This window comes from Tiliqua scincoides, chromosome 3 (assembly GCF_035046505.1).
Source record: "Tiliqua scincoides isolate rTilSci1 chromosome 3, rTilSci1.hap2, whole genome shotgun sequence".
In the NCBI taxonomy this organism is placed as follows: Eukaryota; Metazoa; Chordata; class Lepidosauria; order Squamata; family Scincidae; genus Tiliqua; species Tiliqua scincoides.
The window spans coordinates 5,237,933-5,309,169 of NC_089823.1; the positions used below are offsets into that span (position 1 = coordinate 5,237,933).

The 71,237-nt window shown below is 48.4% G+C and overlaps 1 protein-coding gene across 1 annotated transcript; it reads left to right on the forward strand.

Annotated features, from left to right (window-relative positions):
* The first annotated feature begins 2,060 nt into the window (after positions 1-2,060).
* WNT11 (Wnt family member 11) lies at positions 2,061-57,288 on the forward strand. Its single transcript, XM_066620259.1, has 6 exons — positions 2,061-2,289; positions 16,135-16,334; positions 41,542-41,777; positions 44,347-44,624; positions 45,240-45,532; positions 56,381-57,288. Exons 2-6 carry the CDS (start codon positions 16,258-16,260, stop codon positions 56,553-56,555), a joined length of 1,059 nt encoding a protein of 352 aa, XP_066476356.1. The 5' UTR covers positions 2,061-2,289; positions 16,135-16,257; the 3' UTR covers positions 56,556-57,288.
* Positions 57,289-71,237: the final 13,949 nt, after the last annotated feature.

Below are 71,237 nucleotides of genomic sequence, written 5' to 3' on the forward strand. Positions count from 1 at the left end.
GTGCTTTGCACCCCCTCTGGCTACGCCACTGAGCTAGGCTTCCAGCCTCTTTGCCCCCTGCAAGCTTTGCACACTGCGGTGAGGCACCCTGCAAAACTTAGTGCTTTGCACCCCCTCTGGCTACGCCACTGAGCTAGGCTTCCAGCCTCTTTGCCCCCTACAAGCTTTGCACACTGCGGTGAGGCTCCCTGCAAAACTTAGTGCTTTGCACCCCCTCTGGCTACGCCACTGAGCTAGGCTTCCAGCCTCTTTGCCCCCTACAAGCTTTGCACACTGCGGTGAGGCTCCCTGCAAAACTTAGTGCTTTGCGCCCCCTCTGGCTACGCCACTGAGCTAGGCTTCCAGCCTCTTTGCCCCCTACAAGCTTTGCACACTGCGGTGAGGCTCCCTGCAAAACTTAGTGCTTTGCGCCCCCTCTGGCTACGCCACTGAGCTAGGCTTCCAGCCTCTTTGCCCCTGCAAGCTTTGCACACTGCGGTGAGGCTCCCTGCAAAACTTAGTGCTTTGCGCCCCCTCTGGCTACGCCACTGAGCTAGGCTTCCAGCCTCTTTGCCCCTGCAAGCTTTGCACACTGCAGTGAGGCTCCCTGCAAAACTTAGTGCTTTGCACCCCCTCTAGCTACGCCACTGAGCTAGGCTTCCAGCCTCTTTGCCCCCTACAAGCTTTGCACACTGCGGTGAGGTTCCCTGCAAAACTTAGTGCTTTGCGCCCCCTCTGGCTACGCCACTGAGCTAGGCTTCCAGCCTCTTTGCCCCTGCAAGCTTTGCACACTGCAGTGAGGCTCCCTGCAAAACTTAGTGCTTTGCACCCCCTCTAGCTACGCCACTGAGCTAGGCTTCCAGCCTCTTTGCCCCTGCAAGCTTTGCACACTGCAGTGAGGCTCCCTGCAAAACTTAGTGCTTTGCGCCCCCTCTGGCTACGCCACTGAGCTAGGCTTCCAGCCTCTTTGCCCCTGCAAGCTTTGCACACTGCAGTGAGGCTCCCTGCAAAACTTAGTGCTTTGCACCCTCTCTGGCTACGCCACTGAGCTAGGCTTCCAGCCTCTTTGCCCCCTACAAGCTTTGCACACTGCGGTGAGGCTCCCTGCAAAACTTAGTGCTTTGCGCCCCCTCTGGCTACGCCACTGAGCTAGGCTTCCAGCCTCTTTGCCCCTGCAAGCTTTGCACACTGCGGTGAGGCTCCCTGCAAAACTTAGTGCTTTGCGCCCCCTCTGGCTACGCCACTGAGCTAGGCTTCTAGCCTCTCTGCTCCCTGCAAGCTTTGTACACTGCGGTGAGGCTCCCTGCAAAACTTAGTGCTTTGCGCCCCCTCTAGCTACGCCACTGAGCTAGGCTTCCAGCCTCTTTGCCCTCTACAAGCTTTGCACACTGCGGTGAGGCTCCCTGCAAAACTTAGTGCTTTGCACCCTCTCTGGCTACGCCACTGAGCTAGGCTTCCAGCCTCTTTGCCCCCTACAAGCTTTGCACACTGCGGTGAGGCTCCCTGCAAAACTTAGTGCTTTGCACCCTCTCTGGCTACGCCACTGAGCTAGGCTTCCAGCCTCTTTGCCCTCTACAAGCTTTGCACACTGCGGTGAGGCTCCCTGCAAAACTTAGTGCTTTGCACCCTCTCTGGCTACGCCACTGAGCTAGGCTTCCAGCCTCTTTGCCCCCTACAAGCTTTGCACACTGCGGTGAGGCTCCCTGCAAAACTTAGTGCTTTGCACCCTCTCTGGCTACGCCACTGAGCTAGGCTTCCAGCCTCTTTGCCCTCTACAAGCTTTGCACACTGCGGTGAGGCTCCCTGCAAAACTTAGTGCTTTGCACCCCACTGGCTACGCCACTGACCTGGCTGGCGGGCGGCCAGGCTCGGCGCTCCCCTCCCCTCGGAAGAGATCAAAGGCGTTATTTGTCCCGCTCGAGCAGGGAGTCCGGCCCGCTTGTTATGCTAATGGGGCTGACATCAGCGCCGCAGCCGGCCGGGCGCAGCGCATAAAAGCAGGTTCCGCGGGGCAGGAGAGGCGTCCGGGCGCTGCCTGCAGCTGCTGCCGGCTGGACGTGGACTGGTCCGCGCCTCTCCTCTCCTCGCTGCGCGTGGGGCCTGATCCCGCTTCTCTCCTCCTCCAGCCCCAGCGGGCGTTCTCAGCCCAGTTACCTCCGGCTGACCTTCTCCTCCTTTGGGAACCGGGTCTGGGAAGAGCCTGGTTGCCCCCCCGCCCCGCCACATTTGGATGCTTGCCGGAGAGGAGAAGAGCAGCTGGGGAAGAGATCTGCCCTTTCCTCGCGAGGAAGCCCATCCGGCTGCCAAGAGGTAAGAGAAGCGATGGCCCTTCTGTTTCCCTCGAGGAAACACTGTATCCTTTAGGGGGGAGGCGCCGAGTAGCCATTCCTGGGTGGGCTCGGTGGCGTAGCTAGAGGGGGGGCGAAGCAATGAGTTTTACAGGGAGCCTCAGTGCGGCGGTGCAGGTGGTTCCTCCGCTTCGGAGACATTCTGGGCATGGGGGCAAAAGGGGGAGCAGAGAAGACCCAAAGAAAAGGCATGGCTTGCACCCCTGTGCTGATGCTCCCTGCAAAACTTAGTGCTTCTGTGGTTACTAGTAGGCTAATGGATGTGAGTGTCTCCAGAAAGTTGGAGGGCTGAGAGACCCTTTTTGAAAAAGTTTGGGGCTACCTTCTAAGGCCCAGCTAGGAGGAGGTGCATTTGTGGTCAGTTCCAGTGAAACTGCCAAGGGGCTGAGCAATCCAGGCTGTTGTGTTGATCAACAGGTTCAAATGAGCTTTTAAAACTGAAATCAGTGAGATCTGGGGGGGTAGGTGGAAGGGGGGAAGGATGCTAAACTTGCCCCCCCCACGAGTGTGTATGCATTTTGGAAAAGAGACATGCTGTGGTGTAGCTCGAGGGGGGCAAAGCACTAAGTTTTGCAGGTGCCTGCCAGACTTACAGCGCAATCCTAAGCATGTCTGTTCAGAAGTAAGCCCCTTTATGTGCAAGGGAGTGTATTCCCAGGAAAGTATGTATAGGATTGCCGCCTTAGTGCTTTGCCCCTCTTCTGGCTACACCACTGGAGACATGGCACAAAAAGGTGTGGATTTTGAAGCTGGAACAGGGATGTGAGTGAAAGAGATTTCCACTTTGTCTTCTGGCAACGAGACGCGTGTGTGGGCCACTGTAAAACACTGCATTTAAGAGTGTCCAAGGTTTGGGGAGGGAGATCAATGTCTCCTGTAAATCTGTGTTTGTTAAAGGCTGGGGCAGAAATTGCTGTCTTGGGGGGCTGGAAAATGATTTGCCAATGTATGCTCTGTGGGGGGGGGCAGTTCTTGGACAGGTGTGAAGTGATCATATGCTCTTGGGTTAAAAGGGTTGTCTCTTATTCCTGGTCACAGACCTATTAGAACAAAACAGACATTCCCCTGTTTGGAATTCCTACAGAAGAGATATTCAAATCTCAAACATGTCCTTGTTTGTAATGTTACAAAAGCATGTTCTGTGTTGGTCCTTCATAGAGTTGAAGGGAACAAGTATATTTGTTCCGATACCATGAGGTCTAGAAACTTAGAGCACAGTCTCCTAGGACTGCCTGTCACAGAAATCCTACTGAGATGCACCAGAGACAGCACAATTCTTTGTTCCTCTCAATGGGGCCTACAGAGGAGACATCCCTGAAGCTGAATGTTTGTCCTTTCTTTCCCAAATTAGAAACATAAGTGTATTGCATTCTATGAGCCTTAGGTTGTCTCTGGGTATTCTTCAAGGTTTTTGTAGGACTATAACCTCAAAGGGGTTTTAGACAAGCTTGGTCTCTGTAGTATCCGGGTTCTAAGATGAAAGCCTGAAAGTCAGACAGAAACAATTGGTAGTAAAACGTTTCGTTCAGTTCAGTCCTGTGCATATTTACTGAGAAGCCTTAAGAACATAAGAGCAGTCCCACTGTTCTGGCCATAGGCCCATCTAGTCCAGCTTCTTGTATCTCGCATCGGCCCACCAAATGCCTCAGGGAGCACACCAGATAACAAGAGACCTCATCCTGGTGCCCTCCCTTGCATCTGGCATTCTGACAGCCCATTTCTAAAATCAGGAGGTTGCGCATACACATCATGGCTTGTAACCCATAATGGATTTTTCCTCCAGAAACTTGTCCAATTCCCTTTTAAAGGCGTCCAGGCCAGATGCCGTCACCACATCCTGCAGCAAGGAGTTCCATAGACCAACCACACGCTGAGTAAAGAAATATTTTCTTTTGTCTGTTCTAACTCTCCCAACACTCAATTTTAGTGGATGTCCCCTGGTTCTGGTGTTATGTGAGAATGTAAAGAGCATCTCTCTATCCATCCCATGCATAATTTTGTATGTCTCAATCATGTCCCCCCTCAGGTGCCTCTTTTCTAGGCTGAAGCCACTGCATTCAGTCTGGTTTTTCTAGTCAGTGTGCATAGGATTAAATGCACTTACTGGATAGTAAGTTCTGTTAAATGCAGTAGATTTAATTCTGAGTAAACACACATAGGTTTAGGCTTGAATACTGTTTACTGGGGCTGTAACCCTGCATACTTGGGCTACAATTCTATCCTTACTTACCAAGGAGTAAGCCCCACTGTCTGTCATGGGGCTTGTTTCTGAGAAGACATGCATAGGATTGGCCTTTTCCTTGGGAGTACACCCTTGTAGCCCTTCTGAGCTCCCTTGGATTTCCTTCCAAATATGCCCGGAATCTGGCAGCCAACTTGATTTGATGTCTCTGAAACCAGAATGACCTGAGTTGTGGATTCGCTTTGTTATGATGATGGCTGTGGTTAAATAGCTATTGTTCTGGTTCAGGTCAGTTTCAGAGAGCACTTCAAGGAGGCTGCATCTTTTAAGGATGAGAACTGAGAAAGGTATGGACTAGCTGTATAAAAGAGAAAGGTTAAGGGGTGCCAAAGGGTGGCTGTGAGATTCTGGCAGGCGTGCGCTTAAAACCTGTTTTATTGCATCCCAGGTTAACACAATAAATAAATACCCTAAAAAGAACTGTAAGAACCACTGTGGACATGGAGTTCCCTGTGCTGACAATGTTGGTCTCTTCTCCTCCCCCCCCCCACCCCATCCCACCTTCCCCAATATGTGACTCATATATGAGCTGAATTTTGAATGTAAATCTGTGGTGGGCATCAATTGGGTCATGGTTGGCAGGTCCTCTCTCTCTGTTTAAAGTTGTAGGAAGGAAGGAGTCACACAGATCTGCCAGGTTCCTAATGGGTAGAATTGAGCTTCTGTGAGGGGTGGGATGAGAACCCCTAGTTTACTTAAACAGATGGAAAACTGTGAACTCTCAAACTCAGGGATGGTCAATGAGTGGTGGCAGCTCATTGATAGGCAGCATTAGATGGTTTCTGGTTGCTGGTTCAAGCAAGGTATGGGTCTGAATGCAGGAGGTGGAGGTGGGGGAACAGGATGGGACTGGAAAACATTGCGGTCTTTATGCCCGGCTGATAGGCTTTCTGGAGGCATTTGACTGGCCCCTGTTGGACACCAGATGCTGGACTAGAAGGGCTTTTGCTCAGATGAACAAGAAGTAGGACCCTTCTTCTGATCTGCTGATTTGGGAAAAACGATTTCCAAAATTTGTTTCTCTCTCTCTCACTCACACACTCACACACCCTCACCAAAGCCCAGAGAGATTCCACACTGTCCTGTTACATTGTTCTTTGAGTTTTGCGTACAATCCCCTAATGACAGCCACACAAACTTTGTGATGTTTATTGCAGAAATGTTTTGCCTTTCTGCCGAGGAATTCAGAACAGCTCACAAATTATTCCCACGTGGGCTCCCACTCAGAGAGCTTCCAACATCAGACCTGAGTTCTGGCAGTGGAGTGGAATCATTTGCCTTCATCGCATCTTCCCATCAAGCTTAAGTGTTTTTGAACTGGTCAGACTCTCTGTACCAGGGGTCTCCAAACCCCGGCCCAAGGGCAGATGCGGCCTGCTTCGAGCCTCCATCCGGCCTGCAGCCAGGCTCTTGTCCCCTGAAAGCCTCTGGCCCACTCAACTGAACACGACTGAACATGACCAGAGCTGTACTCTGGTTGTGTCTGGAGGGTGTTCTGAGGGCCAGAGAGGTTGAATGAATTCACTCATCTAAGTTCCATTTCTAATTAATTTAAATTTTTTTTCTGGCCCTCAACACCATACCAGATATTTGATGCGGCCCTCTGGCCAAAAAGTTTGGAGACTGCTCTGTACCATTCTAGCCCCTGGACTAGGGGATCATGACACGAAGCTGTTTCCCCCTGAATTGGGCTATTTTGGGGTGCAGTCTTTCCCATTACCTACTACTTGACCAAGAACCAAGCCTTGGGGTTGCTACTTGGGAATGAACCAAGAACCCTGCATGCAAAGCACTTTTCCTGGACTGTTTCTTTCCAAGCTGCTTATGGGGGTGCTGCACATTTCTGACTATTCCCCCACGGGGGAAAAAATGTCCCTGCATCTAAAATTTGTCAGGGAGATAGGTTCTGTGTAGCCTTCTTTTACAGTTTTTCTGTGTATAGGAAGTGTTTGGGTTCTTATTTTTGGTACTTATGATCTACTTAATGACATCACTTCCTATTTAATGACACTTCCAGCACTCAGCAGCCATCATGAACTCTATTCTGTCCACTGTATGAAACAAGTTTGACACCCCTCTCATAGATTTATATGGTGATATTAGCTGTCTTGTTCTCAATTCTCTTCCTAAAGACTCCAGTCTTGGAAATGACCCTCGCCCTGTTGCTGCGCATTGGGTACACAGTTTCATTGAGATATCCACTCTAACCCCCAGATCTCTTCCGAACCCCACTCCTTGCCTCTAGTATGTAAAAGCAGCAAGGGTCTCAAACTTCACATCCCCTCTCCCACCCACACAAGTGGCAGCCACTCCAGTGAGGGAAGTTTGAAACAAGAAAAGGGCAATGTTAGGTCAGGTTACAGATGAGGGGCTACAGGTTTTCAGACTTTTCTACTAAACTTCCTGCATACAGGAAGACGCCTTTAAAAGGGGATTGGACGAGTTTCTGGAGGAAAAATCCATTATGGGGTACAAGCCATGATGTGTATGCGCAACCTCCTGATTTTAGGAATGGGTTAAGTCAGAATGCCAGATGTAGGGGAGAGCACCAGGATGAGGTCTCTTGTTATCTGGTGTGCTCCCTGGGGCATTTGGTGGGCCGCTGTGAGATACAGGAAGCTGGACTAGATGGGCCTATGGCCTGATCCAGTGGGGCTGTTCTTATGTTCTTATGTTCTTAAAAGCAGCACATTAGGAAGAAAAGTTCAAGTTTTCCTTTTCCTTGTAATGCTGCTTTTCTACATGTAGAGAGTCCCTTGGAACACATCACTTGATTTTGGCCTCAGATTGACTGTTATGTAGGTAAATCCATTGCTTATTGCCCGGTTGACAGTAGATGCACTGAGCAGTAGTTCACATAACCCCTTTTGTAAGGAACAGGGAGACTTCTGCTTTGATAGCTTTTAATGGCCCAGACTTACTTGGGGTTTTGTGGTCCAGATCTCAAAATCCACTGCTGTAAGCTCCTTTCCAAGCCATGCCATCACCATGCACTTCACACCTTCTGTCGCAAACAGCTAGACTAGAGGCCTCGTGTGTACCAGTGGCTTACACTGTAGCAGGTGGTGTGGTGGTTGGGTCAGTTCAGAGGAGGGTGGTGGTGGGGGATTGGGCCAACTCGGGGGGCAGTTTGGAGCAGGAGAGAGAGAATCCCTCCTGCACAAAGATCCTACCCCTATTTCCCTGAGGCTCCTGGAGGGGACACATAAGACTGAGATGTACAAAATTATGCAAGGGATAGAGTGGATGGGGGTGTGTTCTTTTTTTCCCCCGCTCACACCACACCAAAACCAGGGAACATCCACTAAAATTGAGTGTTGGAAGAGTTAAAACAGACAAAAGCTATTTTTTACCCAGCATGTAATTAGTCTGTGGAATTCCTTGCCACAGGAAGTGGTGGTGACTTCTCACCTGGATCCCTTTAAAAGCAGATTAGACAGGTTTCTAGAAGAAAAGTCCATCACAGGATACAAGCTGTGTCGTGAATATGCAAACTCCTGATTTTCGAAGTAAACTACTACAGAAATGCCAGATGTAAGAGAGTGGCACCAGGATGCAGGTCTCTTGTGGGTGCCCTGAGGCATCTGGTGGGCTTCTGTGAGATGCAGAAAGCTGGGCTAAATGGGCCTATGGCCTGATCCAGCAAGGCTCTTCTTACATTCCCAACTCAACATGCCCCCGGGGCTCTTTGGAGTTACACCAGCTAAAGAGCTGGCATTGGACTGAGGCAACCCATAGGTGGCTTATCGAGATGTAACTAAAATTTATGTTTATTTTCCTCTCCTGGGCCATCTTGTTGCACCAGTCACCATGCATGCAGCATCACTCCATCAGTGCCACAGAAAAGACAGTTTGGCAAAGCACCCTTGGCTGCTCTTGCTTGGTATTCACAGATGTGCTGCCTCTGGGCATGGACATTCTGCAGGGTTCCCTTGCCAGTAATGGTCCTCCCTCCATGAATGTGTCTTATCTCCTTTTAGAGCAATCTAAGCCTTCAAGAGGCAAAGAATGTAGGTATCTGAAAACACACTCACACCCCTGTGCAAAAGGCAGCAGAAGGCAAGCAGGCCCCAATTAGTAGTAGGAGATAACAAGCCACTTGTTCCTGGCTTGACCTCTGTCCTGACTTTTCACCTTTATAAACAACACATCTGATGACTGGAGGCTTTGACCCCCACCCCGTTCTCTCCTTTGGAAATTCCCCTTGAAATGGGATGTTGCATTCCCCTGTGGTCTCCAAGAATGCATAGCACTTGCAAAATCTGTGATACTGTTGCACAGAAACACAGTATTTCCCCACCTGCTGAAGTTTAAGCCTAAGAATGCCTATTCTGGAATGAATTAGGTTGTAACCTGTGCAGGTGGACTGGGTGAGTCTTGGGGTAAATCAGTAAATGTTCTGTGAATTTAGGGTGACACCCAAAGAGTATAAAATGGAGCATTCCATAGATCTTAGTTGGTGAGGTCATCCATGCCCTAGGGACATCAGGAATGAAGCTCAATTAAATGGAAACATTTTTATAGTAGAGCATTTTACTGTCTTCTCAATCACACTGACTGGGGGCAAGACAGCTTAAATTGTTTTGTGTTAATTAGCTTGTCATCAGACTGCTAATAATGAAGGTGATTTTTGAAGAAAAGTATGAGCTGATTTTTAAGGCAGTGATATAGCTTCCCTGTGTCGTGACTTTTAAAAATGAATTTCTGTGCTTTGCTGGGGGGGAAAAAACAACACCAGTAGCTTGTGTTAAGAAGCTAAAATGCAACAGATGAGAAAAAGGGGCTCAAAAGTTGCCCGTCTCAGACATTGCAATGATAGTTTAGGATTAAAGGGGAGATTTTTCAAGTGGCTTTCTTTAGAGCAAAGATAACATTTGTTGTAATACCCCAGCTGGAAAAGCAGAAGGTGGGATGAAAATGGCCAGCAATGGGCTGAACTTATCTCTACTTGTAGTGATGGGGTTTAAAAAAAAAAACACCCAGAAAAAAAGCCAGGCAAAGGAGACTGCCAAGACAAGTCTGTTCTTTATAATGGCTTCTTTCCAGAAATGGCGTTTCAGAGACTGGATTCTTAGACCAGTGGGACACTCTGGATGAAAACTTTAATGTACACACCAGAGCACAGCAAATATGCCACCGAGGAAAAGCCGTTTCCAAGTGTAACTTTCCCCTCCAAGGCATTCTTCCAAAGTGATCCCTTCCATGCGACCAACCTGCCAGTGTGCTTCAAACATGCTCATAAAAACACACACAAAAGGGATGTTTGTGTGTGGTGGGCAGGGGTGGGGAGGAGGACAGCAAACCAGTTGCTGGCTGAAAAGCGGAACATCGTCAGTTTCTGAGGCAGCAGGGTCTGGTCTTAATTTCGGTGGTTTACAATCTGATCCGGATCCAAGTTTACTCAACAGTGAAGTCCTGCTGATTTCAATGAGATTTACTTCAAAGGATGCGTGCTTAGGATTGCAGATTGGCAGGGCAGTCCTGCACATGTTTATTCTGCAGTAGCTACCCCTGTTTCGTTCAGCAGGAGTAAATATCTGCTTTGGGTTGCAACCTGAACCAAGGCCCTAAATGGTCTTGCCATCTGATCTTGCGTGTGATAACTCAGAAGGAAATCTGGCCTAGTTTAGTGGGTTTTACCTCCAAGTACTTGTACTCAGGATTGCAGCCTTTCTTACAATAGTGCCACTAAAAATGGATACTGGGATGTGAGTTCCAGAGACTTTCTCCCAGCAAAGGCGACTGCAGCTTGAAAATAAATTCTCATCAAGGTCAATGATATTTTCATCCCAGAAAAGGATGGTTAAGGCTGGTTGCAACCTTATGTGCACTTACTTGGGAATAAGTTCTATTTAAGTGATTTGGATGTATTCCTGAGTAAACATGACCAGGGTCAGATTGCACCCCAAAAGAGCCTAAGGCACCTTATCCCTTACACTGCACATGACTGAAGCACACCAATGCTTAAAGACTAGTGAAGGGGTGAAATGTCAGGGAACAGTGAGCAAAGCATCTCTCCTGTTGATTGATACAGAGCTGGGGGGGGACTTTCTGGAGCATTCCTTAAGGACGATCTGGGTAACTGATGTTCTGGATGACAGAAATTCTCCTTCTCAAATGGAAAGCCCTTATGATAAGAACCAGAACAAAAGGTCTGTGGCAGATTCTGTTTGTGGTGTGTGCATCCTGATCAGGAACTTTGTGGTTCACACCTCTACTGTGAACTGAAGAGGCCATAACAACATAAGAACATCCCCACTGGATCAGGCCATAGGCCCATCTAGTCTAGTTTCCTGTATCTCACAGCGGCCCACCAAATGCCCAGGGAGCACACCAGATAACAAGAGACCTCATTCTGGTGCCCTCCCTTGCATCTGGCATTATGACATAGCCCATTTCTAAAATCAGGAGGTTGCACATGCACATCATGGCTTGTAACCTGCCTCAGACTGTTGGCCAAGTGTCTCTTCAAACTGGGAAAGGCCATGCTGCACAGCCTGCCTCCAAGCGGGCCGCTCAGAGGCCAAGGTTTCCCACCTGTTGAGGTCCCCTCCTAAGGCCTTCTAAAATCAGGAGGTTGCGCATACACATCATGGCTTGTACCCCATAATGGATTTTTCCTCCAGAAACTTGTCCAATCCCCTTTTAAAGGCGTCCAGGCCAGATGCCATCACCACATCCTGTGGCAAGGAGTTCCATAGACCAACCACACACTGAGTAAAGAAATATTTTCTTTTGTCTGTTCTAACTCTCCCAACACTCAAGCCATCCTTTCTCCTTTTGCCCTTTGCATATGGGGATCATCATGCTGAATGAGTTGTGCACAAAATGTTTATTTTGGATATTGGTTTGTCGCTCAGTTTAGTTAACCGATCTGTTCCATTGGCTCCATTCTACCTTGTGCTTGACTTCATGCCCAATTCAGACGGTTGCTTAACTTCAGTTTGGATTCATTTATTAAAATCTCTTCCGATCAATTTCAGTTTTGTTGATTCTATTCACAGTAGTTTTTAATATTATTTCTGAGAAATATTCAGGGATCGAAGCTCCATAGGGGACAATTGCAGCTAAATTTAATTCAAATAGGTGCTGGGATTTTCATTCTAGGGGCAACTGAAGGTTCGTAAGTCTATAAGGTTCCTGCTGGTCTAGGCACACGTGCTTGCAGCCAGTTTGTAAGTTAATGAGAGCTGGTGTAGAGATGCCTCCACACAAGATCTCCACTAAGTTTCAAAAAGTTGGGTGCTGGATGCAGGAGTTGGCCATAAAAACAGCTTTAGAGATCTGAGTTTAAAAGCACTGTGTCCAGTGCAAGCTAGGCACAAGGAATGGAGAGCTAAGCCTAGGAAAGTGCCCTGAACAGAATCATAAGATAGATGCAGGGGTTCCTAGGGAAAAACTAACAGAGCAAACTAATAAATGAATTGCATCCAAAAGTCATAAGGTACTTTGGATGGAGATACGTGGACAACATAGGAACAGTAGAATGGGGAATCATTCTTTGATTTAAAGAACACATCAAAAGCTCTTAAAAACATCAGTTCCAAGAGGTAACTCCACACAGGCCAGAGAAAACAGCACAAATCTGTTTTCTCACTTTCATTGATTCTTGTTTTCAATCACACTGATTGGAAGAAGGAAGCACCCATGAGCAGCTGTCCTTCAGTTTCTTTGTTCCTTTTTGACAGCTCCGAGTGTCAATCACACTGGCCTGACCTCCCCTCTTCTCTCCTTTCCCATTGCTTGGAAGTCCCCTTCCCCATATGCAAGACAAAGGGAGGGGGCAGTGGGAGGGGGAGAGCCACAGGAAGCAGCTTCATATAGCTCTGCTTCTGGGGGATTTTCCGGGGCCCTTGCTCCTTTGCTGAGGGCTCTTTCCAGAGTGAGGCAATTTGGTTCTGACTGTTTGAACTCAAGTGTGCACCCCTAATAGCAGCCTACCCTATAGGGTGGTGGATGCTTGGGGTGATGCGTCTGTCTTCACGGCAGAAGACCTCGGGCAGATACCGCTGCCCAAACGGCCCCTCCTGACCGAGGAATTAAGTCAGTTAGAGGTTAAAAGAGAAGATGTTTCAGACCTCATTGATAAATTAAAGATCAATAAGTCATCGGGCCCTGACAGCATCCACCCAAGAGTTATTAAGGAATTGAAGAGTGAAGTTGCTGATCTCTTGACTAAGATATGCAACTTGTCCCTCAAAACGGCCACGGTACCAGAGGATTGGAGGATAGCAAATGTCATACCGATCTTTAAAAAGGGAAAGAGGGGGGACCCGGGAAACTATAGGCCGGTCAGCCTAACATCTACACCGGGTAAGATGGTGGAATGCCTCATCAAAGATAGAATCTCAAAACACTTAGACGAACAGGCCTTGCTGAGGGAGAATCAGCATGGCTTCTGTAAAGGTAAGTCTTGCCTCACGAACCTTTTGGAATTCTTTGAAAAGGTCAACAGGCATGTGGATGTGGGAGAACCTGTGGACATTATATATCTGGACTTTCAGAAGGCGTTCGACACGGTCCCTCACCAAAGGCTACTGAAAAAACTCCATAGTCAGGGAATTAGAGTGCCGGTCCTCTCATAGATTGAGAACTGGTTGAAGATCAGGAAACAGAGTGGTTGTCAATGGGCAATTTTCACACTGGAGAGAGGTGAAAAGTGGCGTGCCCCAAGGATCTGTCCTGGGACCGGTGCTTTTCAACCTCTTCATAAATGACCTGGAGACAGGGTTGAGCAGTGAAGTGGCTAAGTTTGCAGATGACACCAAACTTTTCCGAGTGGTGAAGACCAGACGTGGTTGTGAGGAGCTCCAGAAGGATCTCTCCAAACTGGCAGAATGGGCAGCAAAATGGCAGATGCGTTTCAGTGTAAGTAAGTGTGAAGTCATGCACATTGGGGCAAAAAACCAAAACTTCACATATAGGCTGATGGGTTCTGAGCTGTCTGTGACGGATCAGGAGTGAGATCTTGGGGTGGTGGTGGACAGGTTGATGAAAGTGTTGACCCAATGTGCGGGGGCAGTGAAGAAGGCCAGTTCTATGCTTGGGATCATTAGAAAAGGTATTGAGAACAAAACGGCTAGTATTATAATGCCTTTGTACAAATGGATGGTAAGGCCACAGCTGGAGAATTGTGTCCAGTTCTGGTCGCCACATCTCAAAAAGGACATGGTGGAAATGGAAAAGGTGCAAAAGAGAGCGACTAAGATGATTACGGGGCTGGGGCACCTTCCTTATGAGGAAAGGCTACGGCATTTGGGCCTCTTCAGCCTAGAAAAGAGACGCATGAGGGGGGACATGATTGAGACATTCAAAATTATGCATGGGAGGGATAGAGTGGATAGATAGACGCCCTTTTCCCTCTCACATAACACCAGAACCAGGGGACATCCACTAAAATTGAGTGTTGGGAGGGTTAGGACAGACAAAAGAAAATATTTCTTTACTTGTGGTTGGTCTGTGGAACTCCTTGCCGCAGGATGTGGTGACGGTATCTGGCCTGGATGCCTTTAAAAGGGGATTGGACAAGTTTCTGGAGGAAAAATCTATTACAGGGTACAAGCCATGATGTGTATGTGCAACCTCTTGATTTTAGAAATGGGTTATGTCAGAATGCCAGATGCAAGGGAGGGCACCAGGTTGAGGTCTCTTGTTATCTGGTGTGCTCCCTGGGGCATTTGGTGGGCCGATGCGAGATACAGGAAGCTGGACTAGATGGCCTATGGCCTGTTCTTATGTTCTTAGTACACAATTCTCTGCCAAATGCATTTCATGGGCGTCCCACATCATGTACACTGTGGTAGTTTAATTCAGTTTTATTGCTGGCCTTGCTGCTATTTTGGGCTGCTGCAATGTGGTTTGCTTTAATTTTGTTTTTACATGCTAAATGCAATTTTTATTGGTGCTCATTAGCCATGTTGGTAATTTTTTTTTTGGTCCAACTTTATCAGGATATCCATTTCTCAAACAAAATATTTCAGTTCCCATTCTCTGTAACGTGGCAGGCAATCACGTCAAACTCTGTAACACTGATTACAGGGCTGTTTGAAGGACTGCAGAGGTGATATGCTTGCTTTGCTTTATGCACATAGAAAAACACAACCAAAACTATGTGCAAGGTAAGCAGTATTGTCAATAACTGGTTAGCCATCAGGGCTAGGAACTTGCATTGTTTGAAAATATGAACACTGAGATTTGGAAGCATTTTGCAGGGGATGGATAGAGTGGATGGAGAGATGCTCTTTTCCCCCTCTCAACACCAGAACTAAGGGACAGCCACTAAAACTGAGTGTTGGGAGAGTTAGGACGGACAAAAGACAATATTTCTTTACTCAACGTGTAGTTGGTCTGTGGAACTCCTTGCCGCAGGAAGTAGTGATGGCATCTTGCCCAGAAGCCTTTGAGAGGTGATTGGACAAATTTCTGGAGGAAAAGTTCATCATGGGTTACAAGTCATGATGGGTGTGTGCAAGCTCCTGGTTTTAGAGGTAGGCTACTTCAGAGTGCCAGATGTAGGGGAGGGCACCAGGACGCAGGTTGTGTTGTTGTCTTGTGTGCTCCCTGAAGCATCTGGTGGGCCACTGTGAGATACAGGAAGTTGGACTAGATGGGCCTTTGGCCTGATTCAGCAGGGCTCTCCTTATGTTCTTATGTTAGGTTTGCAGACGCACTTGCCACAGCCAATCTTCATGCTCTGTGTGACAGACACATTTTCAAACATGTTTAATTTGCGCATCCTGTTTCCAGATGGATGCTCAACTCTTAGATGGAGCAACATGTGAAGTGGTCCCAAGGATGCAGGATTTTGCAAATAAGGCCAAATTCTAGACTCGTAAAGATCTGATCACTGCAGGTCTGACTCTGTCTCTCTAACAACTGGATGGAATCCTGGATTTCTTTCTGTTTTCAAACTTCCTGTAGAGGAGCCTCTGGAGACATGCTGGCCTTTGGATGTTTATTCCCAGCTTGAAGTCTTCTCTGGGGTGCAGGTGTTGGGCATGTGGGAGAAGTGTGAAGCCCAACTAATGAGGTGCGAAGGAAAGCAGGGAGGCAAAGGCGGCCCCAGCCACACTGACAGTCTAGGAGGCCATCAACGTCTGCAGGGAGGGGGCATCTCCATTCACTGACATCCGGTCCTGTAATGGGTCTCCTCGGAAAGCACACTTCTCTTCCACTTCACTTTTACTGTATTGGTAAATGGAAAGGATAAGGCTTAAAGCCTCCCAGGAGGGCAGAGATTTGATGCCATACTTCCCTTCTCAGCCAAATATATCTGTTTTTCAAGGGAAGAAAATAAAGCCAGGATCAAGAATGCACTCTCCCCATATGCAGGGTTAACCAGAAACATACAGTCGTACTTGAGCACAGGGCTGTAATTCAAGCCATACGACTTGTCTGTCTCTCTGACTATAAAGATTCTATCGAACGGGGGATGGGGGGGAATCAGAATTTTGTTCGCGATTCAGAAACCGCCCCTTTGCAGTTTGGGAGGCCAGATTTCTCTTTCACAGGAGCGTGAAATACTTTGGGGCTCACCCTGCTTGTGTTTCCCTTCTCTGATTTCAGGCTGTTGGGAAGCTCCTGGAGGAAATTTCAGAAAACTGAGGATTTTTTAAAAAAAGGATTTGTCGTCTTCTTCCTTCAAAGAGTTGGTGGTTACAGAGAGAGGAGGGAAAAAAACAACCAAAGATGAAGCGACAGTTTTTGGTAGCCTTTTTCCTGGCTTTCATCTTGCAGAACGGAACCTGCAATGGCATCAAATGGCTGTAAGTCTTTTCTCCGTAGTGTTTATCCCTGCTTGGTGTTGGTTGTTCATTAATTTAATCAATGTATACTCTGCTTTTTTGCTATGTAACATACACTCAAAGGGGCTTACAGACCATCAGTAGCAGTTAAAATGAGGGCTATCCTGAAACCCCCCGCCCCACCCAACTTGTTTTGCTGCTGCATTTGCGGGTGGTGAAATGGCAGGTCCACTTTGGCCATTTTTGTGGGGGTGCAAAATGGGGGAGAATTATGGGGGTTTTATTGGCAAGTGCCGCCAGCATTTCTCTAGGCACTTGTTGACTGCCATTTTGATTCCCCAGAAGTCTCTTGGGAAGTGACAGTACTTGGTGATCAGAGACATATGGCCTTTGGGAAGGCAGAGCCTTCCAGCCTTTCCCACTGGAGTCCTTTGAATAGTGCTGCCACAAAGTGCATGGGGTGTGAGTGCTTGTGAGCCTAACATGGTGGTGGCGCTGTTTGAAGGACTTGGATGGGGAGGCTTGGAAGGCTCTTCCCGCTGGAGTCCTCCCCCCACCCGCTGCACGTCCCTGTTGGTGACATGGTCCAGGGGCCTTCTAGGAACTAAAAATGGTGGCTACCAGCAACCCAGAGCAAAATGAAATAGGTTGAGTATCCCTTATCGGGACTGCTTGTGATGGGAAGGTACTTGGATTTTGAATTTGTCTGGATTTTGGAATAACTGCAGAAATATAATGAGAAATGCTTCCTCTTGTGCTTTTCACTGTTACCTGTGCAAGTAATAATGTAACAGTCTGACATTTTTCAATAGTGTCTGTAAACACCACAAAGCAGAGAACCAAACTTACTGACTGTACCTGCACTGTATGTGGAAATGAGCCCACGACCTTCTTGTGTTCCCACTACAGAAAGTTGTGTTTTTTTTTTTAAAGCCTTGGACAAAATTCCCCTGATTTCAGAATGGTCCAGGTTTCGGATGTCAGGATAAGGGGTAAACTACCTGGAGTAGCAAAATAAAGGTCTGCACAATTCCCCCCTCCCCATATCATTTCATGCCAGAAGTTCTTGTAGGAGAATTTTCAGATCGGCCCTAAAGACATAAGATATCAGTCACTGGTCTGCTATGTGCTTGTTGGGCATTTGCATGAACATACAGATCAAACCCTGTAGCGTAGAACATGTGAAAAGAGTTTATCTGCCAGTGGTGTTCAAAAGAGGTTCTGTGGCATTCTGAGGTCAAGCTTTCCTGGAAGGTGGCTTGCCTGCTGAAATCTTCCCACGTCTAGTTTTCATACACACTCTTACTCCTTGGGCAGCATCTCATGGGAACAAGGTATGCCTCAATGGAGCACATCCCAGAGTCCATGACTTGGACAGGGGCCTTTCCCAGCAGGGGCTGAACCTGGGACCTTCTGCCTGCAAAACATGGACTCTGACCCCCTCACTGCAGGTAGTTTTGGTCCTCGGCCACAGAGAGTAGGTAGCAGCAGGTGCATTTTGTGCAAACATTGAAGGCACCAGATTTTGAAGGGGAAAATCATGGGGCAAAAGATCGGTCTATGTTGCAAAAATCTCCCTGGGGATTCTCTTGTAACAATAAAAGTGCAGAGGTGGTGGGAGGAGTGACCCAGCTGTGATATTACTGTCCAGGTCTCATTAGATTCCTGCACAATAATCAACATAGACTGAGAAAGCCCAGGGCCCTTGTCATCTGCAGACTGCCTGTTTAAAGGCCTTGCTGGCTCTGGAGCTGTTTTCAGGTCAGGCAGATCTGTTCTGGATGATCACCTCTTGTCACCAAACAACTGCCAGGCTTTAGAAGGATGGTGGTGATGTGAGAACAGCAGCATGTGCCTGAATGCTACTCTCTATTGCTTGCAACTCATTGGAAAGGCTGAAAAACTTCAAACCGGAGAATAACAAGTGCAGCTTGACTGAGAATGGTCTCCAGGTCCCCGAAGGGATTTTACAGGCTCAGTCACTCTAGCAGATGCCTGCTACAAAAATAAAACTGTTGCCTCCAGTTCACTTACGGGGCTTGTCTCTTCCTGAGGCCTTTGGGGCTTGTACCTTTAAAGAGGCAGCTCTCAACAGTCTCCATCCACACTAGCCTGTGACATTTTATTAGATCAGATTCTGTTGATGAAGCTCGAAAACCTGCTTCACTGCTAAGGATGCTGCAAAGCAACCAGTGATGAACAGAGTACCTTCAAGCATGTGCAGAGTGCAATTTCCCTTGCTGCTAAATAGCCACTGCCACATGCCACCTGTCAGAGACTGGGATTGATGGCTAGGGTAGGAGGCAGTGGCTTTTTTTGGCAGGGTTGTGCCTCAGCACCAGGTGTTTTAGACATTGAGCACTGTTGAAATAATGCTCGTACTCCTGGGACTGGGGCTGTGATTCACAGGCATGTTAAGACAGCACAATCTTGGTTTTACGGCCCCTTACAGACTGACTTTGAATCAAAAAGAGGGAATGGTTTGGGAGCACTGGCCGGACTCAGGAGGTGTAGCCTTGATTGGTGCCTGGATGGGGCAAGCAGGAGCCCCCAGGTGAACTGAGGAAGGATGGGTGAGAGATGATACCTTGTGCCTGTAGGTGTGTCCCAGGAGCCCCTGCACTGGGTAGGTTTCTGCTGTGCTGTCTAGCCCAGATTGACTTCTAAGAACATAAAACAGTATATTCTTCTAAAACAGTATATTGCTGAGAACCACCCCAAAATGCACTATAATTTTAGTGACATGGTGGGGGAATCGAGCTTCCTCTTGCCTCATGCAGACGGTGAGACGGTTTGAGATCCTCCCATCCAGATGGAGGCAGCAGAAAGATTTGCAGAGAGACGGGGGTGAGGGTGGGGGAGAGATCTGGCTGGTGAGAAAGGTGCTGCTGAAGTGGCTCAGTATGTATGGCTCATACACTAGCCTGAAGAAGAGCCCCCCCCCCCAACTCTTGTCTAGCTTGGATTATAATCTGAGCTGGAGAAGAATTCGGGGCCATGTGACTCCAGCCATGCAGGGAATGGGGAAGAAGAGAGGGAGTTCATGTCTTCCTTCCCTTGCTTTTGCCTGCTGTGCTGTCTCCCAGAGGCTGCTTCAGCCAGGTCTGGCCAGCTGCTCTGACTCTTCCAGATAGTGGGAAGAGGCACCCGCCCTTCCAGTGGCTAGTCACCACTGTAGCGTGGTGTGTGGGGCGGGCAGGAAGGGGAAGACGCACTGGTGGGGGGGGTTGGGGCTCAAGGGAAGCTTTCAGATTGGCCCAGAAATAAACGAAGCAACTTCCAAACCAAATCGCCGTGGCGGGGCCGGAATGACTAATGGCAGCCTTTCCCTTGCATGGCTCTTGGGTGTGCACTGTGCAACCACCCACACCCTGGCGGTTAATTGCTAGAAGAGGTTCCGAAGTGGAGGTCTGCTTCATAGCCACACTGGCTGAGAATCCTGTCCCCTTGACGCCCAGATACTCGGGTCTGGCTAGACTAGCTGTTTTCTACCAGTATGTCATTGCATTCGTTTTCTGCAGCACAAAGTTTGGAGCGCAAAACTTTTCCAGGTTCTGGGGCTCTGTTTCTAGGGCAACTCTGTGGTAACAAATTTTGTCCCTCTTCCCAGTGGCGTAGCTACTGAGGGGCAGGGGGGGCGGTCTGCCCCAGGTACCAGCCTGGGGGTGACATTATAAATGACCCAACATCGCGGAGGTTACAAGTAACCCCATCATGCCATATACTGTTGGATGCAGAATCTCCACTGGAATGCAGTGAAAAAAGCCGGAGTAAAATATCTCCTTTCCATCAAAAGTTATGGCCCCAAAACCAGAAACAAAAAAAAAATGCATGGAGCCCTATGGAAAGTGAAACTGAGCTCTATTTTGTGTTTACTCGTGACTAGGCAAACTTGCCTTAGTCTGTCGGAAAGGGCGGGCTGAGAGGAATCCAGTGACGCCAGAATGGTTCCTATCCAATGAAAGTAGCCCCCCAAAAACACCCGAGGAGGAGGTCCCTCCCTCCAAGCAGATGAATATATTGAGCCCTATGGAAAGCGAAAGTAAGCCACATGGTTGTTTTTACTCAGGAGTAAGCAACCATGCCTTGGCTCCTGGTCAAGTCAGGCAAAGAAAAATGCAAGGCCAGCTGCATGGTCCCAATCTGATGAAAGTGGAGCTCAACAAATGCTCCAGAATGCAGCAGCCCCCCTCCCCCCAAGAATAAAGCAGAGGCTTGAGCTGGTAAGGCAAAGCAGATGGGTCCTGATAGTGAGATGCTTGAAATATAAGAATTGGGCTACATCAGAATGCTAGATGCAAGGGAGTGCACCAGGATGCAGATCTCTTGCTATCTGGTGTGCTCCCTTTGGCATCTTGTGGGCTGCTGTGAGATACAGGAAGCTGGACTAGATGGGCCTTTGGCCTGATCCAGCAGGGCTCTTCTTATGTTCTTAACTTACACTGAACTGGCCACTGGGGAGGACTGAAAATCTCACTGGTATTTGGGGGGGGGGTGTTATTGCAGGTAGGCTACAGAGAAAATTCACTTGGTCAAACAGGGCTGCCTTCCCCTTATTTATCTGTTTTTCTTTAATTATTTATAATTTATTTTGCTTGATGATGTCACTTCCAGCTATGACATCACTTCCAGTGGTTCCGAGACAGATTGTCATTCTAAAAAGTGGGTCCCAGTTTTAAAAGTTTGAGAACCACTGCCTTACCTCAAAACAGGCCAATGAGATATCCTCGGGGGTGGGGTGGAATGACACCCTAGTGACCAAAATTCTGGAATTCTGGCTTTTAGGAATAGTACCATCATGTTATACCATTTGATGCAGAATTTCATCCATTGCTTGTGGGGAGATATTCACTGCAATAATTTTTCTGGCCATTATTATTATTCATTCCTTGCCATGACTATTACAATCTCTCAGTCTTGCCTACCTCACAGGGTTGTTGTGAGGACAAAATAAGGGGAGGAACCACGTACACCACCCTGAGCTGCTTAGAGGAAGGGTGGTATAAAAATGTGAATTAATTGTTTAATAATTAACTTAATTAATAATAAATAAATAGTTATGTCATATGGGGTGACAAAAATTTATTGGCTCCGGGTGTCAAAAGACCGAGCTACACCAATGCCTGTTCCTCTGCTGGCTCCACCAGGACAGACAATTCATTAGTACAGACGATTGCCCTAGAAACAGAGCTGCAGAACCTGGAAGAGTCTCCCAGAAGCAGCACACGACATCACAAGAGGCAAAGACCACAGACGTCAGTGTGCCATAAGAACATTGAAAGTTGGTGAGTTAGATTGTGAGTAGTCGTTTGGTGACTGAATGTACTCTGCATTCAGTGGTGTAGCTAGAGGGGGTGCAAAGCACAGCGTTTTGCAGGAAGCTTCACCACAGTATGTGTGTGGCTTCTCCCCCTCCCTTTCAGAGTCCTTCTGGGCCGTGAGAGCAAAACGGAGGTTTTTTTCCTCCATTGTGGTCCAGAATGGCTCCCTGGGGGAGGGGCTGCTTGCACACCACAGTGAGTCTCCCTGCAAAATGCTGTGCTTTGCACCCCCTCTAGCTACACCTCCTCTCGGCTCCCCCTCCCTTTTGGAGCCATTCTGCTTGGGGGGGGGAGCAAAATGGAAGTGAAGGCAGGAAGGCGAATGCCTCTGTTTTGCTCCCCACATCCAGAATGGCTCTGATTGAGAGGGGCTGCTTGCACAGCGCTCTGAGGCTCCCTGCAAAACCTATTGCTTGCACCCCTTCTAGCTACGCCTCTGCTGCATATGCTCAAACGCACATGCCTCTCTGATATATTGCAAGCTTAAGGTAAGGCTGGTTGGAAGAAACATGGGCCAGAAGGACACAGTTGTGTTGCTAAGTATTGCAGGTATCACAATGTGCTCTGTAAGCATCCCCTCCTCCTCATTGTTGGCACCATTGTGGACAGTGATGGAACTGCACATGAAAGGGCGTTTGAAAGCACAGAAACAATCAGTTAAACAAAATTACCCACGCAGCCAAAACAGATTTAAAAAAAAGATATTCATAAGCAATAATGATACTATGTATAATGCTAACACTTCAAGCACAATTATAATTTTGTTATCCTTTTTGTCACTACCCTGGGACATTTCTTGGGAATGTTCAGAACTAAAATGGTGAAACGCTTGTGTTGGCTCCTTGGTTTGGCGCACTCCCTTTGGCAAGCAGTATAGAGGTGGCAAGAGGGAAGTTGTGGACAGAACCCAGCTAGCAGCCCTCCTGCTAGTCCATTGCAGCAAAATCCACTCCACAGATGCCCTGCCTCCTACTAGGGTTGCCAACTGATCAGACAACAATGGCAGCACCTGTTCCTGTGCCTTTAATCTCGGCTTATTCTGCAAAAATCAGTGTAAAGCTTTTCATGGTCTGGAGAACAGCATTCTCTTCTTCTGATGACTGCAGATCAAACTGCGGTTAAAGACAAAGAGTGCAGGCTAATTAAAAAGGTAGCAACCCCAGCTAACACTCCACTACAGTTTTAATGCATTTAAAACTATTTAACCCTCGGCCTCAGCTACAATAGAGAGATAATATTTTGCTGAGCGGTAAGGAAAGCATCAAGTTAATATACTTTGCATATTCAGAAAACATTATACAATGCTGTTATTATGTGCAAAGTATATTTTTTAGTTGCCTTGGTCCTGTGATGTCATCAGATACCTGACATAGAGATGTCAAGAACATAAGAGCCCCACTGGTTCAGGCCAAAGGCCCATCTAGTCCAGCTTCCTGTATCTCACAAAGGCCCATGAGATGCCTCTGGGACAACAAGAGACCTGCATCTTATTGCCACTCCTTTGCACCTGACATGCTGATGTGCCCTTCTGGAAAAAGAAAGTTTCACATGGCTGTGATAGACTTTTCTTCAAGAAATCTGTCCAGTCCCTTTAGAAGGCACCTAGACCTGGTGCCATCACTACATCCTGTGGCAAGGAGTTCCACAAACTAATTACACGCTGGGTACTTTCTTTTGTCTGTTCTAACTCTCCAGCCACTCAGTTTTAATGGGTGTCCCCTGGTTCTGGTATTGTGTGAGAGAGAAAAGAACATACCTCTATCCATCCCCTGCATAATTTAGGTTTAGTAGGTAGAGCATCTTTCTGCATGGAGGTAAGTGGTAAGAAAAGTTTTACCTGCCAAATTCCTGCATGGTGAATTAAAGGCACATGTGCAGGGTTAGTATAAAAAAAAAGTTGGCAACCCAAGCTTAAGGCAGGCTTACAATCCCTCTTCTTCAAAGGAAGCCGCTTCTTCCTCATTAACTTTTTGGCATGCCTGATTTCCTCCTCGCTTGGGCTTCACTGCAGTTTTGGCATTGAGATTAAGCACTTAAAGCTTTAAATCTGGAGTGAGAGATATCAAAACCTCTGTGGCTCTCCTGCAAGCGATGTTTGAGTAAGAAATCTGAGTGGGCTAGCAGGACCAAGAAGTCTTTGCTGGAGTGCCTTGAGAAGGGCGGCCTGCTAATAGGAACCCAGACAGCTGTGGCCGACTTCAGACATACATAAATGTCCCTGGATTGCTCAACACTGAATCATTTGACAGTTGGCAGTGGAATGTGTGAACCAAGCCCCCTCCCCCTTCAAACTGTCATATTGTAGATGCAAAGCAGCTATTTTCAGCATTTTTCTTCACAAGGCACACTGAACTCCATGGTCTTCTCTATAGCCTTTGCCTCTGATGCTGTCACTACCAGCTTCTGGGAGACTCTTCTGGGTTCTGTGTTTCTAGGGCAACTGTCTGTACTGATGAATCGTCTGTCCTTCTTTGTCCACGGGCAAAGCAGAGAGACAAATTGTTCAGACAGTTGTCCTAGGAACAGAGCCACAGAACCTGACCAGTCTCCTGGAAGCTGGAAATGACATCACTAGAGGTGAGGACCATAGAGTAGGCCATAAAGCCACAGGATGCAGACAAGTTTTTCACTGGTTTTCAACAGCTGGGCTCCAAACTCCCACGGCAGACTTGAAAAAGAAAGTGTGGAAGAGAGGAGAGTGGTGGGCTAGAGTGATGCTGTAATGGTTCACTCTCTGTGCTTCCTCTTCCTCTTCCATCCAGGACTGGGAGGAGCAGAGCTGGTGCGTCCCCAGGTAAGGGAGGGCAGCATTTGGTATGCTGCCTCAGGAGTCCTGTGGATGGCCCTTTGTGCAAAGGAATCTTGAATGCTTTTCTTCAAGCCTGGCAAGCATTCAAGTGCTAAGGTTTGTGATTACTCTGTATAGATTATTAGGACTCAAATGCATACCCAACTTAAAAATTGGCATTCCAAAGTGTGCGTTTATTAAAACGAATGTCTCTATTTTAATCTCTGAAATGCTGGAGGGCATTGCTAGAAGCCTATTGGACTCTCAGGCTGCAGTTCTGGGCTCCATTACCTGAGAGTAAGTTCCATTGAAGTTAGCAGGACTTCCTTCCAGGTGAATGTGAGCAGGACTGAGCTGTTGGGTTTCATTCTGTCTGTGAGGAGGTCCGTAAGTAAGAGTCTTCCTTAGGGTTTATTTTAAGGATGCCTGGAAAGGACAGGTGGTCCACTAGGGGGAGCCCTCTACAACAGCACAGAAGGATTGCAAACAAAAAGCGTTTTATATTAATTATGCCTTGCAAGGGGGGTGTCTAAAAATAGCAGTGAAAAACACACACCCTTCAGTATTTCACATATGAAAAGAGGAACATGGTTGTAACACCTCTATTCTCATGCTAAGGATCACTGCCCAAGCTACCAGCACCCTCAATAACACTGTTGACAGCTTGGCTCTGTTTGATGTCTTAAATAAGGGTGACATAACCTGTTCTGTACTACTTTCAAAGCCAAGAAGGTGTTTGCATTACAACCTGTTATCAACAGTTTCAAATAAAACTCAGGGTTCACTGATGTGCGAAAGGGTATCCCCCACGTGCATCAAACAGATTCAGCAATTTAACGCCTGGAGAAAGAGCTGAAGCCCTATGTGTGACCACACTAGACCATTATTTCTCCAATTGTGGGGTCAGGACCCAATTTCTGGTGAGTTCCATAGAGTCTCCAATGAAAATACAAGTGATGTAAAGATCAGAAAACTGCCTCAAGCCTTTCGGCTGTTCAAAAATCAGATAGCTGCTAACTGCCCTGCATAGAATTGAGCTCCTGCAACTTGCAAGGAGCTCAGCTCCAGCAGCTTGCAAGCTTGTGTAAATATAGGAAGGTAAATGTTTGAGTATCTTTTTCTCTGGAGTGTTCCCCCCCCCAAGTCCATCAGTGACAGGTAGTGGGGCCAGGTGAAGGCTGAGTCACATAATTAAACCACTCAAGCCTTGAGGCTATTCATTAGAGCTGCCACATTATGAGAAATGGATTGAGTTGTGTTTTTTTTTTGCGCAAATAAGTGAAATAAAAATATTTTTCTCTCTAGATCACTTTTTTAGAGTTTTGTAAAATCAGGTTTGCAGTGGCATAGCTAGATGGGGTGCGGAGCACTTAAGTTTTGCAAGTGCCTGTACACGCCGTGCAAGCAACCCCTCCCCTTCCCAGCCATTAAGGGCGGTGGGAGCATAATGGAGGCATTCACCTCCCTGCATTTGTCTCCGTTTTGCTTGCACCACCTGGAATGTCTCTAAAGGGCAGGGGCCACTTGCACCGCACATTCAGGCGCCTGCAAAGCTTAGTGCTTTGTGCCCCCTCTAGGTGAGTTCCAAAAGAGTGCCATTTTAGAAAGTGGGTCCAAAAAGTTGGACAACCACTAGTACATTGTGAAGAAGGCACCTCCCTAAGGCCAAACAGAGGGCCAGTGCTGTACAGGCACATAAGCATGGACTGCATGCTGAGGTCAGGTGGAGCATATAAAAACAGGTGTCTCCCACAGTTGCACTTCTGTCAGGGAAGGCCTGATTGTTGTGAGTGACTTCAGTAGTACTGTACTTTGTGTGTGTTTCAGCAGAATAGTTGTGCTGCAGGGTTTTCAAATTTTGTCCCAGAGATCTTTGTGGGTTCTCTAGAAGTTTATCACGCTGTCCTCAATAAGCCCTGAGCGACAAGTTTTGCTGAAAGTCAGGTTTCCTATCATATTTACAGCTCAATCCTATGCATGTGTCACAAAGTGTGTATAGCAGAGATTTTCAGTCTGTGCTGCAAAAGGTCCAAAGGTTTTGCCACAGGAGTTTGAAGCACACAGAGGTTGAAAATCACTGAAAAACTCTTCCGGTTTCTGCAGCTCTGTTTCTAGGGCAACTGTCCATAGTAACGTATTGTCTGTGCTTCTACCTCTGTCGGCTCTGAGGACAAACAAAAGAGAATATTTCTTTACTGCATGTGTAATTAATCTGTGGAACTCCTTGCCACAGGATGTGGTGATGGCACATGGCCTGGATGCCTTTAAAAGGGGATTGGACAGATTTTTGGAACAAAAATCCATCACATGGTGGGTATATGCAACCTCCCGGTTCTAGAAGCAGACTATTTCTGAATGCCAGATGCAAGGGAGGGCACCAGGGTGCAGGTCTCTTGTGGTCTTGTGTGCTCCCTGAGGCATCTGGTGGGCCACTGTGAGACACAAGAAGCTGGAGTAGATGGGCCTTTGGCCTGATTCAGTGGTCTGATTATGTTCTTAGAGCAGATTTAAAGGGTATCGTGACATGCTGGACCTGCTAAAGGCGTTGTGTCCAGATACATGTGTCTACAACTACATGTGTGGATTTTTCTCCTTGGCTTTGCATTCCGCTCTTCCTCCAAGGACCTCAGCTTGGCAGCTGTGGCTTGCGTCTCACGAAACTCTGTGAGATCATCAGGATCATTACTCTTGAGAGAGAATGCCTGGACCCAGGTCTTTCCATCCCAAGTCCCACTGCCATCCATTTCCCCACACAGCGCTGCTGAGAAAGTCAGAGGGTACATCCCGTCTCCCTCAGTGGCCTCTGGGAAGCTCGCAAGCAGGACGTGCGCCAAGGCACCTCCTTCTGCTGTCGCTTCCCAGCAGCTGGTGCTCAGAGAAGGCCTCACCTGCATGTGGAGGTTGCATATCATCACTGTGCTTAGTAGACATTGAAAGACTTGCCCTCCTTGTGTGTCGAAAGTCTCGAGAGCTGTGGATTGGGGCTCTAGTGCAGTCTAACACCCAGCCACTAGAATCACAGGTAGAAGAACCAGTCCCTGCTCCCCCAGAAAGCATCTGAAAGCCCCTGCTAGCAAGAGGAGATGATCCCGGCCTAGATGAGCTGGTGACCTGACTCTGCAGATGTTCACACAGCCCTCTGCGTGACCGCCCCGAACATAAGCTGAGAAACATCCCCTGGCAGGCTGGCTGCTCTAGGCAGCAGTTAAGCCAGACTTTGTGGCTGGCACAGACTTCAAGGGGGCCCCGTGTTTGAATTCAGCAACGCAGGGCCTGCCAATACCCAGAGAGGACTGGACTCGCCGTCATTAAGTGGCACTTCATATTTCACAAGCCGCCTGTTTAGCCTACAGTCCTCAGTTAGCTCCGCTGCCTTCAGTGAGCCTGCTGGAGACTAGCTGGTGGGGAGGAGTGAAAAGTTGGCTCCCTGAACAAAGGCCACATGGATGCGCTGTACATTCCCCATGTGCATTGACAAGGCGAGGGCATCCAACTCAGTTTGCTTGTTGCTTGTCCAGCAGACAAACATTGGCGTGGTTTGTGAAAGCCTGGCTGCTTGGCAGTATTTTCCGTTGGTACGCCAAGGGGAGGAAGACGGGGCTGCAGTGCTTTTTTGTTCGCTTGTTTGTTTAGGCTTTGTTGCAGATTTTATTTATTAATTTATTTATACAAGTATTGATATACTGCCTTTCTTTGGTCGTCAGATTTCTCCTCAGACTTTAATCCAAGTTGGTTTACATCGGCAGGCTGTTCTAAATCCCTGTAGGGATTTTTACAATTGAATAGTTCTAGTCTTCCATAGGACTCCTCGTTCCAGCTAGATTCCTTCCCAGTCTGGCCTCTCTCTGGCCCTTCGCCTCCCACTCTCCACTTGAGGGCAACTCCTCTCTGCCACTGAGGGTCAGCAAATCAGTATATCAGCGTGTCCTCAGTTCTCGGGTACTTCCGGCTGTTTGAACAGATCATCAGGCATACAAGGGGGCAGCTCTACCAACTGAGCCAGACCTCCTCCTCCTTTTGGTTTGGGTTACAGATCTCACTCCCTCCAGCTGCTCTGAATGTGAGGATGTTTGGACCACGTGCTGCTGCTTCCCACACATTCTCTCCTCCATGATGGTTACCCTTGGAAAGTGGAAAGCCAGAACCAAAATCTAATGCAGAGCTGTGCATCCTTCAGGTAGAGAGGCAATGGGAGGACTCATCTTGAGGGCAAGTCATACAGGCAGACCAATTCTGACTAAATTCCCCAACTCCAGTGCATCCTGCTAGGGAATTTCACTTGCTGGAGGTCTCTTCGGGATAAGGAGGCATTTGTCACCTTGCCCCAGGGTAAGCTCCAGCAGCCACAACAGGTGATACTTGTGATACCAAAGCTTCACCAGTGATACCACTGGTGTAAGTCTGCATTGATCCATGCAGGTGGATCAGACCCAGGAAGGGGATTTGGATACAGTGCATCCAACCTCTCTCCCGGGTCTAATTCACCTGCCTCCATTAGTGCCCTATTTCACCCTCCCCTCATCTGGATTTACCAGCTTCAGTTGGCCTCCCGAAGACTACAGGGGCAAGCAGGAAGGCTCTGGCATGCCCTCTGGCATGCCTGGGCCTTGCACTGTTGCTTTATGGCGCTTTGCAAGGGCATGCAGGACATCTGCAAGAGGGATCTGAAGGCCTTAGTTGTGGACCTCAACAGGTGGGAAACCCTGGCCTCTGAGCGGCCCGCTTGGAGGCAGGCTGTGGAACATGGCCTTTCCCAGTTTGAAGAGACACTTGGCCAACAGTCTGAGGCAAAGAGGCAAAGATGGAAGGCCCATAGCTAGGGAGACAGACCAGGGACAGACTGCACTTGCTCCCGGTGTGGAAGGGATTGTCACTCCTGAATCGGCCTTTTCAGCCACACTAGACACTGTTCCAGAACCACCTTTCAGAGCGCGATACCATAGTCTTTCAAGACTGAAGGTTGCCAACAACAAAGCACCAGCAGAACCCTTGTTAGGATTGGGCCGAAGATGACTTGTGTCCACTGGAGACTGACTGGAAGAAGGAAAGGCCTGAAAAGGAAATCATGCAGAGACACAGCAAGAAGCCTGTCCTGGAGGCTGAGACACTGGGCAAACAGGTTCATTTAATTATTTAATTTCCTTTTTCACAACCTAAGATCATAAGAAGAGCGCTGCTGGATCAGGCCACAGGCCCATCTAGTCCAGCTTCCTGTATCTCACAGCGGCCCACCAAATGCCCCAGGGAGCACACCAGATAACAAGAGACCTCATCCTGGTGCCCTCCTTTGCATCTGGCATTCTGACATAGCCCTTTTCTAAAATCAGGAGGTTGTACATGCACATCATGGCTTGTAACCCGGAATGGATTTTTCCTCCGGAAACTTGTCCAGTCCCCTTTTAAAGGCATCTAGGCCAGATGCCATCATCACATGCTGTTGCAAGGAGTTCCACAGACCAACCACATGCTGAGTAAAGAAATATTTTCTTCTGTCTGTCCTACCTCTCCCAACACTCCACTTTCGTGGATGTCTCCTGGTTCGGGTGTTATGTGAGAGGGAAAAGAGCGTCTCTCTATCCACTTTATCCTTCCTAAGCATGATTTTGTATGTCTCAATCATGTCCTCCCTCAGGCACCTCTTTTCGAGGCTGAAGAGCCTGGAGTTCTCCAAGGCCAGCCCATAACCTCCTGGTGTCTGAGGTGGTCTCCCTTCTTTGGTATGTGCCAGTCTCTGCTCCCTCTGGTCCCAGGATTAGAACAGGATGAGAGTAGAATAGACAAGGAAGGATGGAGGAGAAGAGATGGGCTATGTCAGAATGCCAGATGCAAGGGGGGAGCACCAGGATGAGGTCTCTTGTTATCTGGTGTGCTCCCTGGGCATTTGGTGGGCTGCTGTGAGTTACAGGAAGCTGGACTAGATGGGCCTATGGCCTGATCCAGTGGGGCTGTTCTTATGTTCTTAACTACAATTCCCAGGATGCCTTGCAGGTCTCTTGTTATCTGGTGTGCTCTCTGGGGCATTTGGTGGGCCGCTGTGAGATACAGGAAGCTGGACTAGATGGGCCTGTGGCCTGATCCAGTGGGGCTGTTCTTATGTTCTTAACTACAATTCCCAGGATGCCTTGCAGGTCTCTTGTTATCTGGTGTGCTCTCTGGGGCATTTGGTGGGCCGCTGTGAGATACAGGAAGCTGGACTAGATGGGCCTATGGCCTGATCCAGTGGGGCTGTTCTTATGTTCTTAACTACAATTCCCAGGATGCCTTGCAGGTCTCTTGTTATCTGGTGTGCTCTCTGGGGCATTTGGTGGGCCGCTGTGAGATACAGGAAGCTGGACTAGATGGGCCTATGGCCTGATCCAGTGGGGCTGTTCTTATGTTCTTAACTATAATTCCCAGGAGGCCTTGCAGGTCTCTTGTTATCTGGTGTGCTCCCTGGGCATTTGGTGGGCTGCTGTGAGATACAGGAAGCTGGACTAGATGGGCCTATGGCCTGATCCAGTGGGGCTGTTCTTATGTTCTTAACTACAATTCCCAGGAGGCCTTGCAGGTCTCTTGTTATCTGGTGTGCTCCCTGGGGCATTTGGTGGGCCGCTGTGAGATACAGGAAGCTGGACTAGATGGGCCTATGGCCTGATCCAGTGGGGCTGTTCTTATGTTCTTAACTACAATTCCCAGGAGGCCTTGCAGGTCTCTTGTTATCTGGTGTGCTCCCTGGGGCATTTGGTGGGCTGCTGTGAGATACAGTAAGCTGGACTAGATGGGCCTATGGCCTAATCCAGTGGGGCTGTTCTTATGTTCTTAGGATACTGTGTTGTAAGTGAAAGTTACTGACCATTTGGGGGCAGGTGATCTTCCGTTGTTAACCGGGGATATTGTGCAGGATATTTGATAGCAGTGTGATGTCACCTTAGCCTTGTGCTGGTATCCAGCACCATACAAGAGCCTGGTTGCCATGGGTGGCACCAGTAGGGGCCGGGGGTTAGCAGCTTGCCACCCGTCCGTCCCCACATTGTTGGACCCCGTGATTACTTGAAGGACCTGTTTGCACAGTCTGCCTTTTGCCCTTCCCAGTTTGGGAACAGCAGGGCTGCCACTGATGGTCACTGAGTGGGTGGTTGTCCCAGCACTGGCTGCTGCCATCAGCAGGGGTGACTTTCTCATCTGCAACCATGCGCTTGTGCAATGTGCCTCCCCACTTCCTCTGCCATCTTCCAGCACCTAAAGGTAAGGGTGGGAACAGGCCCAGCCCATCCATGAAGCCACCTGGTCACTTCAGGCAGCAAATGGACTGGGGGTGCCTGCCCTTCCCACTCACTCAGTGCTCCTTCTCCTCCTGCCAGTCTTTGGACTGGAGAAAGGAAGAGGAGGAGCAGCACAGAAGAATGGAGAAGAGGCTGGCACATCGCCAGGTCAAAGGGGGGCAGCATTTGGAGCACCGACAGGAGGCAACACAAGGTGACAATGTAGTTCAGCTCTGATTCCCATAAGCAGAACCTACAGTTTGAATGAAGAACGAAGTCCCCTTTTTCCAAGAGAATGACGTGCTGGAGCTGATTCCCAGTGAATTTATTCCAACTGCCCAAGGTAATTAAGTGAGCCGGCAAGTCCCAGAAGAAGTGCAGGGATCAGACGTCCTTTGCAATCAGGTTTATGTTTTTCTGACAGCCTCCCTAACGTGAGCTGAAAGATTTGTTATGTCTGTATAAATTTGACTTGACGCTTGTTTATAGTATCGGGACGGGCTGAAGAGCAACGAGGTATATATTTTTGAGACGAGAATGGAAACCAGCCCCCTGCAAGACTGCAGGGAGGGAGAGCCATAGGCCAGGAAAGGTGTGCTGCCTAGCAGGTAAACCTGGCTGACATAACCCTTCCTGACGTCAGTCCTGGGCATGACGATTTGGGAGTCAGCCTTATGGAACTTAGGGGCTCTGCGGTGCAATCCAGGACATCACCGATGCAAAGTTATTTCATTGGTCTTGATTAGAGCCTCATCTTCTATAGATGAGTATGCCGTGCCATTCTATCCATTTTTGTTATCAAAAACCTCATTTCTTCTTCTTCTTAGCTTAAATTGCATTGATTTCATTATTTTCAGCTCGGGGCTGGGATATTTGAGGGACCGCCTCCTTCCCTTCCCTACAATCCTGCCCGTGCTCTTAGATCATCTGGGGGGGGGGGCCCTTTTGACTGTGCCGCCACTAAGAGATGTGAGAGGGGCGGCGGCCAGGAAGAGGGCCTTCTCAGTGTTGGCCCCTGAACTGTGGAATACCCTCCCCTTAGAACTGAGAACTGCTCCCTCGTTGCTAACATTTTGGCGTGGACTGAAGACCTTTTTATTTCAAAAAGCTTTTAATTGTTGACAGGCTGGCTGGCGTTCTTGCTTTTTATATGAAAATCCACGGGGTTTGTTTGTTTTTAGATTTTTTAATTATTGTGAATTGTTTTTAATTGTTTTTAATGTTGTATTTTTAAAGTGTTGTGAGCTGCCTTGTGTGCCTGTTGGGTAAAAAGGCGGGGTATAAATTAATAAAATAATTTTTGTATTCATTTTCATTGGGTGCACATGTGTGTTTTTACAGAATTAGTGACCATCTCTGTCACTACCTGTGGCAGTGGCAACAGTGATGTTCTTTTGGTGCTTCTTATTTTTTTTATCAGGAATGCCCAGATATTGGCCATTCTGAGATGTTTTGGGGGAGGCTGCTATTGGGGTATCATTTTGTGACCTCCAATTTTCCCGCCAGATCAATGCAACATTCTAATTAAAAAGCAAAAGAAAAAGACAACTGCTGGGAGGTAGTTGCTGCAGTGGCATATCTAGGGGGGTGCGGTGAGTTGGGGGTGTGAGCTGGTGGTGATGGAGTTGGGTGTTACCAGCCTTGAGGTAGAAGATTCCTAATTCACCTGTTTCATTTGGGAACCAAGTCAAGGTGCTTCAGAATTCCAAAGTCTAGAGAGAAATTCAGATGGCAAGATTTCTGGAAGCATCTCTAGAGCAGAGTGGTGAGGCATCAGGTCTGAGCTTCAGCCGGTGTCCATAACTTCTAACCTGAGCTTCAGCTAATGCAGGGGTGTCAAACCCATTTCATTTTCAGCTGAACTCAGCTGCAAATGACTGATGAGAAAAATGTGCAAATCTTGATCATATTTCCAAGATACGGGTGAGCCCAATTATCACGTGGACCACCCTTTCAGCAGTGCCACTTCTGCCACAGCTTCACAGCTGACAGGTGGTCTGCAAACTGACATCTCTGCAGAAACAGCACTGCTGAAAGGTTGGCCCTCATGGTAATTGGGCTCTCCCAGCTCTTCAGCAGCATCTCCTGCTCTCACCCCTCTTGGTCAATCCCTTACCCCATAGCGTTCCTTGTCTTCTGAGGTCTCCTTCTGTCCCTCCCTCTCAGAGCCTTGGCAGAAGTAGCACTGCTGAAAGGGCAGAGCTGGGAGAGCCCAATTATCACGGGGTTTAGATAAAGAGCTTCCAGGGTCCACAATTGGCCTACGGGCCTTATGTTTGACACCCCTGATCTAATGCTTCTTGATGCGTGCGCTTCTGAGTCTCTTTCTCCTTGTTCATCTACAGAGATGTTTCTAATTACAAAACTTTGAAGCAAGAAGTTCAAATGTGAAAGATGATCAGAAACTATGTTTATTCCTCACAAACAACTTTTCTGAGCGTGACCCACTCAATGCGAAGCAGCAGTGGCGTAACTAAGGGGGTGCAGGGGGTAGCAGTTGCACCGGGCAACAAGGTTCAGGGGGGCAACAAGCTGAGCTTCAGACTAGTGTCCAAAATTGTGAAAAAATTGATATGTTCGAATAATACCATCATGCTGTATATCATTGGAAAGATAATTTAATGCAGAATGCAATGAAGCAAACCTCGTTGGAATATCTTTATTCTATCAAATGTTATAGCCAATTAACCAGAAAATGAAAACACAACTGCCTTATGGATATGTTATGTTGGCAACCTTCAGTCTCGAAAGACTATGGTATCGCGCTCTGAAAGGTGGTTCTGGAACAGCGTCTAGTGTGGCTGAAAAGGCTGATTCGGGAGTGACAATCCCTTCCACACCAGGAGCAAGTGCAGCCTGTCCCATGTCCGTCTCCCTGGCTATGGGCCTTCCTTCTTTGCCTCTTAGCCTCAGACTGTTGGCCAAGTGTCTCTTCAAACTGGGAAAGGCCATGCTGCACAGCCTGCCTCCAAGCGGGCCGCTCAGAGGCCAGGGTTTCCCACTTGTTGAGGTCCACTCCTAAGGCCTTCAGATCCCTCTTGCAGATGTCCTTGTATCGCAGCTGTGGTCTACCTGTAGGGTGCTTTCCTTGCACGAGTTCTCCATAGAGGAGATCCTTTGGGATCCGGCCATCATCCTTTCTCACGACATGACCGAGCCAACGCAGGCGTCTCTGTTTCAGTAGTGCGTACATGCTAGGGATTCCAGCACGTTCCAGGACTATGTTATTTGGAACTTTGTCCTGCCAGGTGATGCCGAGAATGCATTGGAGGCAGCGCATGTGGAAAGCGTTCAGTTTCCTCTCCTGTTGTGAGTGAAGAGTCCATGACTCGCGGCAGTACAGAAGTGTACTCGGGACACAAGCTCTGTAGACCTGGATCTTGGTATGTTCCGTCAGCTTTCCAACAAGAAGCTGCCTTATGGAACAGAAAGTGGATTTCTTAACTTAAAACTGACCTTTGAGACTGATCGTTCTGAGAGCCAATGAGATGTTATTATGATATAGCATGGAATGAATAAGGTGTTAATATGAGTCCGCTCTCATTTCCATGTATCATAATACAGTTACCCTGCTAATTAGGTAAAGAGACACTTTTTTCCAGGGGTGCTCATCTTATAATTAGTAGGGGGAGAATAACTGTCCCTCTTCAGCCCAGCACAGTGTCTCTAACCCAGTGACTTTCAAGTTTTTCCATCTCAGGGCACGCTGATAAGACACTAAAATGGTCAAGGCACACCATCACGTTTTTGACAATTGACAAGGCACACCATGCTATCAGTGTGTGGGGGAGAGGCTCACATCTCTTTAGCCCTACTAATAAATCATTTTCCCCCAAGTTCCTGTGGCACACCCGTGGACCACTTGCGGCACACCATTGTGCCACAGTAAAGTGGTTGAAAATGGCTGCTCTAACCAATAAGGGGCACGCTTTTAATTTACTTAATTACATTTTATTTTGTTGTGGGGGGGGGAAGCTACAAAATCTTCTTTGACCCCAGATGGCAGGTAGATGCATTATGCCACTGACTTGTGGGGTGGCAGCAGAGCAAGTAAGTGGCGAGCTTCTGGGGAGGAGGAGGCTGGTTTTCCCTCAATTTTCACTTTTTAAAATCCTGGGTGTGACGTCACTTCTGGTTGTGACATCACTTCCGGGGCATCATTTTGAGCTTGGCACCAGGCTACACAATCATTAGCTACGCCACTGAGAAGCAGCGTCTTGTAAATCCTCCCTTTCTTCTTCGGAATGTGCTGTCACATGAAAGCGCAAAGCTTTGCCCATAAGTTACCCAGCATACCCATCTGTTCTTTAGTGTGTTCCACTAATGTCCAGAGTCACCAATTAATTAGCTCATTTTACAGAATTGTTCCTGGTGCTAAAAGTTTCCATTTTTCCACAAGGCCACTTCCTCTCGCTTTTCACAAATGGGTCTTCATTTCTCTAGAGCAGGGGTGCCCAAACCCCGGCCCTGGGGCCACTTGCAGCCCTCAAGGACTCCCAGTCCGGCCCTCAGGGAGCCCCCAGTCTCCAATGAGTCTCTGGCCCTCCGGAGACTTGCTGGCGCCTGCGCTGGCCTGATGCAACTGCTCTCAGCGTGACAGCCAAATGTTTGACCTCTTGTGTGAGCTGTGGGACAAGGGCTCCCTCCACTGCTTGCTGTTTCACATCTGTGATGCTGCAGCGGCAGCAAAGGAAAGGCTGACCTTGCTTTGTGCAAGGCCTTTTATAGGCCTTGAGCTATTGCTAGACCTTCATTCTTTCATATACGTTCCATCTCCAATATATTCATTTATGTAATTTTATTCAAATTTGAAATGTAAATTAATTTTTTTTTCTGGCCCTTGACACAGTGTCAGAGAGATGATGTGGCCCTCCTGCCAAAAAGTTTGGACACCCCTACTCTAGAGGGAGGTAGATTTGGTCCTACATTTGTCTATGTGATTTTTTGTCACTTAGATATGTACTGACAGTTTTGGAGGTATTTAATGCTAAAATTATATCACAAGTACTGTATGGCATTCCAGTTTGGCTCAATGCTATGGGTCACTCGATAGAGTGAATTCAAGCCTGGACAGGAGGTCTGATCTAGAGGGTAGAGCCTCCATTTGCCTGAAGATAACATCCACAAGGTCGCCAGTTCGAGGCCACCGGCACCGTGCAACCTTGAAGCAGCTGACAAGCTGAGCCGAGTTATTCCATCTGCTCTGAGCGTGGGAGGATGGAGGCCAGAATGTGAAACCAGATCAGAAAGAAACATCTGAATGTTGTGGTTCTTGAATGATAGAACCTTCTTTCAATTGTAAAAATCCCTTCGGGGATTTAAATAGCCTGCCTGTGTAAACCGCCTTGAATAAAGTCTTGAATAAAGACCAAGAAAGGTGGTATATAAATTCCTGTATTATTATTTTATTATTATTCCTATGTAAAATCCTAGGACTCCCTAGTTGTGTTCCTTATGCCACCCTCTGGCTAGAGACTGGCCAACCTCTGCTAGAGATTGTGGTGTAGCTGAGACCAATTCAGTTTTGATTAAGAGTATACTATAACCCAGATCGTAACAGCCTGATATATCAACTTTTATTGAATTTTGACCTACCCATTGGGACCATAGATCTTGTTAAAAAATTAAGAGGGGGGTGTTCCAGGCATCTAGCCCTCAAAGGGTGTAATACCCTTGGGGGGTTGTTAAAAAAAAACCCAGGTGCCCTTGGGGGGGGGGGGTGGACAGGTCGATGAAAGTGTCGACCCAATGTGCAGTGGCAGTGAAGAAGGCCAATTCTATGCTTGGGATCATTAGGAAGGGTATTGAGAACAAAACGGCTAATATTATGATGCCGTTGTACAAATCGATGGTAAGGCCACACCTGGAGTATTGTGTCCAGTTCTGGTCGCCGCATCTCAAAAAAGACATAGTGGAAATGGAAAAGGTGCAAAAGAGAGCGACTAAGATGATTACGGGGCTGGGGCACCTTCCTTATGAGGGAAGGCTACGGCGTTTGGGCCTCTTCAGCCTAGAAAAGAGACGCTTGAGGGGGGACATGATTGAGACATACAAAATTATGCAGGGGATGGACAGAGTGGATAGGGAGATGCTCTTTACACTCTCACATAATACCAGAACCAGGGGACATCCACTAAAATTGAGTGTTGGGCGGGTTAGGACAGACAAAAGAAAATATTTCTTTACTCGGTGTGTACTTGGTCTGTGTAACTCCTTGCCACAGGATGTGGTGATGGCGTCTAGCATGGACGCCTTTAAAAGGGGATTGGACAAGTTTCTGGAGGAAAAATCCATTACAGGGTACAAGCCATCATGTGTATGCGCAACCTCCTGATTTTAGAAATGGGTTATGTCAGAATGCCAGATGTAGGGGAGGGCACCAGGATGAGGTCTCTTGTTATCTGGTGTGCTCCCTGGGGCATTTGGTGGGCAGCTGTGAGATACAGGAAGCTGGACTAGATGGGCCTATGGCCTGATCCAGTGGGGCTGTTCTTATGTTCTTAACTACAATTCCCAGGAGGCCTTGCAGGTCTTGTTATCTGGGGTGCTCCCTGGGGCATTTGGTGGGCCGCTGTGAGATATAGGAAGCTGGACTAGATGGGCCTATGCCCTGATCCAGCGGGGCTGTTCTTATGTTCTTATGTTCTTAGCTTCAGAAGGCAGCATCAGCTGGTGTGATCCCCTCACTTTCCATATACTGCTATCCTCAAATAGGTTACAAGAGCAGACCTGTGAGAATGTTCACCAGAAAACGAGAATGGCCTGCTCTGATAAGCAGTCTGGTTGAGGCAATGTGCAGTGATATGATCATTTATGGAAACAAAGCAATGGTGGCTCATTTGCATGAGAGGTGATAACATGAAGGCAGGGGAACTTGTGGCTGACACCCTGCTCTGAACGCTGCAAAATGGTTCCAGTCATTCCTACAGTTCATTTATTAGAGAGCCTTTTGGCAGTGCAACAGGCAGACATTTATGTTCGCAACATGCCCGCCTTTGTGGTGCACACATGCGCATTGCACAGCCTACAAATTACCACCCTAAAAGGTGCTGTGGTCCAGGCAGAGGTTTGCCCCTGTGCCTGTTGGGTGTAAGAGCCAACATCATGAAAGCATAGGCTGGGTCGGGAATTTTTCCTAGTGCTGCCATTCCACCTCCAGGATTGATGTTCACACAGTGGCGTAGCTTTAGGGGGGTGGTGCAGTAAGAACCGTGAGTGCAACACATTGTGTAATGCTCCCCTCACTCACTACCAGAGCCTGCCTGGAACGGGCAGAGCACTCCTGCATGTTGCGGTTGCTGCTCAGAATGGCTCCAGTGGTGCCACAACGCTTACAGGGCATTGTGGCACCCACAGTACTTACTGCACCACCACCCCTGTAGCTAAGCCACTGTGTGTACACACACACACACACACACACACACACACACACACACACACCCAAACCTGGAAGAAACCTTGATTCAACCTTTTTCAATTTTTGTTCAGTGGCGCATAAATAAATACTGCACATGAAAATGTACAACATAAAAGGCTGGTGCCCCATCAGGCTGTTCCACAGTCTAGCAGGCCTTCAGTCTGCTGAAAGCCACCTCACCCCAGACTGTTCTCTCCTTTCTTGTTTTCTTAAGTTCTGCCTGGCAGCCTGAGCCATCTTTTTTGCCAGCTCAAACGCTCAGGACTTGCGGCCACAGGCGGCTTTGAAGAGGTGGGTGGGTGGGTAACGGCTTAGCCCCATGTTGAGGTAAGAGCTTCTTGTGGGGTGGGTTTGAATTCCACCGAGAAGGAATTGTATAAGGGGTTCTCTGATCAAAGAGCCTGACTTAAGCCCCTCTCTAATCCCGGTTTTTAACGGAGACTGTGAGGTACCCCGTTTGCTTATGGCAAGGAATAAATCACGCCCATAAAATGGGTCCATTAATGACCAAAGAAAATTCACCTTGGTGCCTGAGGTGGCATCCAATGAACTCACATGGGTGTGGAGCGAAGGGGAGAGGATGTCTTTTAACGCAGCCAGAAAGGGACCCTTCCTTCTAAGCCAACAGCATCTGCGGACTAGAAAGAGGGTCCTTTTCCAGCTGTGCGCTCAAAAAGATGTATTTTATGACCCCAAGTGAGGTGGCTTATGCCTCTGCAAGCTAGATTATAGAAGATGCAAAGGAAAGTGCTCTTCCTGCTTCAGAAGGATCCGAGTGGGTGGTTGGGAAAGAATTTGACATTTTCACGATGCTGTGCTCCAGAATGAACCTGGCATGAGCTCTTTGATAACTTGGCCAAAATGTCCATTCCCCTTCCAGTTCCTCTCAGTTCACCAGCTGCAATTCTGCTCCGGCCACCATCTCGGCCTAAGCCATAAATGGCCAACCAGCAGTCAGTGAGCCAGACTTTGAGGCCCAGGAGATTTACCTGTCCCCTGATAGACCTCCAAATGTATAGGAGCTTTGGTAAAAATGTTGCCTGCACTTTCACTCACAAGGAAAAGAACACTTCTTAAGAAGAGCCCCACTGGATCAGGCCAAAGGCCCATCTAGTCCAGCTTCCTGTTTCTCACAGTGACCCATCAGATGCCTCAGGGATCACTCAAGACAACAAGAGACCTGCAACCTGGTGCTTTCCCTTGCATCTGGTGTTCTGAGGTAGCCTACTTCCAAAATCAGGAGGTTGCATATACCCATCTTGGCTTGTAACCTGTAATGGACTTTTCCTCCAGAAATCTGTCCCGTTCCCCTTTAAAGGCATCTAGGCCAGATAACAGCACTGCATCCTGTGGCAAGGAGTTCCACAGACTAATGACACACTGGGTAAAGAAATATTTTCTTTCAGACAAGTGATTTATGGCCTCCAATAGTCCCTGCTTGATATAAACTGCCTTGTTTACTGACACTGATCCCTTGAGAAGAACCAGTTCCCCCATTTTTAAAAATTTTGGGGGACTCCCCTGCTGCAGGCTTGCATTAAGAACCCTGCCTAGTAAGAATTCTGTTTAATAAACCGGTTCTAGTACCAACACTGATAAAGTGTGATTCATTTGCGTGAATGGGTGGTCAGGGTTCAACAGACAGCAGGTGGGATAACAAGTGGGTAGCTTCTACCCAGACCAGTATGAGAAATGTGCATCTTATGAATCTTGACCCCAGAAATACTTCAGAGAGTAGAACTGGATGAAAGGAGCTGATGGGACTGACTTTTTTTAGTCAGGCACCACCCTTCTGGAAGGCTCTCCCCAGGGAAGCCCACCTGGCCCCATCTTTGAAGTGTTTTTCAGTGTCTTTTAAGTGTTTCTGATGGGTTTTGGTTGCTGCTTTTTCTCTGGTTATGATGGGGCTGTGCCCTTCTTTTGTGGACTGCTTTTGTTATTTGCTGCTGTGCTTACACATAAAGCTAACCTATTCTGAGGCAGCCCAGAGTCTGTCTCACTCGCCCATTGGCTACTCTGAATGACTGTGGCTCTCCAGGGTCTCAAGCCGGGCTCTTTCGCATGGTCTGCACCTTGATCTTCCGACTGGAGATGGTGGGGCTCAAATCCAGGACTGCAATTTGTGTTCTCTGGCTCTGAACTGGAGCTCCTCCCCTGATGTGCAATTATTGTCTTATTATGACGAATAAGTAATATTTTGTTTTTTTAAAATTGTTTGCAGTTGTTATTTTGTTGTTGTTGGATCCTTTGATTTATTCAAAGGAAAACAGGCACTACAATTAAAACCTAATCTGGGCACTGGTATTTAGCAATCCTGCCAGTTTGCATTGACTTTGAAAGCATCTTGCACACTGCTGGAGGGGGGGTTCACAAGTGCCAAACCTGCTCCTCGGGAATGTTTGCAGATTACCAAAGCGACTAAGGGGAATTTGCTGTGTCCCCGCTTCTTCTTTTTTTCCAGAGCCCTGTTCAGGACACCGTCGGTTCTAGCCTTGAACCAGACGCAACACTGCAAGCAATTGGAAGGGCTGGTAGTCTCTCAAGTGCAACTTTGCCGCAGCAACTTGGAGCTCATGCAGACCATCATCCAGGCAGCCCGGGAGGTGATCAAGACCTGCCGCAAAGCCTTCTCCGACATGCGGTGGAATTGCTCTTCCATCGAGTTGACACCCAACTACCTCCTGGATTTGGAGAGAGGTAATGCGAAGATTTCTGGAACCGCCCAGAAATCTGAGCAATGACACTCGACTCACGTACCACCCGGGAGGGGGGGGGCCCTCATTCTGCCAATTATCCAAGCTTGATCCATCTCTCTGATATGAGCAGCTGATAGTTTAGAGCAGCTCAAGAAAATTTGCTCCCCCAAGTGACCACATTCTCAGCATAGTTATTTGCCCATTTTTTGCCACAGACTTGAAATTTGCTTTGGACATCCAACGATGTTTGCTTTCAAGACTCTGATAGTTCACTCTAATATTGGCTGTTTGACAGCATTTGCACGCCGTGTGATTTCGTGTTTCCGTAGCACAGGATCATCTTATGGATTTCACTGCCGTGTTGCAGGCAGTGAAAAGGGGATTAGAGAAAAGAATGGAGGAGGAAAAAATTAACAATGGGTGTTTCTTATGAGGACTGTGTGGGAGGCAAGATTTCTCTCAATGCCAGCTCATGTCTCAATACCAGCTCCTGGGGGGCACTGTGGGAAGGAGACTACCCCCTTGATGCCTCGGGAGCTTGTTGGCTCCAAAAAGACCTCTGGATGGGTACATCAGGAGGTTGCTGGGACTAGATGCTACTTGAGAGCATCCAAGATTTCATTTTTGATGCTTGCAAAATCAGAGTAAACAAGAAATGCCACTTATGGTAGACGATGCGAATTCTAAATTGGAGGCGAAATTTCATGTTCCTGAATTGAATTCAGATTTCATCTTCAGTATAGAACATTCTCTCTGGGACTCCTTTCCCTTTCCAAGGTGTCCACACTCGACTGAAATGCTGCCAGGAAGGTGTCAGTGTATCTATGGACATGGTGGGCCAGATGTTACTTATTCCATGTGGGCCAGGTCCCGCTGCGTGGACTAATATCTGTTCTCTGCTATCCCTATGAAGAACAGGATGGAACACTCCCTTGCCAGTAGACCCCCTTATAGAAGCAAGGGTCATCTAATAAAATGGAATGGCAGAAAATTTAGGATAGACAAAAGCAGGCAGTTTGTCACAAGCCACATAATTAACCTGTGGCATTCATTGCCACAAGATGTCATCTTGGCCTCTAGCTTGGATGGCTTTAAAGGGGGGTTGGACAAATTCTTGGAAGACAGGAATATCCCTGGCTACTAATCATGGTGGCTTTGTGTGCTACCTCTAGGATCAGGGGCTGCTGGAGGACAGTGATGAAGGAGAGATGTATGGCACCTCCTCCTGCTTGTGACTTCCCAGAGGCAGCTGGTGGGCCACTGTGGAAACAGGATGCTGGACTAGATGAGCCCGCTTTGGCCTGAACCAGGGCTCTTCTTATGTTCATATGCTAAAAGTCACTGACACCCCCCCCCCACCAACCCAATAAACCTTCATACCCAGCACTGCTTCCTTAGCTACCTGGGAAACAGCAGCAAGTCAAAGTGTCTTGGTGCCAAAAACACAGGTTGGCCGGGGCCTTTGAAAGGAAGGAGAGAAATAGTTAGCTCTTTACGAGAGTCATTTTGACCCCTGTGCTCCCTGGTTAAGCTGCGAGCCCACCATCCTGCTCAACGGGTCTCAGGTGGACAAGGCCAGCCTGTCCATTAAGTGAACCATTTGAATCAGGCAGTGGATTTGGGGGGAGCAGATGGGGCAGCAGACAGATGCATGCTGTCTCACCCCACCACCACCACCACCACCATGGACAGAACCTTGACCTTCCTTTGTGTGGGCTTTGTAAGCAGAGCAAGAAATGCAGAGCACACCAGGATTGCTCCCAGCATGCCAGTGGCGTAGCTGGAGGGGGGCGGAGCACTCAGTCCGGGCAAGCGGCTCCCCCCGCCAGGCAGGGAGCGGCCGCTTGCCCGCCCCACTGAGCCTCCCCACCAGACTGAGTGCTCTGCCCCCCTCCAGCTACGCCACTGCAGCATACTTCACATTTTCTGCTAGAATTAAAGAGCCAAATGGGGGATGTCCGTACGGCTCCATTTTGCTCCCCCTGCCGGGCAGGGAGGGGCAGCTTGCCTGCCCCACTGAGCCTCCCCACCAGACTGAGTGCTCTGCCCCCCTCCAGCTACACCACTGCAGCATACTTCACATTTCCTGCTAGAATTAAAGAGCCAAATGGGGGATGTCCGTACGGCTCCATTTTGCTCCCCCTGCCGGGCAGGGAGGGGCAGCTTGCCCGCCCCACTGAGCCTCCCCACCAGACTGAGTGCTCTGCCCCCCTCCAGCTACACCACTGCAGCATACTTCACATTTGCTGCTAGAATTAAAGAGCCACATGGGGGATGGCATGAAATCACTGTGTTCCAGTCCTTGGAGCGCAGCAGTGCGGTTCCCTCGCTTTGGCCCTTCCTCCACCAGGCTCTTTAAAAGAGGAAGAAGCAAGAGGGCAAGAAGAAGGAGCCCTCATGGAGGAAGGAAACAGGAAAGGGGTGTGTGGGCGGGGGGGGGTGGGTACTGGGAGGGAAGGAGTGGCAGCCCAGTAGCTTCAGCCGGCCTTGCATATGGACATTTCTGAAAGTGGATTTGGGACCCACGGGACCCACTGATGCCCGGCATGGTCTGTCTTCCTGTGTTTCAGGTACCAGGGAGTCTGCTTTTGTGTATGCCCTCTCCGCTGCAGCCATCAGCCACACCATTGCCAGAGCCTGCACCACCGGGGACCTCCCTGGCTGCTCCTGTGGTCCCATCCCAGGTGAGACACCTGGACCTGGGTATCGCTGGGGAGGATGTGCTGACAACCTCAACTATGGTCTTGTCATGGGGTCCAAATTTTCAGATGCTCCCATGAAGATGAAAAAATCAGGATCACAAGCCAATAAGCTGATGCATCTGCACAACAGTGAAGTAGGGAGACAGGTAACCAATCCAAGAGAGTTATTGTCATTATGCAAACATCGTCCGGGGTTTGTGAGGGATGGCAGCCTTGGAGCTCATTATGAGTCAACAGTGGGGTGGTCCTGTGCTCAGAGAGGCCCCCTTGATCACTCTGGGCAGATGTGGCCCTGCCAAGGGGCCAGTGGAGGTGGCTAGCTCAGGTGACAGATTCTGGGTGCCCAGAAGAGAACAGGGAGGAAGACCAGACAGACCTGGCCCATAGATACACCCTCCCCCAGCATGAGGTTCTCTCCCTCGCACAGCTCCCAGGCACTTTGGTGGGGCTTGTGCAGACAGCCTCCTGAGATGGGCATCATAAAGTCTCAGGAACCACAGATTATGGAACCAGGAGCCAAGCACTGCCCAACTTGCCCCAACTTGCCCGAGGAGGAAGAGGCAGCTGCAGCAGCTGTCTTGCAGTCTCCATCACTGCAGCAGTATCACTGTGGTCCTGGTCCTGCAGCCGCCTCCTGGAACCCACTGTGGACATGTAGTATCCCTCTTAACATGCCTTAGAAGGGAAGGGGGAAACAGGCTTGTGGGCAAAGCAGGACAGTCACACTTAACTTCAGAATCCTTCTGTTGCTATTTCTGCAGGCCCTGAAAGCATCACTGGAAATGAAATGCAAGTGTCACGGTGTCTCTGGCTCCTGCTCTATCAAGACTTGCTGGAGGGGGCTCCAGGAGCTGAGAGACATTGCTCAGGACTTAAAAAACAAGTACCTTTCAGCGACAAAGGTGGTGCATCGCCCCATGGGAACCCGCAAGCATCTCGTCCCCAAGGATCTTGATATCCGCCCAGTAAAAGAGACTGAGTTGGTTTACCTGCAAAGTTCCCCAGATTTCTGCATGAAGAATGAGAAAGTGGGATCACATGGTACTCAAGACAGGTAAATACCTTCCTGGCAGAATGTCTGTCTTTCCTAATGTCTCTTAGCTAGTTAGCTGGCAACCTTCAGTCTCGAAAGACTCTGGTATGGTGGTAGTGGAACAGCGTCTAGTGTGGCTGAAAAGGCCAATCCGGGAATGACAATCCCTTCCACACCGGGAGCAAGTACAGTCTGTCCCTGGTCTGTCTCCCTGGCTATGGGCCTTCCTTCTTTGCCTCTTAGCCTCAGACAGCTGGCCAAGTGTCTCTTCAAACTGGGAAAGGCCATGCTGCACAGCCTGCCTCCAAGCGGGACGCTCAGAGGCCAGGGTTTCCCACCTGTTGAGGTCCACTCCTAAGGCCTTCAGATCCCTCTTGCAGATGTCCTTGTATCGCAGCTGTGGTCTACCTGTAGGGCGCTTTCCTTGCACGAGTTCACCATAGAGGAGATCCTTTGGGATCCGGCCATCATCCATTCTCACAACATGACCGAGCCAACGCAGGCGTCTCTGTTTCAGCAGTGCATACATGCTAGGGATTCCAGCACGTTCCAGGACTGTGTTGTTAGGAACTTTGTCCTGCCAGGTGATGCCGAGAATATCACTAGCTAGTAGCCCCTTTAAATACGCATCGGTGTATACAAATCAGTCACCTTCACCTTTGGGCGTCCAAGAGATGCCCAAAAGACTGGTGTCTGAAACACCTTGGATTCTGAGAACGGGTTCCCAGTGTTTTGTAGATCCCTTTTGCTTGACACATGGGACTCAGCTGTCAGGTCCACTTTGACCCCACACTGCTGCACCTCCTCCTCAATTAAATGGTGTTTTCTTAGTCTCCTCCTTGCCATCTTTGAGGCATCTCAACCTATGCCATCTTTGAGGCATCTCAACCTATGCCTGCGGCCAGACAAAAGGATTCATGTTTGGGGGCTAGAGGTCCCAAAGCAACCCTCCATCTGGCCTGGAGACAGCCTAACCCCACTTAAGTCCAAAGTGTTTGGGGTTTGTGCAAAGCCATCATCCCAGCATCCCTGGACACATATTTATTTGTTCTGTGGAAGTCATATCCTGGTTAAATTCCCAGTCAGATTTCTGCCTTTCAGAAATGTCCAGTTGAACACAACCACATTCCTAACCATCCTCTTCTTTTCCTTCTTTCTTTCTTGTTGTCATCTTGAATCGCTTCCTTGAGCAGTCAGGCAAAACTGCATTGAGCAGTCAGGCAAGACAGTAAAGCATTGCTGTCTTGTATCCCAAAGTTATTTGCTTGGCTGATTCTTTTCATTTTAAGGGAAGTGTGAAGGAGGTAGGACAGGAGGATGCCCTTGGCTATCCATGGGGTGACCATGATAGGCCATGTGGAACCCTATGCTTATCTATTCAAAATTAAGTCCCTTAACTGTTACCCTGCACATGCCTGATCTTGTCTGATCTTGGAAGCTAAGCAGGGTCAGGCCTGGTTAGTACTTGGATGGGAGACTGCCTGGGATTACCAGGTGCTGTAGGCTTATACCATAGTCTTTCGAGACTGAAGGTTGCCAACCAATTAAGTCAAGTCCCTGCGGTTTACTCCCAGGAAATGTTATTAAAATTGCAGCCCAAATCTCCTTTTTCTAGCTTTGTAGCATCAGTCAGTTTTTGGGAGCACTCAGAACCTTTAGGCATTGGGGGGAGGATATTTGCCTTGGGACCACAGCCAGCCTTGCCATGAAATGACCTGAAATGGTCACATGGAGTGACACCTTTGAGCACCCTTAGACAGATGGGGAATGAACAAGCCTCAGCCCATCTACCTACCACCCTCTGCAAACTGTTGCTCCACCGAGTGCTCCAATCCCAACTAGTCTCAATGAGTCAGAACATGTTTGTAGCAGCAGCACTAATGGAAGGGAGCCACTGCATCTGCAGATTCTTGTTTCGGGGTCCTTGTCCCCAAAACAAATAAGGATTCCAAATCTCCCAAGTGCTATTGAGATTGGCTGGCTGGCTGGCTGGCTGGATGGATCAGCTTTTTAATAATGAAAACATATTGAATAACAGCACAGAAGACATTGTCTTGCACACCCCTACAACCTAATGAAGGGGAAACAAAGGCTTGTGACTGGGATCCAGCAGTGAGTCAGTGATATGCTTCTGATCCGAACCTCTGAAGGAAATAGTTCTGAACTAGATGGACTGATGAACTGCCTTGGTTTCAGGTAGCTTTGCAGGAGAGGGAAAAATACCTTTCCAGCCAGGAGTCGAAGGATATATATAATGTGTGTGTGTGTGAATGTATATAAAAATCTAGTTCACACCTCCCACACATAAAGAGTGTAATGTTCATATGGAAATGGTCCAAATAGCTTCATGAGTCCCCGAGGCGTTCTTAATATTTCATGCCATTTAAACTTCCACTTTCAGAAGGTTTTGCCATTGCCTCTAAAACAGATCCATTTTCCTTAAAGCACTTGAAGTGATTTCAGATTATGTCCTAAAGTATGCTTCTTCTTCTCTCTCTCTCTCTCTCTCTCTCTCTCTCTCTCTCCCCCCCTACAGCCCACCCCCCATTTTGTGATGCTTCCATGTTTTCTCCATTTACTCTCATTTTTGGCTAGCAGAATAAAAGGGTTTTTCCTTTCTAGTTGCCTGCAAATGGGTCTCTGAGGATTGCCAAATGGGAAGTGTTGGACCTGCACTGCAGCCAGGGCATGGTCTTTTAAGTTCTGCCCCACCCTTCCTCGCTATCCCACTTTCAACCACTTCTGTGAACACTAATGGATTAACTAGTGGTATTAGTGGTTTTACAGCTTCAGCACAGACTTAAAATAGCCTCCAGATGAACTGGGATGAATCATCAACACTCTCTAAGATGTATTCAGGTTTTTTTTTTATGCAGTTGGCTATGGGTATAGGGCGGGGAAGGGGAGAGTTTGCCCTATAGTCCAGGACCTGTTACTGTTTGCTCTCCATTTGTTTTCTTTCTTTTTCTCCCTGCAAAATCTTTTACATCACTGAAGAGTTTTGTACATCTGTCCAAGACAGAAAAGACTACTGAGGTGCATCCTGTAGGGCAGCGATTTTCAACTGGTGTGCTGCAGAAAATTGGTGTTCCATGAAAGGTCCACAGGTGTGCCAAGGGCAAAAGGAGCACAGCAGATGAAAATAGCTGAAAAAACTCTTCTGGGTTCTGCAGCTTTGTTTCTAGATCATCATGTTGGCAACCTTCAGTCTCGAAAGACTCTGGTATCACACTCTGAATGGTGGTTCTGGAACAGCGTCTAGTGTGGCTGAAAAGGCCGATTCGGGAGTGACAATCCCTTCCACACTGGGAGCAAGTGCAGTCTGTCCCTGGTCTGTCTCCCTGGCTATGGGCTTTCCTTCTTTGCCTCTTAGCCTCAGACTGTTGGCCAAGTGTCTCTTCAAACTGGGAAAGGCCATGCTGCACAGCCTGCCTCCAAGCGGGCCGCTCAGAGGCCAGGGTTTCCCACCTGTTGAGGTCCACTCCTAAGGCCTTCAGATCCCTCTTGCAGATGTCCTTGTATCGCAGCTGTGGTCTACCTGTAGGGCGCTTTCCTTGCACGAGTTCCTTGTACGAGTTCTAGATCAGCTGCCTGTAGTAATGAATTGTCTGTTCCTCTTCCTCTGCTGACAGTCGGCGGAAGAAGAGGGACACACAATTTGTTACTGCAGACAGTTGTCCTAAAAACAGAGCTGTAGAACCAAGAAGAGTCTCCCAGAAGCCGGAAGTGACATCATAAGAGGAGAAGACCACCGAGCAGCCATTTTCAACCACTGTGCCATGACACACTGGTGTGCCGTGAGTGGTCCATAGATGTGCCACAGGAATTTGGGGGAAGGTCATTTATTAATAGGGCCAATGGGAGATGTGAGCCTCCAGTGGTAACATGGTGTGCCTTGTCAATTGTCAAAAACGTGATGGTGTGCCTTGACCATTTGAGTGCCTTGTCAGTGTGCCATGAGAAGAAAAAGGTTGAAAATCACTTCCCTAGGGGGAGAGGCTGTGGGGGGTAGAGTCCCTTCTTCTGCCCCCCTTAGTCACGGTCTGACCGTGGCTTTCTTGTTCATGTCTGCTATTGAACAGATCCCTCCAAACCTCAGCCAGTGGGCCGGATCCAGGGTTTGTGCTGAATTAAGCTCTCCACTCTGTGAGCATAGCTTACCGTTCCAACGTGTCGCAGCTCTTTGTGACCCCAGATCAGGATGACACAATGCTCCTGTCAGTTGCATCTGCCCAGAAATCCAGGTGCAATGCCCACTAGGGCATTGTGTCGTCCCAATCTGAGAACACAAAGAGTCATGGTGCACAAGAACGGTAAGCACCAGTGACACAGGGGAAGGCATTCCCAGCTGCTATTGAATAAAAGCAATAAACAGAGATGCCTGCGTTGGCTCGGTCATGTCGTGAGAATGGATGATGGCCGGATCCCAAAGGATCTCCTCTATGGAGAATTCGTGCAAGGAAAGCGCCCTACGGGTAGACTACAGCTGCGATACAAGGACATCTGCAAGAGGGATCTGAAGGCCTTAGGGATGGACCTCAACAAGTGGGAAACCCTGGCCTCTGAGCGGCCCGCTTGGAGGCAGGCTGTGCAGCATGGCCTTTCCCAGTTTGAAGAGACACTTGGCCAGCAGACTGAGGCAAAGAAGGAAGGCCCATAGCCAGGGGGACAGACTACACTTGCTCCCAGTGTGGAAGGGATTGTCACTCCCGAATCGGCCTTTTCAGCCACACTAGACGCTGTTCCAGAACCACCATTCAGAGCGCGACACCAGAGTCTTTCGAGACTGAAGGTTGCCAACAACAACATGATGATGATTGAATAAAATCAGACACGAGAGTGAGCGAGCAAGCAGGTGTGTTTGTGGGTGCTTGTGGTTCACAGGTTGTTGTGTGAACGGGACCTCTTTCTTTCTGTGCGTCTGGGTGCCCAGTCACAACTGAAACCCCAGTGCAGTGGACCCCTTTTCCAGAATCAGAGTTCAAGATAGTGCCTATCAGTAGACGGCTACATGTTGTAGCTCCTGCCAGTGCCAACACTCGTAATAGCAAAAGGTACCGTTTAGTAAGACTTCTTCTTTTAAGTCCAAATGAATGAGATTCTAAATCAGGATTCACTGAAAGGGTCCCCAAAGGAATGGGTTTAAACGGACCAGCAACAAAAAACAATAGAGCCCTGTTGTGTTTCTACGCACACCCCAACAAAATGTCCACGCCTCTTGATTCTATCTTTACTTCAGTTCTTTCATTTTAAAAAGTCTTCTCTTAAAAGGAAAAAGGAAAAAAAAGATTTTGATCTATAAAAGATTGCTTTGCTTTCTGCAGAATTCCTTGGAAAGATGTTTATGGGTGAAATATTCAGGGATAGATTTGCCAGAAACACGTAATACAGACCTAATTTTGAAAGAGTGGCTCAGATTTGTAACAGTCAGGAAAGACTGATAAGCTTTCTGCCAAATCCATTAGCAGGCAGACTCGCATGTTTTGCTGCCCATGAGTGGAAATGGGGCCTGCCGGGTCCAGTCTCTCTAGGATGGCCATCTGGTTGTCAGTTAAGCCAGAGTTTGTCACTTTCTGTGGTTTGCATTGATGCCTGGAGAAAAGGCAACAGATGTCTATTCCATCCTGGGACAGTGAGACAAAAAGAAGTGGACACGGTCCTGTGGGATGTTGAAATTACGGGATGTTGAAATCCATTACGGGGTACAAGCCATGATGTGTATGCGCAACCTCCTGATTTTAGAAATGGGCTATGTCAGAATGTCAGATGCAAGGGAGGGCACCAGGATGCAGGTGTCTTGTTATCTGGTGTGCTCCTTGGGGCATTTGGTGGGCCGCTGTGAGATACAGGAAGCTGGACTAGATGGGCCTATGGCCTGATCCAGTGGGGCTGTTCTTATGTTCTTATGAAAAGAATGGGAGCACTACTGAACCCTCACTCAGCTCCCATTCATTTGAGCAGGTCTTGCAGAGGAGAACATCCCAGTTAGTCATTTGCAGTGGTTCTGAAAACACAAACACACCCTTTGTGTCCGATCATGATTTCTAAGGGCTAGAGCAGTTGTAACAACTGTCTTCATGTGGTCAGCAGTCTTGCGCACAGTGCCGACTTTTGTTTATCAAAGTGCTCAGTCTGCATTTAGAGATGGCTACAATGTCTTCGTGACATCATACATCCCCCATATGGCGGCTGTAATGCGTGAAGCTATCTTGAAGAACTGCTTGTGGCCTCAGGTTCAGTCCCCACTTAAAAAGATCTTGGGTGGTGGGAAAGACCCAGAACTTAAGAGCTTACAGAGCCAATAATAGTGGGTTGGATGGACTGCTGGTTTGACTCCATCTGAGGTGGCTTCATGTACTCATGCAGAGCCTGGAGCCCTGTTTAACCCAATGTCTTTGGAATGCAGCAGGGCAATTGAGTCGGCTTCCCAGGTATGTTGGAAAGCTGAATATTAGAAAGAAAAAAGAAAGATGAAGGAAGGGAAAAGAAAAGGGGGTGAAACCTTGCTAACTGGGCACTTTCTAAAGTGATGTTTCCTTGTACTTAACGTGGGAGATCAACTGTCCCACCAAAGCATGACGTCTTTCCCAGTGGCTTTTGCCGGTGTCTTTTCTGCACCTCTTTATAGACTGGGAGCCCTTTGGGGTCTGGGGATCCTTAGTTGATTGATTTTGCTATGTAAACTGCTTTGTGAACTATTTTTTTGTTCACAAAGTGAACAAAAGTGGTGTATAAATGCTCTTAGCAATAAGAATGTGGGAAATCCCTGCATCCTAGTCATTGCTGCAAATGTTTGACCTCTTAAAAAGCAAACCAGGGCTAATTCTGGAAGTGTTCAGTTGCCTACAATTGTATAGAGAGCTGCATCATCCACTGTAGGGCTCCATTTCCCACAGCAGGTGGGTGGATTGGCAACCCCCGTAGGATTCTGCCACTTTGGCCTTCTATAATTCTCCAGTTAGGCTCCTTTCATTCCTTCCCCTAAGTGTGAATTCCTGAAGGGGACCGAGTGACTGAAACTGCTGAGTTCAGCAAAAAAATGTGGGCATGAGGTTGTTGGAAGTGTTTTGGGAGAAGCTGGGGACTCATTCTCAGTGATCCTGGGGCCATGTTGGAAAATGAACCTGGTTTCGTTTACGCTTTATTATTATTTTTCTTTTTAACAAAAAAAAAAAAAATGTTGAAACTGGAACCAGGCATGAACTAAAGTCCAGAACTTGAAACACACCCAAGCTTTGGGGAGCATTCAAATTCCAAAAAGTAACTGGAGTTCTTGCGAACAGGTTCTGCTCTCTTGGATTCTACCAAAATCATCCCTGATCTGTAAACATTCACATTGTACAAGCCTAGATTGAGAGCCAGTCATTTACGTTGCATTTAATGGGTGTCTGTCTTGAGAATGTGGTTTGTGATGGGCCAGCAAGCAGAGATGGATGGCTCCCATCTTACGGTTATCTCTGCCACAGCCTTGTTAAGCCAGAGAAAAATGATCTGGGGAGGAAAATAAATCTCGGCAGAAATTGAGTAATGAAGAAGCTCTGTAGATTTATGGGTATTAATAATTAATGCCTATTTACCCGAGAGAAAGCTGGTTTCTCCTCAGATTGCGGATGGAACTTCCTTGTAAGGAGAAACTCATTTTTTGAACAAGGCCATTCAGTTTAAGATCCCCCCCCCCAAAAAAAAAACCCTGACTTCTTCCTGGAAGATTCATACTACATTATTATAATGTGGGACCAGATTAGAAAGCAATTTCTGAGAAGAAGGAGGGTTAGGAAAGAGAACAGAGAGGGACACTCGGTTGAAAGGGGACTGTTTCTAAATCATTTCACGGGCAATCAGAACATCAATATCAACCATTTGGACAGGCATCCCCTTTAGATTAGAGAGCTGTGAGCTGGATGTGCAAAGGAACTGCAAGCTTTTTTCTACTGAGACAATGGCTGCATTCCTCTTTTTTTTTAAACTAGTTTGCCATTGGGTGCACAAGCAACCACAAACTCATATAGTCCCTTCTCCATGCATGAGAGGAGAAGGTGAGAAGTTTCTACCTGTAGTTTAGTGGCGTAGCTAGAGGGGGTGCAAAGCACTAAGTTTTGCAGGGAGCCTCACTATGGCATGCAAGTAGCCCATCCCCTTCGGAGCCATTCCTGGCAGTGGGAGTAAAACGGAGGTGGAAGCAGGATGCTAGACTTCATGGGGATGATCCACTGGGGTTCTTATGGTCAGCATATCACTTGATCCTTCAAGACCTTTTTAGCCTGCCGGGGTTCCTAGGCACTTTGCTCTTATTGGGAAAAAAATGTCGAAGGGGAAAGGGTGCAGAGGAGAAGCGGTAACTGGGGAGGCATTAAACACCTCTCAGGCCTGCTGCTTTCTTGCTCCAGAAGTGTCCTCCCCCTGCGCTTCTTAAGAGAATTCTCAAGGGGTTGGTCCAAAAAGCAGTTCACCCATTTACTAAACCCTTCAGTCCTCCCTTACACCTATATAGGCCTATGAACCTTTGCTCCAAATATTTATCTTCTTGACTAATTTGTGTAGGAGGGATTGTGCTTCCTGCTGGAGGCCGTCCTGGCTCCTAGGGGTGTGTGTATAACAACGCCTTCAGCCTAATGCTAGACAAACACACAGCATGTGGCCGCAAACCGTGGGCTCTGGGCCTTGGCTTGCGCAGCGCTTGCAAAGAATGCCTCGGTGCGCTTTCCAGAGATCTGTAAATATTTACATGTATCTCGCTCCCTGCACAAAAAAAGTGGGTGATGAGAAGGTAGGCTTAAGCGAGAGGGGGGAAAAGTTGAATCTGGAGAGGAACTCCAGTCTGAAATAACAAACAGGAGACCAGGCTGAGTCAGAAATAAATAAAGGACAGCAGAAGAACACGATCTCAGCACTTCATTAATCCCATAACTTCTCATAAAGCATTACCTCATGAGGAATTTCATATAAATCTTTTTGGACTCATTTCCACCCATTAACAGAGTGGCCTGCGGTACAGTCCAGCTCTCTTTCCCCCCCACCCACCCCCCGCTTTCCTCTCTTCCTCCTCTTCACCAACCTGATCTGCTGTTAAATTATTGCCGAGTCCAAAGCAAGCAACTGCCAGGCGATTTTGGACGAGGTGTCCAAGGCATTTCTCGGAGAAATAGAACTTTCCCACTGTCGTCAGCTCTTGACCATGCACAGGGACCTGTTGGCATAAGAACAGCCAGGCTGGATCAGGCCATAGACCCATCTAGCCCAGCTTCCTGTCTCTCAGAGTGGCCCACCAAATGCCCCAAGGAGCACACCAGATAACAAGAGACCTGCAAGGCTTCCTGGGAACATAAGAACAGCCCCACTGGATCAGGCCACAGGCCCATCTAGTCCAGCTTCCTGTATCTCACAGCAGCCCACCAAATGCCCCAGGGAGCACAGCGGATGACAAGAGACCTGCAAGGCCTCCTGGGAATTGTAGTTAAGAACATAAGAACAGCCCCACTGGATCAGGCCATAGGCCCAGCTAGTCCAGCATCCTGTTTCTCATAGTGGCCCACCAAATGCCCCAGGGAGCACACCAGATAACAAGAGACCTGCAAGGCCTCCTGGGAATTGTAGTTAAGAACATAAGAACAGCCCCACTGGCTCAGGCCATAGGCCCATCTAGTCCAGCTTCCTGTATCTCACAGCGGCCCACCAAATGCCCCAGGGAGCACACCAGATAACAAGAGACCTGCAAGGCTTCCTGGGAATTGTAGTTAAGAACCTAAGAACAGCCCCACTGGATCAGGCCATAGGCCCATCTAGTCCAGCTTCCTGTATCTCACAGTGGCCCACCAAATGCCCCAGGGAGCACACCAGATAACAAGAGACCTGCAAGGCCTCCTGGGAATTGTAGTTAAGAACATAAGAACAGCCCCACTGGATCAGGCCATAGGCCCAGCTAGTCCAGCATCCTGTTTCTCATAGTGGCCCACCAAATGCCCCAGGGAGCACACCAGATAACAAGAGACCTGCAAGGCCTCCTGGGAATTGTAGTTAAGAACATAAGAACAGCCCCACTGGCTCAGGCCATAGGCCCATCTAGTCCAGCTTCCTGTATCTCACAGCGGCCCACCAAATGCCCCAGGGAGCACACCAGATAACAAGAGACCTGCAAGGCTTCCTGGGAATTGTAGTTAAGAACATAAGAACAGCCCCACTGGATCAGGCCATAGGCCCAGCTAGTCCAGCTTCCTGTTTCTCATAGTGGCCCACCAAATGCCCCAGGGAACACACAAGACAGCAAGAGACCTGCATGCTGGTGCCCTCGGAAGGCTCCCTGAGCAAGCCACCCAACCAGCAGCATAGCCAGAAGGAGATGGTACCACAGGGTGGGTCTTGGCTCCTGACTTTGGGTACCTTCCAAGACCCTCACAGCCCCACCTCCTGTACTAGCAGGTGTTGCCAGACACTTTTCACAAGTGGCCCCATGTACAGTGTGTTATAGTCATCGACAATCGTTGATGTCGATGACTACTCTACTCAGACTTGCACTAGCTAAACAGCACAGGTCTGCATGGATCTGTGCCAGTCAAATGCCAGAGAAGACCCAGAGAAAAGGCAAATGCCTCCATTTTGCCCCCCCTGCCCAGAATGGCTCGGAAGGAGAAGGGCTTTTTGCATGCCACAGTGAGGCTCCCTACAAAACCTAGTGCTTTCCACCGTCTCCAGTACACCACTGGTGCCAGTGGAGAGCTTGTGGAGACATTGGGCAGTAACTGCTCAGAAATAATTGCATTGAGTTCAATGGGACTTCCTCCCAGGTCGCTGTATGTAGGACTGTGTTATGGGCTGAGTCATCCAGCATTCTAGTCATGGGCGCTTGGCTCATGTGTTATTTCTCTCTTCCAGGCAATGCAACAAAACCTCCAACGGCAGCGACAGCTGCGACCTGATGTGCTGCGGCCGCGGCTACAACCCCTACATGGACAAGGTGGTGGAGCGGTGCCACTGCAAGTACCACTGGTGCTGTTACGTCACCTGCAAAAAATGTGAGCGAACTGTTGAGAAATACGTGTGCAAATGAGGGCCAGCCGCCCGCGGCTCTCCTTGCTGTGCCCAGGAGCCGAGAAATCCACGCCGTGCGCTCTGCCACGCGCATTTCGGACAGGAGAAAATCTTTCCCACACATGACCATCTTGGCCTGCAAAGACAGTCGAGGCTGAAAGCTGCTGTGGCATTTGAATGGTGACTTCAGAACCTTTTACTCTTCTCAGTAACAAGCCTTGAAAAAGCAAGAGCTGAAAAATCCGTTCAACAGGGTTGCTGCTGTTGAGGACACAGACCAAAAGAACCAAACCGTGTCTTGTAGTTGCCGACTGACGCTCGGCTTTTGTGATAGCCAGTGATCAAGTGCCTTCAATGAGCTACTGCGGGATAGGGTGGGGCATTTTCTTGGGGGAGGGGGAATAAGAATGCATGAAAATAATACAGGAAGGCATTTGTCCTTATGTTGTAAAGCAACAGATGCAACCTCCCAGAGAGAAGTCTGACATTCATCTCTGACCAAGGAAATGCTTCGTTGTTTTCTTTTCAGCAGTGGTTTGCGTTCTCTTTTCTCCCCTGCCCCCCCCTTAACAAGAAGTTTCTTTTTTAGATGGGTGTGTGGGCAGCAGGAGACCAAGGAAGACATATTCTCATAGTCTTTGCCCCTTCCCAATCAATCAATCAATCAATTTATTGATACAGTCAAAGTCCAGCACAGACAAAACACTGCAGTACAAAAGCACCATTGCTTCCCAAAAAATATGGTCCTTTCATTCCTTGAGAGTTGAATCTGCTGCTCTGGTCAGCCACTGGTTTAGCCAGATATCTGCTTTGAACAGTGAGTAAGCAGAAGAGGAGGGGGGTTTAGAGCTCCAAATCGCTGCTGCTTCCCAGTGACCTGCCAATCAGTTCCTTTGATGAGGCTGTTGCTCCCTCCCGCATCCCATTTGAAGACCCAGGAACCACCACACCAGGGGTTGGGCTTAGCCCAGGCATCACTAGTTCCAACTGGTTCCAAGTCTGTGGCAAACCGCAGTCCTGCTGCACTTATGTTTAACAGAGGTTGCAACCTGGGTGGCCTTGGGTTGGTCCTCGTGGCTGTGTTCTGGCCCTGAGCCAGCCACTCCTTGCTGGCAGCTCAACCCATCTCTAGGAGAAGGGCTGCAGCTCAGTGGCAGGATGTCTGCTTTGCATCTAGAACGTCGCAGGTTCAATCCCTGGCGTCTCCAGGCACGACCGGAAAAGGCTTTTGCCTGAAATCCTGGACAGTCGGTGCCAGCCAGTGGAGATGAGCTAGACAGCTCAAAGGTTCATCTTGGCAAAGTTCAATTTGTGCCCCTCCATCCATCAGATCAGCTTGCCCAAGGCTGTAGCGGGGTATGTCTTTGCTGTTCCGGGTCTGGTGGGTGGACTTCACAGTGGGCGTATCTGGTTGGGCATGACTGCTGTGAACACATCCCAGCCTTCAAGGAATGACGTGTTGCTGTAGCAAGCAGTCTCTCAAGTCTAGTCCCAAAGTGTAACCAGCCCAGGACAATAGATTTGCTTGTTTACACCCAGAACACAAGCAGATCAAGAAGGAGAGAGGAGAGAACAAAATCACAAGTGCTCCATACAGGGTGCCTCATGCAGTGGCATAGCTAGAGGGGGCGCAAAGCACTAAGTTTTGCAGGGAGACGAATGCCTCCATTTTGTTCCCACCACCGGAATGGCCCAAAGGGGAGGGGAAGTGGCACTTGCATGCCGTGGTGAGGCTCCCTGCAGAACTTAGTGCTTCCCCTATAGCTATGCTACTGGCCTCATAGAGGGCCCATAAAGAAGAAGGGGGCTTACATTAGAAGGTCACTTCTGAATTGCACTGACTCATGACTGGGAAACTGCTTCACTCCCTCTCCTAGTCCAAGCACGCTACACCCTGTGGAAGGAAGGCAGTTGCGACTCCCTCTGAGATTTGTCTGTAGCTTTCTGGAGAGACTTATATTTATAGAACTGATGGGATGCAGAATGCCTGAAGCATTTGAAGAACCGTAGCATAGCCAGAGGGGGCAGCAGCACTAGAGGTACAGCAGACACCGCAATGTGAAGTGTAAGTGGCCCCTCTCGCTCACCATCGGAGCCATTTGCTGCCCCAAATGGCTCTGAAAGTGACTGGGATGGGCCGCTTATATGGCGTGTTATGGTGCCTGCTGTATTTACCGCACTGCCTCCCCTCTGGGTATGCTATTGTGAAGGACCAGATGTTTAGATGTACAGAAGTGCCACAGGGGAGGAATGCACGATAGATGAGGGCGTTTCGGATAGAGGATGGTTGGAGGCTCGTGGTGGTTCTGCTAGACCACTGGTTCCCAACCTATGGTTCGTGGACGCAGGTGGTCCGTGAGACCCTGACAAGTGGTCCATGAGGTCTTGGGGAGCAAAAATCACCTTTGATCACTTCTAGTGTCTCACTGAGCAAACAATCTCTGATGGACTACCTGATGGTTGTATGCGCAACCTCCTGATTTTAGAAATGGGCTATGTCAGAATGCCAGATGCAAGGGAGGGCACCAGGATGCAGGTCTCTTGTTATCTGGTGTGCTCCTTGGGGCATTTGGTGGGCTGCTGTGAGATACAGGAAGCTGGACTAGATGGGCCTATGGCCTGATCCAGTAGGGCTGTTCTTATGTACCAGAGAGGGCAAAGAGTGGACTGCCACAGCCACCGAAGTGTCAGCTGTGGCTGTGGGTGGTCCTTTTTAATAGTCCATGGGGGAGTGCTTGGGAGATGGACCTCCAGAGAGAGACCAGACCACGCGCAGCCACATGCGGTCCACAGCAATTCCAATTATTGCCTCAGTGGTCCGCAAGCTTCTAAGTGTTGGGAACCAGACCTATGTGGTTAGCAGAGGAGAGTAGCCAGCAGGGGTGTAAATAAATCCAACATCACATTGAAAGCTAGCTCATGAATGGTTGATATTTTTTTCCTAACTCTTGGATGTTCTTTTTAATGCGATGATGATACCATGAGCTTCACCATAGCCAATCCTGTAAGATATATACTGTACAGATAAAACTCACAGGTATGCCTACCTGTGTGTGTGTCTGTATATTCACACACACATGTACGTATGCTTTCTCGCCCCCCCCCAACAAAGCTACAGTCGAAGGAACAGGGATGCACGACTTCCAGACAAGGTGGGCCATGTTACTCAGACCTCGCCAGAGTATTGGTGTGAATGGTACAGTCGTGCCCAACATACCAGCACAGAACCACTAGCTGTTGTGGGTGTACATATTTTATTTTGTATGCGGAACATACAGAAATATTTATAAAGTATATCTCATGCTTTTCCCTCCCTCTATTTTACTTTATATAAATATATATTAATTATAAGCAAGCTTAACAATGCTACGAAATAAAGGCTAGGATTACACAAAGATCTGTAGCAAGACTGTTGTGGTTTTTCATGTGTGGCTTGGTTTCCTCGGACAAGACTTGGCAACCTGGTCCTAAAAGACACTGCATTTAGGCGGGCAAATATTTTAAATTAATTTGTTCAACAAATTAACACGCTAAAGCTTCCAGCCGTATCAGGAAAGCAGAAAGATATAGCATTGAGGGGGGAAGCAACGGCAAATATGAAAGAAAATTGAGAAAAGGTGAATATTTAAACAACCTTATATTCTTTCCAAGGGAAAAAATATACCAACATTAGTAGTTTCTACCCTATCGGCAAAACAGTCAAATGTTCAGTTTGTTCTACAGAATCCCAACCCCTCGAAATGGATTTTTTCTCTCCCTTGCAATGGCATAGCTAGAGGGGGGTGCAGAGCACCAAGTTTTGCAGGGAGCCTCACTACAGCATGCAAGTGGCCCCTCCCCGTTGGAGCCAGGCGTACACCTCTGTTTTGCTCCTCCTGCCTGGAATGGCTCTGAAGGGGAGGGGTCCCTTGCACCCATTGGTAGAAGCAGAAGGAAGAGATCACCTCTGCTGAAGATAGACTGGGCTATATATGAAGCAGGTTGTTTGCCTAGGGAAGATCCTCTTGCTTAGAAAACTTCTGCCAACCCTTTTGCTCCATGTTTAGGGCTGCCACTGCGGCAAGAGGCTTCCTTGCTCCCATGCCAATATTAGCAAGTCACCTGCTGTCGGGGCAACTCACAGAGTAGTGGCCAAGGCCTTACTCAGATGGCGCGCAAGAACTGTCAGGGTAAAGCCACCACAGGATTGGACCTAAGTAGACGTGTTTGAAAATGGTAAACCAGCCAATCGTGTTCAGTAAGACAGGTTGCAATCCGATCTTACTAATTGGAAACAAACACCTCACCATAAGTCCGCAATCTTATACGCACTTACCTGGAAGAAAGTTCCATCAAACACAGTGGAGCTTACTTCTGAGTAAACCTGCCTAAGCCAGCACTGTTAGGCTCTCCTTCAAAGAGTACTGCACTTGAGAAAAGGTCTGCTCATATGAAGAATGCACACGGTGTCATTGATCAAGTTTTGGTAAAATTAGGGCAGTTAAAAATCAAAACTATTGCAGCCATTGATTCGGAAACTTTTGTTTCTCATGCTCAATTTGCACATACATGTGCGCACAGAGCTCTCTGTATAAATCAATATATTGGCATGCAAGTGTTCAAAATACTGGATTAGAATTCTCAACCACACAAGTGCCTCAGGACGCCAGCTTCCAGTATTTTTGCAGGTAGAAGGTACAGAGCTATTGAAGCAATGACTCAGAGTAAACCCCTGGGATTCTAATTCGTTGGTTAGTAAATGTATATCAGCGCGAGGAGATGACAGAGTGCATTAAGTTAAAATAAACTTACATAAGTAAGTCGTTTGGGGGATAAATCTGGTTGGAAGTTTTCAAGAAAAGTTGCACAGCCATCTGTTAAAGATGGAGCATTTAACCTGGATAAGACAAGATTCTCCTTTCAGCTCCACCATTATACTTGGAAGCAAACCCCACTCATTTTTTTTGGACTTCCAAAAAAGCGCATTGAGGATCATACCATAAACCTGTTTTGGCAAAAGTTGGATGTCTGGGGCCAGGAAACCAGAACAATGCACTTTAGGGCCTCCAATTTCTTCCCTTGGAGATCAGTGCTCAAGGAAGCCACCAGAGAGGGTCTACCCATCCATGAAGCAGTGGATTGTGGGGGGGGGCACCCCTCTGTCCTTTCTCTCACCTCCAATGTTCCATCTCCTTTTCCCTCTCCCTGGATTGCAAAAGGAAGACCGGGACAGAGTGTCAAGGAAGTAAGGGGGAGAGGAGACTGGTGGACTAGCATCAGACGTGTGGGAGGAAGAGAGGCCGGCACATCACCAGGGAAGAGGGGCAGCATTTGATACCCTGCCTCAGGCTCCAAGAGATCTTGACCAGCCCTGCCACCGTATTGTGACAGGTCCCTTCAGTTCCCATCCTCTGTTTCTTTCTAATCCAGATGAAATGCATCCATCTGCAGCAATGCCCAGTGGCGTAGCTAGAGGGGGTGCACAGCACTAAGTTTTGCAGGTGCCTGAACATGCCATGCAAGCGGCCCCTCCTCTTCAGAGCCATTCTGGGTGGGGGGAGCAAAACGGAGGTATTCCAGAGGTGTTCCGCCACTGGCAATGCCATCCCGTGTTAAGGAGCCACATGTACAGGGGAGAAGAACAATGTGTGTGTCACAGTCCCTTCTTGGGAACTCTGAGAGGGCTTTAAAGAGTTATCTCATCTGATCTTGGAAGCTAAGCAGGGTCAGGCCTGGTTAGTACTTGGATGGGAGACCGCCTGGGAATACCGGGTGCTGTAGGCTTATACTATGATCTTGGAAGCTAAGCAGGGTCAGGCCAGGTTAGTACTTGGATGGGAGACCGCCTGGGAATACCAAGTGCTGTAGGCTTATACCATAGTCTTTCGAGACTGAAGGTTGCCAACCATCTGCCAACCAAGTGCCAGTCAATGAAAAGCTCAGTTTGCTGCCCTTGTGGTCTGCCTCACTCTGTGAAATGGCAGGACCCGCTCTGATTCCTTGCTACAAACACTGTCCCTATCCTAAAGTGGCATTTTTGGTACTACTGATGGCATCAATTTTAGACATAAGTCCAGCTTGAGTAAATCCCTTTCTGTTTCATAATATCCAGCACTGATTGCAACCGTCTCTGGTTGCCACCTCTCCAGGCCTCCTCCTTGTGCAATTTGGGTGCCTCAACTCACTTGCAGACATGCCACTCAAGCTAAGCAGGGTCAGGCCTGGTTAGTATTTGGATGGGAGACCACCTGGAAATACTGGATGCTGTAGGCTTATACCATAGTCTTTCGAGACTGAAGGTTGCCAACCACTCAACAGAGCAGCAATTGTCTTTCTTCTCATGGCACACTGACCTCTGTGGTCTTATCTATGGTCTTTGCTTCATGTGATGGCACTTCTAACAACTGGGAGACTCTTCTGGGTAGTGCAGCTCTGTTTCTAGGGCTATCTGTAGTAACAAACGGTCTGTCCCTCTTCCTCCACCAAAAGAGTGCTTCAGTGATTTTCAATTGTTGTGCTCCAAATTGCCAGGGTACACCTGCGGATCTTTCAGGGTACACCAGTGGAAAATCACTGCATTTGAATAATCTCCCAGCCAAAGCAATAAAGTGCCCTGGAGCAGACAAGGGAAAGGAAGGTGTTCCATGTGAAGCTACACTTGGGGAAAAGGAGAGCTTGAGAGGGGGAAATTGCCATCTGAATGCAATTAACAATGGCTTTGTCAGGCAAGTGATAAACGGGTCCCAGAGGGATCGGCCTTGTTTCCTGTTAGAAAACAGACCCCCGAAGGCAGAACCACAGAATGTGCCTTGCTGTTCAGGCACTATGGCTGGTCTACAGCCAGGAAGAAGCCAGCCTTTGCTCTGCCTTACAGGTCAATGCTTGGTCTCTGCCTGTGCCTCGGTCTCTCTGAGCTCGTGTACGGACAAGGCCACCGAGGTGGAGATTTTCAGCAAGTTGAAGAGAGAGGGTCACAGGCAGCATCATTGCTCTGGGTGTGCATGAATGCTATGTTGAACTTCCACAAGGCTCCTTTTCTGCTGCAAAGGTTGCCAAGATGAGGCACAGTAATAATCATAACCGTCACCCACCGTTGTTGGCAACCTTCAGTCTTGAGAGACTATGGTGTCGCGCTCTGAAAGGTGGTTCTGGCACAGCGTCTAGTGTGGCTGAAAAGGCCAATCCGGGAGTGACAATCCCTTCCACACCGGGAGCAAGTGCAGTCTGTCCCTGGTCTGTCTCCCTGGCTATGGGCCTTCCTTCTTTGCCTCTTAGCCTCAGACTGTTGGCCAAGTATCTCTTCAAACTGGGAAAGGCCATGCTGCACAGCCTGCCTCCAAGCGGGCCGCTAAGAGGCCAGGGTTTCCCACCTGTTGAGGTCCTTCCTAAGGCCTTCAGATCCCTCTTGCAGATGTCCTTGTATTGCAGCTGTGGTCTACCTGTAGGGTGCTTTCCTTGCACGAGATCCTTTGGGATCCGGCCATCATCCATTCTCACGACATGACCGAGCCAACGCAGGTGTCTCTGTTTCAGCAGTGCATACATGCTAGGGATTCCAGCTCATTCCAGGACTGTGTTGTTTGGAACTTTGTCCTGCCAGGTGATGCCGAGAATGTGTCGGAGGCAGCGCATGTGGAAAGCGTTCAGTCTCCTCTCCTGTTGTGACCAAAGAGTCCATGACTCACTGCAGTACAGAAGTGTACTGTCACCCACCTTTGATTGTAATATGACACCCATTCAAACGTGGGTGCTGTTCCTGCACACTGCACCCCTGAAGTGGGGTGCGCATTCTGTTGAGAGCCATGCAGTACAGGCAGAGGAGTAACTTAAGAGAGTAAGAAGAGCTCTACTGGAACATAGATTAAGTATGTGCTGCATGACAAGGGCCTTCCTTTTATCTGTCCCATATCTGCTGCCCAACAGTTTCGTTGGACGACCCTGGTTCTAGTCTGATGAGCAATGGAGAAAAATTCTGCTCTATCCACTTTCATCACATCCTAAATAAAAAGACTCAGTCATGTGTCACCGTCATCCCTCACCCATTAACTGCCTTTTTTCTAACACTGGAGCCTGACCTTGCAAGGAAGTTCCCCATGTGCATGCACCTCTAAAGGCAGAGTAACATCTTGGGGATTAGGGTTGCCATATTACCTGGACTGGTTTCTCGTGGATTTTAGACCTCACATCCAGTGCCAATTTTTTCCCCTTAGTGGGCTTAGAGTGCCACTTTCTTTTTGAAAGCAAGTTTCAAGCAGCTCTAGAAGCCAAGATGGAAGCTCTAACTGCAGATAGCTTGCAGCAGGCACATTCACTCCGCTGGATCTCTGCTCACAAGTTTGGTAAGTTTTTCAAAAGCCAGTTTACCAGAGACTGAGAGGGTCGGAGGATGAATGTGCATGCCACATATATGGGGGAGGGGAGAAGCAGAAATTTGGTATAAGATGGCACTCAAAGATTTGGTTTACTTTTTGTGGAATTAATAATTTTTAAACAAATGCCAGAGACCTATCATCATCATCACCACCACCAAAATGCCCTCCGCTATGGACAGAGCAGAGGGAGCCTAAATATCACCTATAAATTAGCTCATTAGCTAGATTAGCATTAGGTATGCTCCCAGACTTTGCTTCATCTATCATCTGTGGGGGCCTTGAAATATGGGAGAACATATTCCCCGTCCCCCCACTCGCAACATAATTCTCCCCAGTGCTTAAGCCAATGTGGTCTGACTCCAAAATAGTAAATTGGCGAAGTCTCCAGTGCTTCCCAGCCCTTCCCACGGGAGAAACTTTGACAGGCTGACAGATCGTCAGTTTCTTCAGCCAAAACGAAACGAAACGAGATTCTCTCGCTCATCCCTTTATCTCTTTCCACACTGCCTTTGGCATGTCTCAATTCATTCATTCTCCTCAGAGTTTGCGCGCTTCAATCCCTTCGATCCTTCTTGATCTAGTTTTATATCCTGGCTAAAATATGGAACGTGCTTTATGGCATGGAGCATTCCTGAAGAAGCAGCACTGCTGGAGGGGGGAGGAAGACACTTGCATGTCCTGACAAACCAGGCAAATGTTTGGATTGCAAGTTCGGAGCAAAATAATTCTTTTATCGAGCCAACACCTGAGAAGGCTGCATGATGTCAGTGCGCTTCCTGGGGGGGAAAATTATGATGTACAAGCAAACCAAAGATTGCAATCACTGCGTGTAACCTCCAGTGTATACACTCTACTGCTTTGCAATAGCAGCTCGCTGGGCTGAAGCACCTCACTCCAGTCGGCCTTGCCAAAGAACTGAGGCTTTATCACTTTTTATGTCAAATACACATCCTTGATCTGCAGAGATGGTTGCCTTAAAGTCTCCTAGCAGTAGCAGTGCATGAGCAGCAGTAGCATAGCCAGAGGGGGTTGCACATTAAGTATTGCAGGCATCACAATACGCTGTGTAACCGGCCCCTCCCGCTCACCGTTGGAGCCATTCTGAGTAGCAGTGCTGTGGGAAAGGGGGAAGCTGGGTCATCGTGGATGGGCCAGCAGTGACCACCCGCATCCCCAAGTAAGCCTAGGAAAGACAGAACTTCCCAGCAAGCAGCCACAGCAAGCAGCGGATTGTGGCCAGTCTTTTAGTGACCAGGAACACAGCAGCAGTCAACATCATGGAAGTCTGAATCAGAGGTAAAAGAAGACACATCAGCTGTTTGGCAGAGCAATAGGATCATTCCACTTCAGAACACAGGTGGAAGAATCATACTACCTCCTGTATTTTTTTGAAAACTCATTGCAGTAAGAAAACTAGCTTATTAAAGAAGACTGAGTTAGGCTCAGACCCTCTCCCTGATGTGCTAGTTTTCTAAGTGCAGGGTGTACTTTCACATGGAGGAGGACTGCAGCGTCTGAGCCTTGTTCCACCTGCCTTTCAAAGTGGTCCCCTCCAGCACCAGCCTCACCCCTTGCGTAGGTCAGCTGTGATGACATTTGGAAGCAGGTGGCTTCCCGAGGAGAACTGGGCCGCCTGGCAGCTGATGATAGGAAATGCGCCAGCAGTTGAGCGGAGGAGATCCCATATTTATCATCTCTGCATCGCTGGGACTGACAGGAGAATAGATTAGTGCAATAGAGCTAAAGAGCAAACCTCTTCTCACGGCTCTTTCGTAAAGGAGCAAAGTTTTCAACTAGGATTTGCTCTGACAGGAGTAAGTGCCTAGTCAGGTTCCTCTCCTTAATGGGCTCCATCTGCTTAATGTAAGTGCACATGTAAACTGGGTCTCTTGTCAAGCTCAGCAATATTCTCCCCTCCTTAGACCCAGATGACTGCAGGCCAATAAATTAGTGTTTCCAGTTTAACTTATCACCCTGTTATCATCCCAGAAGACAGAGTTAGTGCTCACACTAAGGGAAAAACCCCTCTTGTGAGGAACAGGGACAAGCACCATTCATCTCACCAGGGCTAGTGCTTGAATGCTTCTTTTTAACTAGGGAAGAGCCTCTGAAAAGCTCTGCCAGATCAAAGCCCCTCAAGTCCAGCATCCCAGTTCCAGGAGCATCCAGGCCAAAGCTCACAAGCAAGGCAAAGACCCTCAGCTTTGCTCCCTCAGCACTACTTAGTTAGTAGTTAGTCTGTCTGTCTGTAGGTAACCTTCAGTCTCGAAAGACTCTGGTATCACGCTCTGAATGGTGGTTCCAGCACAGCGTCTAGTGTGGCTGAAAAGGCCGATTCGGGAGTGACAATCCCTTCCACACTAGGAGCAAGTGCAGCCTGTCCCTGGTCTGTCTCCCTGGCTATGGGCCTTCCTTCTTTGCCTCTTTGCCTCAGACTGTTGGCCAAGTGTCTCATCAAACTGGGAAAGGCCATGCTGCACAGCCTGCCTCCAAGCGGGCCGCTAAGAGGCCAGGGTTTCCCACTTGTTGAGGTCCATTCCTAAGGCCTTCAGATCCCTCTTGCAGATGTCCTTGTATCGCAGCTGTGGTCTACCTGTAGGGCGCTTTCCTTGCACGAGTTCTCCATAGAGGAGATCCTTTGGGATCCGGCCATCATTCATTCTCACGACATGACTGAGCTAACGCAGGTGTCTCTGTTTCAGCAGTGCATACATGCTAGGGATTCCAGCACGTTCCAGGACTGTGTGGTTTGGAACTTTGTCCTGCCAGGTGATGAGAATAGTAGTTAGTACTGTAGCGTTTTCATTCTAGAAATCTCACGAAATACAGAAGAAGCACAAACCAGGTCTCTTTTATTTGGTGTGTTTAAATCAGCCATTTTCAACCTTTTTATCACATGGCACGCCGACAAGGTGCTCACATTGTCAAGGCACACCATCCGTTTTTGGACATTTGACAAGGCACATCATGCTGCTGGTGGGGGGGAATCATATCCCCCAATTGCCCCACTAATAAATGACCCTCCCCCAAACTCCCTTGGCACACTTGTGGACCATTTGTGGCACAACAATATGCCACGGTGGTTGAAAATCGCCGATTTAAATGGCATGCTCCTAAGGGCAGGAGGTGGATCATTTATTTACTTAGGCTGCAATCCTAACCACACATTCCTGAGAGTAAGCCCCATTGAGCAAAATAGGACTTACTTCTTTGTAGAGCTGGTTAGGCTTGTGTCCTTAGACATTTCTCTGCCGCATCTCCAAATGTACATGATGCTCTGTAAAGTGCTGTGCCCTTTGCTGTTAATGCTCCTCTTTTCCAATCATAGCCTGCATCCCTGCCCAGAGTTTTAGCAATTGCTATGAAAGTCTTTGGCATCCAGCTGCTTGCAAATCTGGACAGGACTGATTGACAAGCCCAGAGCACAGACTCTTGCAGAAAGACAAACAGCAGTCTTTTCTGGGGGCACTTAGTCCTGCTGCATCTCAGCATTGGGGATGGTCATTCAGTGGCAAGATGTGGCAGGATTATCTTCCCCTAGTGGAGGCTGATTGGAGGAGACATGGACAGAGCAGTAGGTCATACAGAGACTCAGGTGGCAACCTGAGTATACCTGTTGTATATAGTATTTTTATGTCCATATCTCATTGGTGCATCAAATTTCATTGCACATTAAACACAATGACAACAGAGTAATCTAATCTAAATCTAAACCTCCATTGTGATGGGTCCTTTTGACTGTCTGTGGTCTTTAATGATTTCATCTTCTTTCTTGTGGTGCCTGATCAAAGATCCAAGAGGCGATCCATTTGGGAATCAATGCTTCCTGTTTGACATGTAGCAGGTTCTGAGGGTTTTGCCACCTGCTGTTTCATTTCCAGGTGTTTTCTGATAAAACTTGTCCTCTAGTCATTAAGATACCCCAGGCATCACCAGAGCAACTGTCAATCTCATCAAGCATCTCATTTTAACAACTGCCTGCAGGGCTAGCAGGAAGTTCTTTTACGATCTGGGCATGCAGGATTGTTCAGTGCCAGAGTCAAACAACAGCAAACAGATCCCTAGCAGGCTTTTGTTTTCTGTTGGCGTAATGGAGGTGAAAGCAGCCTCCAGGATACAGAGGAAAGGTCTTTCCCATTTGCTATTGTTGCTCCAAAGCCCCAGCTGGTTTGTAACCAGATGGAGCCCCACTGAAAGCAAACATGGGATGTGATGTGTGTGTCCGTCAGATGCAAAACTGGCTCTCTGCATTCCAAGGCATGACACTTCTTCAGGAAAAGAAAGAGCCATGCAGATGGAGGAGAAGAAATGCTTGCAAAATCTGAATTATTCCCTGGATTTGGGCGTTCCAGATTACCTGCACACTTGACCACAGTTTTCAGTCCACTGTTTTTCTTTCTTACAAGTTATCACTGCACACTGGCACATGCATGTATCAGTTAAGCAACAGGGCACAAAGGAGCTGATGCGTGGTTGCATCAACATGCCTTTTGGTGTGGTCATTTGATCAGTGACTGTACATGGTAGCCTGTAAGAGAGATCAGATGTGACCGTTGAAAAGGCATGCATAGTAAATTACCCCATTTCCCCCCAGAGCTTTTTGAAATACTCCTTAGGCATGTCATAGAGTCCAGTGGCTTAGCTAGAGGGGGTGCAAAGCACTTAAGTTTTGCAGGGAGCCTCACCATGGCATGCAAGGGGCTCTTCCCCTTTGGAGCCACTCCAGGTGGAGGGAGCAAAATGGAGGTGGATGCCGAAGGGGAGGGGCTACTTGCACACTGTAGTGAGTCTCCTTACAAGACTTAGTGCTTTGCACCCCCTGTAGCTATGCCACTGGTAGAATCATTCCAGGGAAATTGTGTGTGGGGGGGGAGGGGGGATGGTTGCTAGAAACCAGTGACTACTCCAATAGGAGCCCATGGTGGTAGCAAAAGCGGAGGAGTGGGGGGGGGGAAACTACTGCTGCCAATCCCTCACCGACTAGTAAGCTGTGCTGAACATTTCACATAATTTCACTCTCCCCGCCCCACATTTTGACCACTTGCAAATGGGGCAGCAAAAATGAGGGGCCATTTCAGCTCAGCACTGGCAGAGATCCAGATCTCCCCTTGGTTTCTGGAGAAGGTGGCAGAACCTCTCTGTATGAGACACTTTGCAAGTGACTGCACGGAGTCTGGGGCTGATATGGGCAGGAGGTCTGGTCTAGAGGGTTGAGCCTCCATTTGCCTGAAGATAACATCCGAAGGTCGCCAGTTCGAGGCCACCAGCACCGTGCGACCTTGAAGCAGCTGACAAGCTGAGCCGAGCTATTCCACCTGCTCTGAGCGTGGGAGGATGGAGGCCAGAATGTGCGGCCAGATCAAGAAAGAAACATCTGATTGTTGTGGTTTCTTGAAAGATAGAAACCTTCTTTCAAATTGTAAAAATCCCTACGGGGATTTAAATTGCCTGCCCATGTAAACCGCCTTGAATAAAGTCCGAGGAGAAATCTGAGGACATAGAAGGCGGTATAGAAATACCTGTATTGTATTATTGTATTGTATATGGCAATTTTTGCCTTTCTCAGAGTCTTCAGGATCAGAAGGATGAAAATCTCAGGAGCCAGAATTGAGGGTGTCATTGGGTACTGTCTACTTAGCTTGAGAATCTTTATGAGCTCCATCCCAACCAGCTCCACCTCTGAGCCAACAGGTGCAACCAGGCTCTTCTCCTGGCCCCCAGATGCCATATAAAAAAAATAAGAACCCAAAACCACCATCCAAGATCATATGAACACCTGCCTTACACTGGTCTGGCTTAAAGCCCATTATATCCTCCCTCCCCCCCATGGCGCTCCATCAAAAATGAGTGTATTGTGTCCGGGAGGGGCAGAGCCGGAGGCTTCAGAAGGGGAAGGGGAATTATTTTCCCTTACTCCTCTGTAAGCCTCCCACTCCACAATGGGTCACCTTGGACCTGCACCTGCTCTGTAGCTGGCACAAGCCTGAGGAAAAGAAAGGGGTGGGGAGGTTGTTAAAAGAGGGGGGTTGGATCTGGCTACACTATTGCCTCTGTATCCACTCCCTCCTGCTATTGCCTCCCCAACCCGTTCCTCCCCCCTCTCCACCCAATCTCACCCCTTCCTTGCCCACCTCCTACAACTGCCTTACCTGGTCTGGCAGGTGCAGCCAGGACCAGCACCCATTTTGCAATAGCCAAAGACTCTTCTGCTATTGTAAATCCTTCCCTCCAGCACCCCAATCTTAGATAGGACTGGAAGTTCTGGCTGGCAGTGATCAGAAGCTGGCCCATCTCATTCTACCTCCCAGTAAGACCATGCTTGTATCTCTCCACTATGACCCACCAGCCCA

Excerpts from the sequence above, each read along its gene's own strand:
- WNT11 (XM_066620259.1), top strand. The coding sequence starts at position 16,258 with ATGAAGCGACAGTTTTTGGTAGCCTTTTTCCTGGCTTTCATCTTGCAG. Across the intron at positions 16,335-41,541 it reads TGCAATGGCATCAAATGGCT|AGCCCTGTTCAGGACACCGT; the intron begins GTAAGTCTTTTC and ends CTTTTTTTCCAG. Across the intron at positions 44,625-45,239 it reads ACAGTGAAGTAGGGAGACAG|GCCCTGAAAGCATCACTGGA; the intron begins GTAACCAATCCA and ends CTATTTCTGCAG.